Below are 72,089 nucleotides of genomic sequence, written 5' to 3'. Positions count from 1 at the left end.
AATTAAGTCCCCAATGCTTACTTACTTCCCTTTCTATACTCTGCTGTTCCCTTTCCTCTACTCTACAGGTATTCCTATTAATTTACATTTTTTAAAACTAGTGTTTGTGGATATACATAATGGTGAGGTCTACTGTAGTAAATTCACATATGTATATTGGAAAGTTAGGCAAATTTGAACATCTTCTTTGTGGACCAAAGAGCTGGGTCATATATAGTTTGGCATATTCTTTTCATCATGGAACCAGGTAATATAGGAAGTTTTTAAGGTGCATACCAAAGGTTTTTTGGAGTCCATAAAACCTCCAAGGTTTTCCAAAAATTCTCTCATCATCAGAGGCACTAAACTAAAGCCTAGGTATAAACTCCAGGAAATCTTCATTATATACAGTGGTTTCTAATGCTCCTGGGGAGTAGTGTAAGGGCAAGGATTTTAATCTCAACAGTGTCAGTATTTTGAGCTTCCTTTTGCATGGCAACATCAGCTAATTGATTTCCTTCAGCATATTCATTTCTAATTTAGAATATCTATTGAGCTTGATGATAGTCAAGTTATTGGGAAACAAAATAACATCCAGTAGTTCCAATACAAAAGTACTGTTCTCAACCTCCTTAAGCAGTGATAAGTCCTCTTTGTTTCTATAACATTCCAAAATCAAGGGCCATGTCAAATGGATAATGAGAATCTGCATAAATATTGGCTATCAGTTCTTTAGCTCATGTATAGTCCTGTGTTAAGGCATGAAGCTCTGGATTGTTGGGTCGAGGTGAAATGTGATAAGTGGCCTCAAGAATTTCAAATGGAATAGTTATTGCATAACCAGTAGTGTATTTCTGATTTTCACATTTAAAATATGAATTTAAATTGTGCCAAAACCCATCAGAATTAGGTATTATAGTTTCCTTTAAATCTTTCCTAGGAGGTGAAAGAGTGACACAGTTAATAAGATGCAGTCATGAGGGTTTTGTCTAGTTCTGTGGGTAATAAAGTTACTGGATTGAGTATATGACATCTTATTATGACGAAGTAGGCTGCTAAAAGAAGGGTTATCTCATACAAAGTCAACTTGCTGGCAGATAGAGGCTGTGATATGAAGCAAACAAGGCTTCTATTGCATGGGAAACATAAATAAAGGGGTGTCTGCATCTCTGTCTTCAGCGACTTACTAAAAGAACAGTAGCAGGAATTGCTCATAAGCAAAGAGGCATTCCCTGCACTACACAGCCTAGCAGTGGACTGTAATATCCCAAAGCATATGCATTTCTCCACGTTTCTATGTAAGCACTCTGAAAGCAATGCCTTTCCATTTGTGCCCAAATAAATGAAAAGACAGATCATAGTTTGGATGGCCTAAGGCTGATGGGTTGCTCAAAGAAATCTTTTAACCCAAAGATGTTCTATTGATCACAGTAAAGGTTCTGGTATATAAGCATGTATCACTTCATGTAATGGCTGAGCAATCAAAGAAAAATTAGGAGTTTGATTTTGACAGTATTCTGTCAGTCTGCCAAATCCTGTCAATCATCTTTGAGTAGTTGGTCTAGGATATTTTTGTATGTGTGCCAAACTATTATCATTCAATTTGAGTCTTCAGAAGATATGATATGTTCTAGATATTTAATAGACTCACCAACAAACTGCAGTTTTTCCTTAGATACCTTTATGTCTCCTTTGCTGTCCAGAGTTTGGAGCAGTTTCTTAGCCGTCTGTCCTGAAGGACTGACAAGGAAGGAGCATAGAGTAGTAGGTCATCAGCATATGGTAATAAAGCTGTCTCCTCAGAGAAAGCTAAATTAAACTGCAGTTTTTCCTTAGATACCTTTATGTCTCCTTTGCTGTCCAGAATTTGGAGCAGTTTCTTAGCCGTCTGTCTTGAAGGACTGAAAAGGAAGGAGCATAGAGTAGTAGGTCATCAGCATATGGTAATAAAACTGTCTCCTCAGAGAAAGCTAAATTGCTCAAATCTCGTTTTAAAGTCTGTGAATATGTTGAGCTTTCAGTATATCCCCAAGTCATTATAGTCCAGGTGAATTGAAGACTATTTCAAGTAAAAGCAAATAAAAACTGACTTTCTAGATCTACAGGGATATTAAATAATGCACTGCATCAATCAGTTACTGTAAAGAATCTACTTTCTGGTGGAATACCAGCATGAATATCCACATTCAGTATGTGGACTGAATGCCTTGGGGTTGCTACTTGATTTATAGCTTGCAGTCTTGAACAGAACTCTATTATGTGTGTGTGTTTGGTACTGGGGACTGAACCACGGTCACTTAACCATTGAGTTACATCTCCAACCCTTTTTATTTTTTTGACAGATCCTTGCTAAATTGCTAAGGCTGGCTTTGAATTTGTAACCCTCTTGCCACAGCCTCCTTGGAATTACAGGTGTGCACCATGACACCCAACTATTATGTGGTTTTCTGAACAGGCAATATTAGAATGCTCTAAGGATTCATAAAGGAATGATTAATCTCTTCCTAATACATTCTTCAATTAGTTGTATTCCTTCCATTGCATGCTCACTGAAAGAATATTGATTAATTTGAGGTTAAGGTTTAGATATATCAATGGTGATTTTTATGTGGGTGGCACTGTAAATTCTTCTGATGTTAATCCTGCAAAAAGTCCATAAAGCTTCAGGAAGGTCTCTAAGCTATGGAAAAGATTGGTTATCAGCTAGATACTTTGTATTAATTTCGAGAGAAAAGAGAAAGTTACCATTCTCATTATGTTCCCTGTTGTTTACACCAGAGGAGATATAATCTAATGTTATAGTTCATTCTTAGGAAAATAAAAAATTACAGAATTATGCTTTTGGAGAAAATATCTGCCTATATTTACGTATAGAAGAGGGATTGATCAGAAAGCAATGAATGGGTCAACATCTCTAAGAAAAATTTACAGGCTTGAAAAGAAATAATGAGAGAAAATCTAAGTCCATTTTACTTTAATTTCTTTAGTACTCTGGAAGGAGGGACTGCTGGATCTGACCAGGGCTTAAGGTAGAGAGGGTGGTGCCCCACTGTCTGTTAAGATGGGATAAAGGTCAGGTTCCATCTGAATAGACGTTTTCCCCAAAGAATTTAAAGGAAGAAAAGGATTCAGCTGCTATGTTTCTTGAGTCCTGTCAGATTTCACCTTTGAGGATTTTGGTGCCAATGTGTTTAGGATGTCTCTTTTGAATTATTTTTAGTTTTAGTCCATTTCTCAATATCCAGGTTTCTTATAGTAATGACAGACTATTCAGGTTTGTTTTCAGATTAATAATTGGCTTTTGCCTATAATTGCTGCAGCTGTAAATTCAATTGTGATTAGCCTTCTTCTCTCTGACTTCATTAAAAGTTTTGGTTAAATAATCAGCCTGGGCTACTAGTTGGACAGGGGGATATACTTTCGGTCAATTTTGGCCCTTTTAGATACAGTAGATAGTTCCTTGTTTAGTCCATTAAGAAAAACCTGAATTTAAGACAGTTTTAGTTGTTTTGGAATTATTAAGGCAAACCAGAAGTCTTCTGGAAAAAGTGACAGAGTTGTTTGAAGTCATCATAAATAGATTTTTTTTAGAGAATCTTAAATTCTGGACCAAACTACAGGTTTGAGACAATCTTGAGAAATATTTCCAAAGCAGTTTGGCAATGTACTTAGCTTTGTCAAAAGAAGGGACCACATTATTTGTGTCCCTAGGAAAACTTCAGGGTTTTTCCAGTCTGCAAGTTGCATCCAAAGCTGTCCCTCTCCCATCTGTACTAGACACCGACTGTTATAAATCATGCTACTCTGTCTTATAGGGAGCATATAAGTATCTGGGATTTTTTTTTTTGGCCTTAACCCTTAATTCTGCTTTCTACCAGACAATATAAGTTGTGGATTTTTTTCTTTTTATTTTGGGTTGGGGGAGACCAGTCCCATGTTCAACCTGGGCTGGTTCATAATCTATTTTCTGTTAACCCTGGGATGGATCATGATTGAGAACAGTGGATGCTCAAGTAGCAGCAGCACCCACATGTTTCTGGTCTTCTGAGTCTTTTTAGGCCTAACAGCTATTTTTTCTTTCATGTTCACCAATTGCTCCAGCAGCTGTTTTTTTTTTCTCCCATTGGGAGGGGTTCTGAAGAAGTTACCACTGATATTTGTATTTTTATTTTAAATAGATTCATTAAAATAGGTTCTGAGGGGCTGGCAGGGGGACTGGGAAGGTAAAGGAAGAGAAGGGGAGGGAAGGTGCTCCAACGTAGACAGAAAAGTTGGATAAATAGGTTTGGTGGGTGGGTGGGAGAGTACCTGGCAGAATCTCTTGAGTTTTCCATCCTTCCCACCACTGTTTTAATTTATTACAAGTCTCAGTTATTTAAGAAGGAGAATTTTGTAAGGAGCAAATTTAGAGTCTGGAGATTACGACTAGGTTTAGCACCAGTTTAACTTCCCAACTAATGGCTTTCTTTGCTTGTTTTCTAATTTGCCACCAAAAAAAAAAAAAATAACCAAAAGTTATTCTCAGATCAGAAGTGACACATTCAGGCAATTGCAAAGATATTATCTTTCTTTGTACTTTACAAGAGTTTCTCTCAGTCAATCAAAACCTGGGAATGGGTGTGTCTTGCAGAGATGTACTGCTTATGAGAACCGCTCCCCATGGTGTCACCACTGGGCGGTTGGTCACTCTTTTATGTGTCTCAGATGCTCTATACCCCAGGTATGTCAGGGTGTTCCAGATTCTGGAAAGATCAATCCATTATTTTGCTGATCAGGAGTATTCCTTCTAACCCAGGGAGGGGGTATGTTCTTCCATTGGGGTCCCTGGGAGAGTGCTACACATTAGGGACAATTAGTCCTGACACTTTTGAAAGATTTACAGTCACCTGGAAATTTCCTAATGGATATTGGAAGGAGAAATATCTCTTTTCTTTGGGATGGGACTTTTCATTCATCCTCATTTAATAGTAAAATAGCTAATGGCTTTGATCAGTCAGAATAATGCCAAATCCAAACCAAATTGTAATTACATGAATGGCCAGAAGATGTCACTGTGGGCTAAAAGTATTTAAAGCAGACACTACACAGCTGGAAAGAAACAGGTCAAGCAAATTGTTAAACAAATTCAACAAATCATAATATCAGATATATTATGAGAATAACTCAACAAATCATAATACCACGTCTAGGGGAATTTCCACAATAACTCAACAAATCATAATACCAGATAGAGGAGCATCCTCCAATAACTCACCAGCTCCAGTTTGGCAACTCTGCACAGATGACAACTCTGTTGCAAAGTTCCCACTGCCACTGAAGACCTCAACAGCAGAAACCCAGGGACAGCCTATTAAATTGGTATATTTCAAATGTGGAACCTTAGTTCTAAGACTTCAAAAGCCTCCTGGAAAGGCACTCACCTTACCTCTGGTAGTCTCAAAGTGATTCTTGATGTCGTATTTGGACCCAAGGAAAAATATCTTTCTTCCTTATTCTTCAGATGGCTGGATCCCAATGCTGCACCAATAAGGTTAGATCAAATCTTGAGACTAAGAGGTCTCTGAAAATAAAGTGTTTGTTGAGCCGTATAGATGCTCCAGAAGATGAAGAACTGATCCTGGGACAAATTCCCTAAGCCACCAGCAGCATGGCCAGAGAGCCAGGGGAAAAATGTCCACCAGACTTAAGGGGCCAGGGTGTTTTATCATGAAAATCCAGGGAGAAGAAATAAATCATTTACACTGAGCTTACATTGGCTATAGATAAGAGGGGTGGGACGACAAAGCAGGAGAGTGCTGGGATAGGAGGTTAGTCCATAAAGAGAAGGTTTTGCTACTTCTTGGTTTGTTGGTTTCAAAAGCAGAATGTGATGTGGCCTTGTTGGGTAATCTTCAGCATACATGCAAGGAATGTGGAGCAGTTTTTTTCTTTGTTGACTTAGCTTGAAATGCTGAGTTAAATCGGCCTTCTCTTATCTCTTCCCTCCCTCCATTCTCTGGCCTTTTAGTTTACTCCATTTCTCTTATCACAGGTAAGGAAGATCTGCTAGGCCTCACCCTTCTGGTGACTATAGCCGTGATAGCAATATGTTAGTACATTCTGGCCCTCCTTAAAGGAATTTGTAAAGTAGAAACAGACTGAACCCAGGGCTGTAGTGAGAATAACCTTAGGACCTGAGTGCTGTTTCCTTCAGCTCATACAGTTCAAAGCAAGCCACTTTAGGCCCACTCTGATTGGATTTACAGCCCTTCTAGTCAGTTCTGATTAATGCTTGGACTGGAAATACCCAGGGAGCCAGATCCTAAGGCCCTTCTGCCTGTTGGAGAACCCAAGGCAGGGCAATGTTTTGATAACCTCTTCTGACAACCACAGAGGTTGCAGACAAATGTAGGAAAGTCAGAATCAGTGAAAAGATTCTACTTTGTGGGTTTGATGATATACATAATCTAACTTAGGGGCAACCTTGCAGGGCAAACCTGATCTTAAAGACCTATTGGGTAGGGGATTATGTATGCACTTGTACAAAGCAAGAGCTAAGCTAAAGGAACAACAAGTGACAATCAGTCCAGAGTGGGAACCTTAGACCAGGAACTCTATGGGATATCAAGACATCTCTTGGGGAGTCAATTGTACTCTGAGGAATAAATGGCCACCTCAGATAGTAGTTTTCTTCATTGAAAAAAAAATATATATATGTTGCATACAAAAATATATTTATGAATATATAGGGAGGGATTTGTAACACAGTTAAATATACACATAAACATATTAACATGTAAGATATTTATTCATATAAATATGTAGGTGTCCCTGACAATGTGGGGTTTTTCCCTAGACACTGAAAGGAATACTTTCAGCTTTTTCACTCTGTGACTAAAAGAACTGACAAGAACAATTTTAAGGAGGAAAAGTTTATTTGAGGGCTCACCGTTTCAGAAGTCTCAGTCCATGACCAGCTCTAGTCCTCAGAGCTTGAGGTGAGGCAGAACATCATGGTGGAAGAGTGTGGCAGAAGGAAGAAGCTCACATGATGATCAGAAAGCAGAGAGAGACTCTACCCCCAAATGCAAAATATATACCCCAAAAGTATGCCCCCAATGACCTACCTTCTCCAGCTACACCCTACCCACCTTAAATTATCACCCAGTTAATCCCATCAGGGGATTAATTTACTGATTGGGTTAAGACCCCCATAACCCAATCATTTCTCCTCTAAACCTCTTGCATTGTCTCACACATGAGCTTTTGAGGGACTCCTCACTTCCAAACCTTAACAAATTATATATATACACACACACATACACAATCACAAATAAACAAAATTTATAGACATATAAATAAGAATATACATAGACAAATAAGAATATATATAGATAAATATATTTAAAAATCCTGAAAAACAAAAAATATCCTATCTCATACGTACATACACACAAAACTGCATTTACACTGAAGCAATGGTTGGAATGAGTCTCTCCCAAGTGAGGAAGAGTGGCTTTGCACCAGCACTCATTTTGCTGTGGCAGCAGTGGTAATATGCTTGGAACTGGATGGCCTAAAGGGATTGGCTAAGAAGGATTGGATTGAACTGAGAGCTGTTGGAGAATTCTGAGAACTAAAGAAATGACCTCAGAAGCTGAAGACTACGTATTTTGGCACAAGCCAATTTTGTTCAGTTCTAATGAAATCTAGAAGGCTCCTGGACAGGAATAATACCTGCATAGAAAACACCTGGGGAACAAGGTATATGAGGACCATCTACTTGAGGAGGAAACCCAGGAGAGAGAACTAGCTTAATAACCCAATCGGACCAGGTAATCATGTATCAGAGAAAAAGAAGCAGATTAGATACAGTGGATGGTGGTTGGATAGTGTGTAGTCAAATTAGGACTAGGCTGCGGAGGATATCCTCTCTGAAAGACCCAGTCAATTGTGGATTTGAAATGCACATGTCCAGATTAGGAGCAAAGAGAGCACAAAGAGGCAATGCAAGTGTTTGGAGATTTTGGATCAGCAGCTGTGGGAGATTTTGAGTCATCTGTTTTAGTTAGTGTTAGACTCAGTCTTAGATGGCTACCTAAGCCAGTAATAGCCCTGTTTTATAAGCATTTGTATAAGCGCACACACAGAAACCATTCATAAATACATTGAGAAAAATACATAACATACTTAAATTTATACAGAAACATATCAATGTATATATATAAAATGTAGGAATTTATAATATTTATATTTATTTTGTACCTGCATATGGCAGATTTGGGAGTCATACCAGACATTGATGAAGAAAAGATATATATGCACACACAAATACAAACAAATGCATATTATGTATATTAAGTATATTCTATGTAAATTTTAATTTACATATAGATAATTACATAGATAAATATAGATAGAATATACATAAATATACGTGTAAAAAATTCACACGTATCCAGGTGCAATGGTGTGTGTTTATAGTTCCAGCTACTAGAGAGACTGAGATAGGAGGATCACTTGAGCCTAGGAGTTTGAGGCCAGTCTGGACAACAGAGCAATACCTCATCTCTAAATAAATAAACAAACCCAGTGCAATGAAACAAATGGTATTATGTAAGTATGCTTGGTCTAATGGCACTCTCCTAATCTACTGGCAATGCCGGAAGCTGCAAAGCCAATGAATTTACTGACTGCCAATTCCTTGTGGATGTTAGCTGAAGGGAAGCAGCTGGGAAGTATCCTTTGGACAAATCTAGCTGAAGTGCTATTATCTTCAGTGGAACTTTGCCGCAGCCTGGCTGGGCACAAATGCCGCAGTCTGGCTGGGCACACAATCACGAGCCACCACACAGCTTGTAGATTCAAACAGCAACTCTTTATTCCCGAACTCACACCAGCCGTCTACAATCACGTTCTGGGGAAATCCACGTTCTCTGCCCAAATCCACGTTCTCTGGGCTTCTATCTCCAAAATATACTGTCTGAATCCCGTGAGAACTCAAGGGGAACTCAGGCAGCAGGATACGCCCTATTCCCAGCAGGAATAATCTTAAACCTTAAACCTGGAACCTAAACTGGGAACGCCCTAAACACGATTATCTTAAACTGGGAACACCCTAATCCGCCTTGGTCCTTGAGCAAGGTCACCTACATTCAATGTCACTGCAACATGGGGTACGCTGGCAAGGAAATTGTCATACCTACTTGGCTAATGGCTCCCAGCATCACTTGTTTTCTTAAAACATTTAAACAGGATGAGGGCACTTGTTTTGAAACCCTGTGGAAGTGCATGCAATAGAATCCAGGTGTTGGTGGTTGGAATGGGCCTCTCTCCCAGGTAAGGGCCTCTCTCCCAGATTAGCTGTGTTTTAGCCCTTATTTTTCCGTGGCTATGATAGCAATGTGATTGGGATAAGGGCCTCTCTCCCAGATTAGCTGTGTTTAGCCCTTATTTTTCCGTGGCTATGATAGCAATGTGATTGGGATAAGTTGGCCCTCAGTAGAGGAAAGGGAATGCCAGAAGCAATAGGTCAAGGTAGGGTTCTTGGACCAGGAGTGCGGTAAGATTTTAAAACATCTTTTGGATACTCAATTATAGGAATAAGTGGTCACTGCAGGTAGTAAGAGCCTAGTTTGAAAAATATTTGTATATGTATGCACATGTGCTAAAAATATACTCATAAATATATTTCTAGGAATATGTAATATATAAATACATACACAGAAATATTAATGTGTTTAACAGTAAAATATTGAAGTTTATTCATATAAATATGTAGGCTTACAGTGTGATGTGCTTCAGCATTGTTGAAGACAAATGCTCATATGTACATATGCATATAGGAATACATATAATATTTATAATTAAATACAGTGATCTGATAATATGTATAGGTGTATACATAAGAATACACATACCTAAATATATGCTAAATATAAACATAACAAAATGAAACACATATTATCTCATACACACACACAAACTTGCGTTTATGCTTGGGCTAATGGGCACCATTCTCAACTGTTTGCAGTGCTTTGAACATAACAGCCAAGGAATTTCCTGGCTGCCAGTTATTTCCAGCCTTTGGCTTATGGGAAACAGCAGGGAACTTCCCTTTTCACAAACCTAGCCAAAATGCCATCACCCTAATTGGGAGCTGGTTCTTTTCTTGCAACTATGGAAGAAGTGAGTTCACTTCTTAAAGAACACGCAATAGGGGCACATACAGTAAAGTCCAGGTATTTGTGTTTGGAGTGGGGATCTCCCAGGAGATGAAGATGAATTGACATCTGCAAAAATAGTAAAACAGTTGGGGTAATATGGCCCTGGGCATTGTCAAGAAGGACTGAACTGAGTGAGAGTCCTTGGAGAATTCTAAAGGCTAAGGAAATGACTCCAGAAACAGAAGGCCACACATACCTGAGCATGTCAGTTTTTGTCAGCTCTAACTGGATCTATATCCTAAATATGTCAGGTGTGAGTAATGTCTGCATGCCTGGGGAGCCAGGTGCCTGAGACCTTTCTACCTGGAGGAAAATCCAAGAGGGGAATGTTTCAATGATGCCTTGTGAACAGGGAAAGAGGTCGCAGAAAAAAAGAAGCATGTCAGAGATGGAGTATTGAGCCCTCTTTCCCCAGGTTCTTGGATGAGTGCAGCCAAATTAGGCCCCCTCTTGTGAGGACCTGATGTTTAAGACGTAAAACACATTTATATGCACACACATACACACACACACATACTCATAATATAAATTTATTCACATAAATGTGTAGAGACTACTTCCTGTGTGAGGTGCTTCACCAATGTGTAAGAAAAAACTTTAATACACACACACACACACACACATACACATTAACACACAAGCACAAATAAAGAGAAGTTTATTTTTTGCACAAAGAAATATAGATAACATGTAAAATATATAGATAGGTGAATACATAAATATGTAAACAGACAATTTTAGGATAAAAGAATACATGTACTTTAGGATAAGGCATTCTGTAACCATGGATGGTGGTTTTGAATGAAGCATTATGTCCATGGAAGGCAAATCTATACCCAGGTTAAGTGTCTCTTCCTGTAAGGACAACATGCTGCCCCTTCCATGATGGAAGTGGTCTAATATAATCAACCTGCCACTACGTTACTGGCTGATCTCCTGGGGGCTTTGGGTTGGTCTCTGCTGCTGGCAAATCAGGCACTCAGCAGTGGCTATAGCCAGGTCATCCTTGGTGAGTAGAAGTCCATGTAATTGAGCCCATTGCATTTAGAATACCCAAGGCCAATCAATTTCTTTTCTTTCTTTCCTGTTTCTTTTTTCTTTTTTTTGGTACCAGGGATTGAACCGAGGGGCATTTGACCACTGAATCACATCTCCAGCCCTATTTTGTACTTTATTTAGAAACAGGGTCTCACTGAGTTGCTTAGCACTTAGCCATTGCTGAGGCTGGCTTTGAACTCGTGATCTTCCTACCTCAGCCTCTGGAGCTGCAGGGATTACAGTTGTGGACTACCATGCCTGGCTCAAGGACATTCAGTTTTCTAAAACAGCTTTCCTTATGAGTGCTACCTCTGGGTTAAGGAGAGAAACACCTTTCTCAGTGCCATGGCAAGCTTTTGGGTTATAATTGGTCAAATCTTCCACATGCCAGATTACATGCTCTGGACTAATTTGTGGGATACAAAGTGAAGCTAAATGACCATGCCAGCAAAAAACAGTTTGAGTTACTGTTTGGAAAAATTTGTATGTCTTATATTGACTCAGAAAATACTTATGACTCTGGCAGAGTCTTTTGTGATAATTATTAGGCAATCCTGTATAAGAACCCTGTCTTTATAGCCTACCAGTTTTACTTTGGAAGGACTGACTACAAGTGTACATCTCACATCAAATTAAAAGAATCATTTTCATTTTAAATGTTTATGTTTGATTGCGTTTTTTTTTTTTTTTATATTCTCCTGCCAGGTGCTTAAGACCAATTTGGTTAAAATAAAAATTTTCTACCTGATAGTCAGTTGAGATTTATCAGGAACTTGCAAGAAGCCTCGTGGCTCCTTTAACTTTCTCCTACCAGTTGTGCCATCTGCTAGGATGGGTCAGCATCTTTCTGACCACATTTGGGCTCCCCTGGAAGCATCAGGGACATTTCCCTATCCAATGACTCTCTTCTTTGCAGAATATAAACTGATTTTCTTCCTGTTCTCTTGGATTTTCATGATCACTCTGATTGGGTGGTCAGGTGACTTACCAGTGTTGGAGGATGCTTAGAGATTTCCAGTTATTCCCTGAGTTCTGGCTGACTTTAGAGGGCAAGGGCCAAAGTATTGACTGATTTTTTTCCCTTTACCTTTTTACTTCCTTGGCTTTAGTCTTGAAGTCTTGGTTTTAAACATCTAGCAGGCCAGTTCCACCATTCTTGAAATGGAAGTAATGGGTTAACATCTGTACTGGAAGTCAGCATTGTATCCCATCTGTCCTGGAGGTGATGTCTTATTGTATTAACTCAGGTTAGTTTGTTAGAAGTAGTACTTCTATAAAATACTAACAGGTAATAGTTATCAAATCAAATTAATAAGAGCAAAACCATAATTGATTTGTAAATGTAATAGCCACAGAAATGATCTTAATAGGTGATGTTACTAAAAACTTGGTCTTTGCTTTGACCCTGATAGCAATCCAATAATGAAAACAAGATTTTGAGAATAAGGAAACAGAAAATTTTTTTTTTTGTCAGCAAAGAAGAAACATAGGTGATTAACTATCAGGGCAACAGTAGCCCTTTATAAACATGAATTAATGGCTACGTTTCAGTTTTTCTCTGTCCAGGATAGTAATTTATTTGTAAGTTTATGAGATAGCTGCTTTTTATTTTTTGATCTTCTGAAAAGGTTAGGGAAGTAGAGTTGGAGAAGAGAGAAGAAAAGAAAACAAGTCAGTTTTGAAATAAGTCACAGGGGCAGAGAACCAAGTGTTACATTGAAAGCATGAAGCGAACCCTGTTAGAATAAGAGCAGATCAATATTTTAAGGAATGATTGTTGTTTTTAAACATAGAGAATTAAATTGTATTTCATATTAATGCATTAAAAATTGACACTAGAAAAACTCTTAAATAACTTTAATTGTGCTGGTTATAGCCAACTTACCCACACACAAACTCTTGAGATTTGCCTTTCACAAAACTTTTGTAAACAACTTAGGTATTCTAAGAATCATTTACATCCTTCATTTTGTCCTCTCTTTCATCTTGAACTTTACCCTGAAAGAAACTTCCTTATCCAGAAACATTCCCTTTCCCTTTTCTTCTCCCCAAATATTTCCATACCTATACATTTCTTACATCTCTTTATAAGTTGCTGAAATTTTAAGTTTACATTTTGAAAGAATCCTTAAAAATTTATGAATATATATAAAATTATTCAAATTTCTCAATGAAATAAAATATTTTATGCTTTTCTTATAATTTTCTTATCAAAACTATCTTGGTTTCTTTTTGTTTCTTTCATGTAGAAAAGCATATATTAGTAGAATTTTATCCTTAATCATCTTGCTTTTAGTGAAGATCCAGAAACAAATCAATCTTAAAATCTTTCCATTTATGAACAATTTATAAAACATATTTAATAAGCCAAAGTATACTCTGTCTTATAGAATTCAAAAAGTACTTGAATTTGTATTTAGCTGTTGATAATTGAATATTTTAACTTTGAAAATTAATCAGATGTCTTCTCTACAAACACATTTATAAATGTTTGTCCAATTTATGTTAAATTTAATTTACCCATTTTAAACTTAGGTTACCCATGAAAACCTATTCTAGTTAACATTTTAAATAATCTTTTTTTCTATTGAAGAAAAATTCTAACAGCAATGGACATTACATTTTAAATTTACATACTAAATTAAATTTCTATAAAATTATAGAAAGCAATCTCTTAATTGACTAATCATCTGGAAAGAAAAACTGTGTATGTTAATAGTTTTAGAGACATCTTTGTTATGTATTTAACCATTTTAAGTTGCATAAACTAAAAGGCATTTGGATTCTTCCTTCTTTATCTATGAGCAACTCATTTATTTATATGCCAATTTTGGTATTATGTATATGAATATAGACAAAAGCACATAGGGAGACACAACATACAACACACAGGTGTGCACATATAGACATAAAAATCAACAGGAAACAAAGACTTTATAGCTTTTTTCCAGGTATTAGACTCCCACAGTTAGGAGACAAAAGAGCTGCAGATGTTTATTGTACAGACTGCTAGATTTAACCCTTTAGAAATTAAAACAGAGCTGCAGTATGACTTAGACATAGGAAGGTCCCATACAGTTGGGAACATGTAGAGTAAAAACTGTCAGCCATGGTGGATGCTGAAATCTAAGGTTGAGCTGCCTACTCTATGGGGGAAGGCCATTGATTTTTCTACCTGCTTAGAACTCTTCAAAGGAGAAGATGTCATTCCTTTTCCAGTATATTTGAGCATTAACCTTTGAATAACCTCTGAATAAAAATAGCAGAAAGAAAAACAGAAGGCTAGAAACTTCAGTTGGACAAAATAAAACTGGTGCAGGACAAAGGTGAATTCACCAGAAAAAGCTTAAGCATAGAAAAAGATAAAGACTTGGAAAAGAGATGGCATAGCTCTAATTATTCTAGTAATGAAGCACATGGAACACTTTTATCAGAACAAGAGTGCACTTTTTGATTTGACTAGAGTCAACACAACTTTCACATTTAGAGAATGTGAGAGCCCATGAAGTCCTCAGGAAAAGGTTTTCAAGAAAAAGAAAACTTGTACATATGGGATCTTTTCATTTTTATTTCCTGAGTCCATTTGGAGACAAGAGAAAACCATTTATGGAGAAACTTACTGAAAGAACAGAATTCCAGGGTACAAGAAAGGAAAAAACAGTCTTGGATTTAACAGTGAAACTTTTTTCCTTTTCTGGTCTCAAACTCATTGAGCCCTTGCTCATGCAGCTTACTTGCAGAGAGATATCAGGCAGGCAGCTAATGAGCAAGAAAAGCTGCTGTTTTGAGAATGAGAGGCAAAAGGCTTATACGTAGGGAACTTTTCACCATTTCCCCTTCCCTTTTGAAAAATGAATCTAGTTGGAAAAGATTATTATAGTTTAAACTCCCATTGATGGGACATATCTCTCTCTCCTAATTCACATTGAGGCCATGCAACATTACAAAAGAAAATTAATCTATTCTTCTTAAGGGTGTCTGGGCCAAAATAGTCCCACTTTCTCAGGATGCACTCCAAGTGGGTGATGGCAGATACCAACAGTTGATTTCCCATATGTAAAACAAAAAAGGGAAGAGACTGTCAATACCATAGGCATTCCTCAGTAGTGCTGACATCCAAGAGATAAATATATGAAAGTGTCCTTCCCATAGATCCTATTTTAAATCTGGAACCAGCAGAAGTGGTTCCTGTGATCATTGTGCAGCATGCCTCTGTCTACAATTTTCACAACTCATAGCTTATTTGTTGAACTTTGTGTTTCTCAGCCTTGTAAAAATCATCTTTAACAACTTTATGCCAATTAGTTCATATTCTTTTCTTCTTCTTTGTAGATATATGTGACAGGGGAGTGTATTTTGACATATTATACATACATTGAGCATAACTTACTCTAATTAGGATCCCATTCTTGTGGTTGTAATATGATGTGAAGTTTCACTGGTGGTGTGTTCATATATGAACATAGGAAATTTATGTCTGACTCATTCCACTGTCTTTCCTATTCCTATCCTCCCTCCTTTCTCTTCATTCCCTTTTGTCTAATCTACTAAACTTCTATTCTTTCCTCCCCCTTGTTGTGTGTTAGCATCAACATGCTTTCACATTCAATGTTTGTTTTTTTGGGGGATTGACTTATTTCAATTAGGATGATAGTCTCCAGATCCATCCATTTGCTGGCAAAAGTTATAAAGTTACACTTTTTTACAGTTGATTAATATTCCATTGTGTATATACATCGTGCATAGTATTTTAAGAGTAGCATAGGCCTGATGTTAAAAAGTGAAAGGGAGTAGTTTTTGTATCACTATGTTGAAAACATAGCAAGTGTGGGAAAGAACAGGATCATAGTATTATTCACCTTCCCTTTGAATAATAAGTGTGAGGGGACATAGTGTCCATGTATAGCAAGGACAAAAACAACAGTTTTGGTGAAGAGAAGAATACCAGCTCAGAAAAGTCTTATTAGCTATGCGATATCTTAAATTAACCAGTTTAACTAACTAACTTTAGTATATTTTAAATACACTCCCCTGTCACATATACCTACAAAGAAGAAGAAAGGAATATCAACTAATTGGCATAATGTTGTTAAAGATGTTTCTTACAAGGCTGAGAGACACAAGGTTCAACAAATAAGCTATGAGTTGTGAAACTTGTAGATAGAGGCATGCTACACAAAGATCACAGGAACAACAGAGACTTCTCCTGGTTCCCGATTTAAAATAGGATGTATGGGAAGGACACCTTATTAGCAATGAGATATCTTAAACTACCCAGTGCCAGTGAGGCAATTTGTAATCAGGTGAACTAATTACCCTTCAAATTCTGGAGATAGCCATTAAAAGAAGGTGGTATAATGTCCATTCCTGAAGAGAGTCAGGTATATACCATAAGATAACATCCACAACAGTGGAGATAGTCTCTTTGCCTCTGTAGTGGTCTTACTCAAAATTAAAAAGATGTCACAAAAAGCAAGAGAGAATGTAAATTTATATGCCAGCTGGAAAAGACAAAGTGTCACTGTGGCTTCTGACTGCATGAAAAGCTGAGCAACAAGAAGACATGAGACAAAACAGAAAATGGGTGTGAAATACTGAGGAGCCTTTGCCAAAGGAAAGTGTACACAGAGCAGTCTAAAGCAAAAGGCAAGATATTGGAGGCTAAGTTAGCATCAGCTCAACCAAAGCTGGGAGATAAATAATGTGGAGTTTAAATACTTGTTCTGTAGATGGTTGTTGATCCGAGTTGAGGCATCAGTTTAATGTCATCTTTTGGTGAACATTTACACGGGGCACAAATATCTTTACATCTTTTGCTCATTCAGAGAGGTCTATCTACATATTTCTTCCATGGATGTCTTTTTAAAATTTGTTCTTTTAAGGTTCCTAACCATTCATCTAAACCATTGTCTTCAGCCCATGAATCTGCCAATTTTTCCTACCAAGCAAAATGCACAATATCTACTGCCTGAAGTTCTGCCCATTGTGAGGACTTCCTGCCACTACTGTCCTTCAGTGTTGTCTCAGAATGGGGCTGTAGTTTTGCAACTGTCCATTTTGGGGTGATATGTATTGTGCAGAACCACTGTAAACCAGGCCCTAGTCTTCTCTTCCTTTGTCAATTGATCATTAAGGTATATCACATGAGGTCATATTTTCATGCTTTGTAGCAGGAGCAGGAACCATGGGCAATTTGGATCACTTCTTTATGCAACCTACCCATGCCTTCAGGACCTGCCTAGGCCCAATTACATATGTACCACTTTGGTGGGTCAGATAAAACCCAGTTTCTGATGGTCACATAGTAACTTGGTGGCCCATGGTTAAGCATTCAGCTTCCACTAGGGTCCAGTGCAGGCCAAGACCTATTTCTCAATAGGAGATTAGTTTTTTGCAAATAATGAAAGGACCTTGCTTGAAAATCCCAATGGCCTCCTCTGTGATTCATCTATAGGGCCCTGCCAAAGGCTCCAGCAGCTCTATTCTGCCATTGACACCCCAGTACCACTGGGTCTGCAGGTCATATGGCCCAAGGGGCAGAACAGTCTGAACAACAGCCCAGACCTGTTGCACAGCCTTACCTTCTTCTGGGCCTGACTCAAAACAAATAGCTTTTCAACTTATTCAGTAGATAGACCACAGTAAGACACTCCAGTGAGGAATGTGATGCCTCCAAAATTCAAGTGTGCCCACTAGACATTGTGCTTCTTTCTTGTTTGTAGGAGGGGCCAGATGCAACAACTTATCCTTTACCTTAGAAGGGTCATCTTGTCAGGCCCCACACCACTGGACTCATAGAAATTTTACTGAGGTTGAAGGACCTTGAATTTTAGTGGGTTTATTTCCCATCCTTTATGTGCAAATGCTTCACTAGCAAGTCCAAAATGGTTGCTACCTCTGGTTCAGTTATTTCAATCAACATAAAGTCATCAATATAATGGACCAATTTGATACCTTGTGGAAGAGAAAGTCAAGATCTCCATAAACTAAGTTATGATACAGGGCTGGAGAGTTGATATACCCCTGAGGAAGGACAAGTGAAGGTATATTGCTGGCTTTGACAGCTGAAAACAGATTGTTTCTGGTGGTCTTTACTAAGAGGGATGGAGAAGAAAGCATTTGCTACATCAATAGCTGTATACCAGGTACCAGGAGATGTGCTAATCTGTTCAAGCAAGATGTGGTTTTACATCTGGTATAGCAACTACAATTGAAGTAACAACCTGATCAAGCTTATGATAGTCAACCATCACTCTCTAAGACCCATCCATTTTCTGTATCGGCCAAATAGTAGAATGAAATGGGGATGTGGCAGGAATTACCACCCCTGCATAATTCAACTCCTGATGGTGGCACTAATTTCTGCAATTCCTGCAGGGTTACAGTATTTTGTTTTTGATTTATTATTTTCCCAGGTATAGGCAACTATAGTGGCTTCCATTTTGTCTTTTCCAGTATAATAGCCCTCATTCCACAGCTTAGGGAACCAATGTGGGGTTTTTGACAAGTGCTAAGTATATCTATCCCAATTATTCATTCTGGGTCTAGGTAAATAACCACAGGATGAGATTGGAGACCAACTATGAGTCAGACCTTGGTTAAAACTCTATGGGTCACCTCACTCCCTTAATCCCTTACTTTTACTGGAGGACCCCAATGAAGTTTTGCATCTCCCAGAACCAGCATCAATTCAAAGAGAGTGTCTAGTAATATCCCGAAGGTGTGATTATTGTGTTTCTCCCAATGCACAGTGGGGGTAAAAGGCCTAGGTTCCTTTGAGGAAGGATGGGAGAATGATTAACATCAAAGCTTTTTGGAGATTGAGTGCTGCCACTAGGCCTCCCCCTCCCTGGGATTCAATTATTCCCATTGCATTTAAGTCTCCCAATTGATCAACTGCAGTTCCTATAATGAGGTCTGTTATACAAAAAAGAACAATGAAAAAGCTCTTCAAAATGCTGGTGTCCCCCTTACAAGTTTCGAATAGTCTTGGTGAAGGGTCTATCTTCTGGATCCTCTCAGTGTAGAGGTGAAGGTCAGACATGGCATATCCACTCCAGCATTCCAATTTCTCTGAGCTTTGAATCCCTTCATCAACAGTAAGCCAAGGGAGGTCAGGTATTTCCAGCTTACCCAGAGTAGGCCATCTTTTGACCCATACTCAACCAACCATCTAAACAATTAGTATCGTGTAAACAGCTACAGTAAATCTAGAATCTCTGCTTAAGGGGCCAAATAAATTTAGCCATGTCAAATTTTATGTTCCATTCATCATTATCCCATGCCCTTAAAATCAGTTCCCACACATATTCCTCAGACCTCTGTTTGTGTGAATTAGAAAACTCAAGAAGTTCCCTTGGAGAGTAATGCACCTTTATGTGGGTCACATTGTATCTCATCTCTAGGGGTCTGCTTAGACTGGCTTCTAATTATAGGCCTAGAGGAAGAAGTGAAGGGTGAGGTTGTGAGTGTACCTCTAAGGTACTAGTACCTCACAGATTGGGGGAGGGGTCCCCAATGATAGCAACAATCTATGCAAACAATATATAGCAGTAGACTAGGTACTTAGTTCCTATTTGGGTATCTACAGTGTTAGTTTGTACAAAATTCAGAAATAGTAGGATTAGCAATTTCTATCAGTAAAACCAGTAAAGAATCATGAATTATGTCTGGTCTTAAAATCAAACAATAGGTGTTGTCTATGACTTCTGCCATATTAATTATTGCTTTGACATTGGTGGTAGGAGCAGATGTTATATACATCAATTAGTATTAAGAGGTTTTAAGGATACAGTTGAGTATGAGGAAAGAAGAGATAGGAGTGTGGAAAATTGTAATTTCAAAGCATGAATAGAGAAGATACAGTGGTAACAGGAAATGTTGATGATGAGAAAGGGGAAAAATAGAAGAATATAAAGGTGGAGAGAGAGAATGGAATCTTGCTGTTAGCAAAAGAAGACAATGCAGATTGTGCAGTGGCAAAGACTATACAAAACAAAATCAAAATGTGTTAACCAAGAACCCTAACCCTCAAAATACAGAGCATGGGAAAACAACACCTCAAAAACAAACAAACAACCTCTATCTCCCTGTTGAGGTGATCTTTTGCTTCTTGTATTTGTTTATGTAGCTCCTTGTCGAAGTGATCTTTCACTGCTTGTATTTGCTCTCTTATATCTTCCTTGAGTTCACAGAATATTTTAACCATGTATATCCTGAACCCCTATCTCTCACCATGCATAAAATACAACTCAAAGTAGATCAAAGACCTAGGAATTAAACCAGAGACTCTGTATCTAATAAAAGAAAAAGTAGGTCCTAATTTTCGTCATGTGGGATTAGGCCCCAACTTCCTTAATAAGACTCCTATAGCACAAGAATTAAAACCAAAAATCAATAAATGGGATGGAATCAAACTAAAAAGTTTCTTCTCAGCAAAAGAAACAATCTGTGAAGTGAACAGAGAGCCTACATCCAGGGAGCAAATTTTTACTCCTCACACATCAGATAGAGCACTAATCTCTAGAATATTTAAGAACTCAAAAAGCTAAGCACCAAAAAAACAAATAACCCAATCAAAAAATGGGCTAAAAATCTGAACAGACACTTCTCAGAATAGGATATCTATTCTGAGAATCTATATCTGATTGATATACAATCAATCAACAAATATATGAAAAAATGTTCATCATCTCTAGCAATTAGAGAAATGCAAGTCAAAACTACTCTAAGGTATCATCTCATTCCAGTCAGAATGGCAGCTATTATGAAGACAAACAACAATAAGTGTTGGTGAGGATGTGGGGAAAAAGGCACACTCATACATTGCTGAAGGGGCTGCAAATTGATGCAGCCAATATGGAAAGCAGTATGGCAATTCCTTGGAAATCTGGGAACCAATGTGCTAAGTATATCTATCCCAACCATTATTTGACCCAGCTATCCCTCTCCTTGGTCTATACCCAAAAAACTTAAAAATAGCATACTACAGGGACACAGCCACATCAATGTTTATAGCAGCACAATTCACAATAGCTAAACTGTGGAGCCAACCTAGATGCCCTTCAGTGGATGAGTGGATAAAAAAAATGTGCCATATATACACAATGGAATTTTACTTAGCAATAGAAGAGAACAAAATCATGGCATTTGTAGGTAAATGGATGGTGTTGGAGAAGATAATGCTGAGTGAAATTAGCCAATCCCCCAAAAAACAAATGCCAAATTTTTTTTCTGACATAAGGAGGCTGACTCATAGTGAGGTAGGGAGGGGGAGCATGGGAGGAATTGATGAATTCTATATAGGACAGAGGGCTGGGAGGGAAAGGGAGCGGCCAGGGGATTAGCAAGGATGGTAGAATGTGATAAACATCATCATCCAAAGTACATATATGAAGACACGAATTGGTGACAACATACCTTATATACAATTAGAGATGAAAAATTGTGCTGTATACATGTAATAAGAATTGTAATGTATTCTGCTGTCATTTATTCTTAAAAAATCAATTAAAAAATAAAGAAATAAAATAAAGGTAAAAAACAAACAAACAAAAAACAAAGGCTAGAAATAAGGAGAGAGAAACAAATATGCATATGTATAGGAGTCTGAAATGTTAACAATTTCCACTATGGTGCACAAAACAGTCAGTAAGCATATGTGTTCCCTGTTCGTGCTCAGCTGATTTTTGTTTCATTTCTTTTTGAGTTATGAAGAAGTATGGGCTGTGGGCTGTTGAGTCCTGTTTTTTTTTAAATTGTGTTATTCACTGAGTTGAAGGTTGGGGTTTAAGATTTCTCAACTTTTCATACTTGAGAGATTGGTGTGGGCTGGTGGGCTAAGGGCAGGGTGTTGAAGCCTCTGGCTGGGACAGGTGGGCCTGGCAGTGACATGGCTAAGGCAAGCTGGGCTGCAGCCAGGTGACAAAGCAGCAGGCCGGGCCAGCTGGGTCAAGCAGGCTTGGCTGCGAAGTGGTGGGTCAAGGATGCTGGGCTGCAGCTGGGTAGTGAAGTGACTGGTTATGTCTGGTGGACCTAGCTGGCCTGCACCAGGTGGATCAGGCGGGCTGATGGGCCTTGCATCCTAATGGTGAAGCTGGGCCTGGCAGTCCTGGAGGCAAAGTGGAGGACTGACAGGCTGGGATATGGGCCAGTGGTGGAGTTGTGGGCCTAGTAGGCAGTGTGGTGGGCCAGGTTGGGGGCCAGGGAATTGGGGGACTGGTGGCTAGTGTTTGGTTGCTAGACTGGTGCCCACTTCAGTGGGAGCTGGAGATCCAGGGTCCTGGTGGGTGCTAGATTGGGGATGGTGCCCGGGACCCACTAGGTGCCAGACCAGCTGGTCTCTGGGACTGGTGGACCAGGCAAGTTGAGAGCCAAGTGCCCTTACACCCACACTTTGAACTTCCTGATGGCAGGACTCAGGGCTGGGGAGAGCTGGGTTCTGTCTAGCCTCTCCATCTCAGGTCCCCTTAGTGAAATCCTGTCAGTTTCTAATTTCCCACGAGCTTGTTAGAGTCAGTTGTTTTTGCTAGGCTCAGACAGGTTTACCAGGGACCTAGCTTCGAACTCACGGATCTGGGTTTCTAGTCCCTCTTGGCACTAGACATTGTCCCAAGATGGTTCCTGGATTGGCTCTCTCCGTGGACGATTGAGAAATTCAGGGCAACTTATATTTTCAGATCTGTTTAATAAGTCCAACAATTTCTGGTTTGGCTAAGGATTTTTTTACTTTAAGTCTCAGGGAGGAACAGTTTTCCTGCTGCCTGAGTTCTGGGTAGTCGAGCTAGGAGAAATCCTGTCTCACTCTAATCCACTATCTTGCCCTCCTTGGTAGCTTGGCATTTTAAAACAATAAATATTATTTGACTGAATTCGATTTATTTCTAAACAACTAGGCATGCACATGGTTCATGAATATTATTTCCCTAGCCTTAATTCAGAGGGACTGGTTGTAAGGAAATAAAAAATATGGTAATTAAAAAAAAGTTTTCATTAGTGTATTATGTTATACATAATAGTGGAGTTCATTTTGACATAATCATATGTACATGGGATATAATTTCAGTCCCCAGTACTTTTTCTTTTCCTCCCATCCTCCCTCACATATTCCTCTTCCTTAATGGTTTTCCTTCTATTTATGTATTGTTTTTAAAATTGATGCTTTATAAATATACACAAATATGCAATTCACTATGCATGTTCATATATGTACATAGCATAATTTGGTCAATTTTATTCTTCAGTTTCTCTCTTTTCCCATCCCTCTGCTCTCTCCCCATTAATCCTCTTCCTCTTCCCACTGATCTTCATTCTGCTTTTATGGGATTTCCCCCCCCCCACCTTTTTGAAAAATATGATAATTTTTAATGGGAAAATTAAAAAATGTATCAGAAAATGTATATATTCTTGCAACCTACCTTTATTTTAGTATTTTTCCAAATTGTATAATTTGTGCAAATTCAGTCAAGAATCATTACATACCAGATACATTTTTATTAAATACAAATGAACAAACACCCCCCACCAACAACCCTTCAAGATATTATAACTAGGAAGTATGACTTTTTAAAAACTTTGGTTATTTTCTTCTTATTTTCCCCAACAGTGCCCAGTGTATGATTCTTTCCCTATTTTAATTAATAAAATTCTAGAGACCACTTAAATATTACAGCATTTAACAAAACATTTATTCACTTAGAAATTGTGAAAGTTAAGAGGAAGAATGGAGAAGCAGAAGAATGAAGAATGCCTCAGCTAATTTATTTCCTTTCTCCCAAGGGTCTCCTACTACTCTACAGTAATTGGTCACTTTGGGGCACATCCTTCAGGGGACACTTCAGAGTTACTGAAAGTTACTTGTTATTTCAGGATTAATAAGTTGGGTTGCTTATGGATTTGTTACAATTCCCCAGGCACTTAATATAAAAGCTGCCTGCAATGATAAACTATTTGGGATAGGAAGAAAGAACTCCCAGACACTCAGATTTATGTCTCCTGGGTCTTTGGGTACAGTAGACGGGCTTTTACCTGTGAGGTGCCCGAAATCAACTTAGCTGAAATAGAAATGCTTGGTGCACTAGACATATATTATCCTGTTATCCATTACCGGTTCAGGATAGCATTTTTGTTCCCCTGAGGGGAAAAGGAGAGAAGCAGATAAAGGTATGATTTGGGTGCTCAACAGCATTTCTGAAAATAGTTTTTAGGCTAAAGAAGAAAGAGCAATATAAAGAGGAAGCAAAGGAAGACACTGGCAGTTTTGCAAATCCCAATTTGTTTTCTTGGCTCTAATTTTGTATTTTGGTAAATAAGTTCTACACACTCTTTGGCTCCATAAACAGGGTTGGCCAAGAGAAAACACAGCTTTGTGTCTTGGCTGCTTTGACAGTGATTTTACTTCTAATAGGTCAATGAAACCCTGGTGTCTTGCAGAGTCCTAGCATGACCTCTCTTTTCCCCAAGAATTCATCTCTCTCACCTTATACTAGGACTTTAAATGGATGATAAAGGACATGACAAGAAAGTGGTTTTTAGCATGTTAGACTGACAAATGTTGTGAAGGTAAGTATTTTCCTTGGTTTTCAATCTCTCTGGATGCTATATTTTAGCTGGGCAGGTCTCAAAAGCCAAGATATACTTCTCATTATGATGCCCACCTCAGATCCTACATCAGTATAAAATTGGATCACTAGTGCTTTCTTAAGATGATTTTTAATTATTAAAAAGGTCAGTATATATAGATGACTCTAGGGAGGAACACCTGATCATTTTGCCCCTCTTTGTGTAATCCTGAGCAAATGGGATTGAGAGGTTTTTTTTTTTTTTTTGAATGCTTTATACTCTGGCGGTTCCACCTCTTCCCTTTACTCAGCTGACACTTACTGAATGCCTGTTATGTGCCAGGTGGAAGAAATCCACTACAAAGGGATTATATGCATAGCCACCTAAAATAGTGTAGTCAGTATTGTATGGCAGGGTAATGATTAAAAACTTTGGAACCAGTGAGTTCTGACTTAAAGTCCTAGTTCTATCAGACTCTGGGCATGTGACATTAACTTTAGGTCTAAGTCACTATAAGCTTCATTTTTCTACTCTATAAAGGGAAGCTTTAATGTTAATAAAGTTATATATGAACATAAAAATGGGACAATGAGGAGAAGTACCCACAGATTACAGATGAATATAAAGTGGAGCAATGTAGGCAAAGTACTCTCTACTTTGCTAAGAGTGTAGTGTGCACTTGAGAAAAGTTACCTTATTCTTACTGCTACTACTACTGCTGCTAATCTAGTTAATAACAGTTTAAATTTACTTTTGTATAAATTTAAAGATAATTCATAAAAATGATTTTATGATATTGTTATTCTAATATTACAGGTGACTGAACTAAGATCCAGAAATGTTAAAGAGTTTCCTAAGTTGACACATGTAGTAAGTGATTTAAACAGAAGCTAGGATTTAAACAGAGGTCTCTTGATTTCATGTTTAATACTTTGGACTGCCTATGATGGCATTATCAAGGTTCTTTTACTAAATTAGTTAATCCAAATAAGAATGATTCAGAAGACTTTTCTATTTATCAATTATAGTAAGTTTAATATCATCATAGAATCTTTGCTTTATCCTATTTTAGCAAACTCCCCCAACTCCCTGATGAATTAACTCTTTTTATTCCAATTAATTCCTTTTTCTTCACCATTGCCACTTTTATTTCATTTTTCTTTAGTGTAGAAAAATGCAGAAGAATTATAATTAGTTGCCCTGGGTTTTTTTTTTTACCACTTCTTATATACTGTGTGACCTAATGAATGCTAATTAATCAGTTACAAAGTGAGACTGTTAATATCTAACTAGCTTCTAGTGTCATTGTGAAATTCATATTCAATTATCATTACACAAAAAGTGACTATCAGGTAGTTTTATTACAATGGGCTCTTATAATATTTAAGAACTTATAAGTTGTGAAAGAAAATAAAGACTGAATTTTCTTTTTCTACAGATTTATGGGATCATACTGTCTTTACCAGTCCACATTGTTCAGATGTATACTAAGCTTACTTGCAGGAAAAACTCGAAATAGAAAGCATAGAAATCTGCAGAGTCTTCATGGACCTGGCTGGAACTGATGAAGCCACAGAATTTCATGATAACAAGACTCAGTTCAGTTAGCAGACAGATAGGGATCAATCTCTACTTTTGGTAGAAAATAGGTAAGATGGACTTATGGACATGTGAGGTGGATGGGTAAGGGGATAAGTAGTGTGAGGACAGGGAATTGGAGAGGAATGTCTGCTTATTTTATTCTAAAAATTAATTATTATTTCAGTGGTACAAACTTATGGAGTTTGATGTGAAAATCTGATAGATCTATATAGTAATGTAATGATAAAATCAAGGTAGTTAACATTTCTGTCTCCTTAAACATTTTAAATTCACTGGAAGTGAATTTTGTGTCGTGGTTGAACACTGGCTTTTTAATTGAGATATTAGAGCTTTTCATTAAAAAATTCCCAATTTAAAAAATTTTATGTGATTCAAACCAAATATGGTGATTCCAGATTTGATTCAGAGTTCACATACTTGGGATCTTTGGAGAGATGTTAACTGAATACACACGTTACTTGCTACACATTTGGCAATTGCTGAACATATATTTAATAATGAACAAATTAAATGCCATCTCAGGTTTCTCTTCCTCCTTCTTCCCCATGTTGTATCTCTGAGCTCCAACCCAGCATGTATGGAAACCCATACTAATAAATGGATTCTTCCTTTATATCACGTGGGCCTCTTTTGCTTATGTGAAATGGCAAACTATATCTGATCAGTTTCCCTTCCATTTATTTATTTTCCCCCTTACTTTAAATTTATTTGTGATTTTAAAATTCAGGTATGGATTAATACAAAATTTTTCAATTTTATAGGATGGAAAACAACTATATAGTATACCAAATTTGTTTAACCGTTCATTCTAATGAAACAGACCAATCATAAAGGAGAATACTGAAAGGCTGAATATATACCAGTACCTCACTCTTACTATCTCAAATATGCTCAGTCTGAAGACCTGGAAAAAGTGTATCTAATAAGCTATGTACCAGTGAAGAGATAAGATGCTGTTTTTTAAAAAAGGGATAGTTTTTTAGAGTACCATGAGGAGATTCCCCCCTGCTCCATGCTGGGGGTTAAACCCAGGGCCTCATTCAAGTTAGACAACTACTTTACCATGATCATACATCTCCAGGTCTGACAGAGTCTTTCTGAAACTCAATATGATTAGTAGGGGATTAAATAAAATTTGGAGAAACTTGGATATCCTGAAGCTTCTTGAAGGCAATGACTATCTTGAAAGCAGTACTATAGAGAATTGCTGTTTAACAGCAGAGGGAAAACACAGAAAGGGTCAAGGAAAGAATATTAGTGAAAAGGACAGAAGTAATCTTTTGCCTTGCTGCCTGGTTTCTTATTCAACTTCTATTTAAATAGAGTGAATTTATTACTGACTTTTTGATTTCCTTCCTGGTGTCTTTATTTGCGAATCTCATTGAAAATAAATCTAAATTCCTTTAACCTTTTGCTCATTTATTTGAAATCTTCTACCTTACTATGACTTATTTCTACTCAGAGGCATGCACAGAAACTACCCTAAAAATGTTGTTATTGAGCATCACCCTCCTTTGTTGTGATTGATACATAAGAATTGTATTTTAAAATGCATCCCTTTTCTACTTTGTACAACCTTATGTTGTAAGTGAATGTGAAAGAACAGTCATATGTAGAACTTATACAAAAATGATTTTAATAAATATTAGTTCTTGGACAACTCAGAGAGCTTTGCCCATTTGAAAAATTAAACTGGATTAAGAGAAGGGAGAGGAGAAGAAAAATATAAAAATTCATTTAGAGTAAGTATTGATATGAGTACAAAACTATCCCCACCAACAGGAAAAAGCCTCCAGGTTGGGGACTTCAACAGAGTTAGCTGGAGACTTAAAAAAATTTATATATATATATATATATATATATATATATATATATATATATATATATATATATATATATATATAGTTGGGAGGGGGCAGAATGAACCAGGCTCAATTCTTACACAGAAAGTCTAGAGATGAGAAAAGTGCTAACAACAGCTACCATGGTGCAGTCAAGTTAGTCGTGGATGCTTGCAATGGGTTTGAACCAAAAGATGTAAAATGGTTTCCTGTGTGGCAGAAGAGGGTCACTATGAAGGGACAGCTTGTGTTGAGTGCTTGTCCTGAGTCTTATTCTGTAGGGCCACAACAGGAACAAAGGGACCAGGTGTTGTGGACAAGACCCTGAGCCCCAGAGTTTACAAAAGGTGGTGCACACTGCCTCAGAAAGAGATGCCTCCACCTATTCTGGGGATAGGCAGGTCTACTGGCCTAGCAAAGTAGTGTCTAAAGAATACACATATTCCTCACGAGAAGAGTCAATTGTTAAACACCTGTCAGGCTCTGAGAGCATAACAATGTCTTGGGAGAATAAGACTCTCTGGCAATCCCTTCCCTTCCCCTTTGCATGACCCAAATAGGGAAAACCTAGAGGCACTGCTGACACACTGGTAGAGAAGAGCAGGAAAAGAAAGGGGCTGCCTACACCCCCTCCCCAAAACATAAAAGTTCACTTGAAAGGGGCTGTAGCTGGAAAGAGGTCAAGATTGGATGTTGAATTAGATTCTGAGTTTTTAGTATTCATGAGACTGGGATTTAAAATTAGTGAATTTAGATTCTGTCTATAACTGAAAATGGTTGTTATACTTTTTTTTTTTTTTTTTTTTTTTACCATGGAGGCCATGAGTTTGCTGGAGTTCACACCAGCAAGTGTGAAATGAGTTGGAAAAGACAAGAGGAAATAAAAATAAAATATAATTTAGTTCCTGTCTAGGGGCTCTGCTTTTCCAATATCCAATACATATATTAATTACCCACCTATTACTCTTGAATCCCACTCTAGATGTCATGAGATTTCCCTCAATGATAGCTTTGAAGAGGAGATGGAAAGAACCAATGACAGCTCAGGTGGGGATTTCATCTTAGTGGGCTTCTCTGAGCATCCTGAGTTGGAGCTGATCCTCTCCCTTTTTGTCCTGATACTCTACAGCATAACCCTTGTGGGTAATGTGGCCATCATCTCACTCTCGATTCTGGATGCTCGGCTCCATACACCCATGTACTTCTTTCTCAGAAACCTTTCTGTGCTCGACCTCTCTTTTACCACTAGCATTGTGCCCCAGATGCTGGTGAACACGTGGGGAGGCAACAAGAAGATCAGTTATGCTGGCTGCATGGTCCAGTACTGGGTGGCCTTGGCACTTGGCTCCACTGAGTGCGTGCTCCTTGCCGTGATGGCGGTTGATCGCTATGTTGCAGTTTGTTGGCCTCTCCGCTACACCACCATTATGCACCCCAAATTGTGTCACCTCCTGGCAGCAGCTTCCTGGTCCTCTGGCTTTGCCAACTCCTTTCTACAGTCCTCAATGGCCATTGTGCTACCTCGCTGTGGAAACCGGCGTGTGGACCATTTCTTCTGTGAGCTGCTGATCATTGTTAAACTCTCCTGTGTGGATACTGGCCCAACAGAGTCCAAAATGTTTATTGCCCGGCTAATCATTCTAGCTGTGCCTGTCTCCATCATCTTGACCTCCTATGTGTGTATTGCCAGGGCAGTCATGAAAATGCGCTCAGCAGAGGGAAGGAAAAAGGCTTTTGGGACTTGTGCTTCCCACCTAATGGTGGTCTCACTCTTCTATGGGACCATTATGTTTTTGTATTTGCAACCAAAGGACAACTACTCTCAGGACCAGGGCAAAGCACTTGCAGTGCTCTACATGATTCTTGCTCCCGCTCTCAACCCGCTGATCTACACATTGAGGAACAAGGATGTGAAGAAAGCAGTTAGGAAAATTATGGGGAAGGAGCAGGCATAGGGAGATCCAGAGCTAGAATTAGGTGAGGCCAACACAGGAGACAGGATTTTATATGCACTTGCTTTAATTGAACTTCTTTCATTTTCTTTGGGGTAGAGTGGATTATTTAATGTGTACTCCCCTGTGGCTGTCCCTGGACCCTTTTAGGATTGAAACTTGCCAGAAGGAAAATTAATCATCCCTTAAAAGAACTTCTCTAGTCAAATAGTTTCTCACAGGCAAGTAAACCTGTCTTCTATGGCTAACGTCTTTCGAGTCTCAATGAATAGTTACTTACTTATTCAAATACCATCAAATACACACTCTTGTGCTATAGTAAGACTGATAAAAAATTTACTATGTTTTTTTAAGCATCTTCATGGCCATAGCTGCATCTTTACCGTCTCATTCATCATTTTCACTTTATCATTATTTTCACTTTATTCTCAGGCAGGCACACGAATGGCAGATAATCTAGTCAGTAGCACACTATGGAATATTTGCCCACTATGGGTAAGTATATGTAAAACAAAAAGCAAGGATAAATACACAGAGACTAGATATCAAAGATTTATGCTTTTTAGAATTGAAAGGAATCCCCTGAACATTCAGGGCAAGCCTGGAGAAGATGTCAAATTTCTAGAACATAATTCTAGAGGAGATATTTGAACAAGAATAAACGTTTATTTTTTGGGAACATAAGACAGTTTATAAATTTCAAGGTCACAAAAATGATAACTAAGAAAAGACAACTGTATGTTAAGTAGAGAAAAAGTAACTGATTTCAATGATTCAGAGCTTCCCATTCACTCCATAAAGTAAAGAAATTGAAAATAAAAACCCTGTTTTGAGTAGGAAATGAAAGTAAAGGGAGTCAGATATCTTGACCCCTATGGCTACATTTAGGTAGTTTTCTTATGACATGATCCCATGGTTCCAAATTCCCTTTGGCATTGATGGGTTTCTTGTCATTCTATGGTTCAAAATGGGATCAAAGTCCATCATAATTTCTTGAGATATGGCCCAAAGCCTATAATGACATATCTTTTAATGGAGAGCCTTCACTGATTAATGTAGGACTTGAGCAAAGCATCTCTTCTCATTCCCTGAGAAGCACACTTCTTCCTGTGTGGCTATGGATGTTTATACACAGTTATGATGGAATGGGAACACCACTATTGGCTTTCTCCTCTTTCAGTTGGTCCGTGTGTTTCTGAAGGAGCCTAGTGCTCTATAAATGTACAGTAAATGTGGGTTTAACGAAGGGATGTGGCAACATGTTCATATACAATGGCATCATATGGGTTGGAATGCTTTTGAAACATCTTTCTGGTGTTGTATGCAGTATTTCATTCATATAGGATGGACCTTTTGTATTGACAAGTGACTGAAGTTATAGAATGAAAAAATAAAATTATCATATATATGACTGTCTGCAGCCATCTGTATTTAACTAGACTCTAATAACCACATCAAAGTATAACAGGAAAGGGTTAGTTCAAATGTAAATCCTTGCTTAATAACCACATCAAAGTATAACAGGAAAGGATTAGTTCAAATGTAAATCCTTGCTTAAAAGAAGAAAAAGAAATAACTGTCTTTTAAAAAAATCAGTTTTTCAATTAGAGCAGAGGTTCTCAACTAGGGGCAATTGCATCTTATTCCTACTCACAGGGGGCACTTGGCAATTTCTGGGGACATTCTTAGTTATCACAATCTGGGAATGAGGTGATACCACCTTCTACTAAGTGGAAGCCAGGGGTTCCACTCACTATAGCACAATGCACAAGATAATCTCCTACAACAAGACATTTATTATTTGGCTGAGAAATCTTGTATTACAGGAATAAATATTATGGATGCTTTTATCAAAGAAAAATTTGCAAAGGCAACCTGTTCATGAATGAGTTGATGACATGTGCATTTTTATGAGAATAGTGAGCAGTCTGTGTTAGCAAGGGTCTAACTAGGAAAACAGAACAACTTTTAAGTATTTTTGGCATAAACTATTTAATTCAGAAATTTGGTAAACTAAGCAATGAAAGGGCTAAGAATCCCAACTGGGGATGTTGAATAAACCTCAATATTTGAAGTCAGTAATATCTCTAGGTTTGAGTAATTAACAGAGGAAGTGGTGTTACTAGACATCCAATGGTAGGATCACTTGGAAGAAACTGTAGCCTGCATGGTAAATCAGTCCCGTAGAAGCTAGAGCTGCAGAAAGGAGGGTGCTATTGCCCAAAGTACCACTTGAAGCAGACTGAAAGGTAGACATACCCTGAATTCTGTCCTCTAATTTCTGTGGATGTTAGAGACAAGGAAATGCAGCCTGTAGGGTCCTCAAAGCCCCCCACCCTTGTTCCTCATTCTACCCCACTGCAAAACTGAGCAGATCAGGACAAGGATAAAAATGTATCTGGAAGCAAATAGAGTTAAGTAGGATTGGCACCAGTGATTCTTATTTCACTCAGCATGCACGCTATATGAATATTTACATTTCATGCAAATTAAGGCTTTCACTTTACAGAAGGCAACACACTCCACTTCTTTCCACAGGGGTTTTAAGTCCTTCCAGCCATGGTATCTATCTTATCTTGAGTCCATGAACTATGGCTAATGTTCTGTTCTTTTCACTTGGTCTAAAACAAACTTCTTGGAATCTGATGACCTATAAATAAAATAAAAATAATTGGTTAATATATACATAAAAGTATCCATAACAGACACAGTGTTCATTTCTGTAATGGGTTTCAAGGTCACGGTGGGCATTCATTTTAATCACACAATTCTCCTGTGACCCAGTTCATATTATCTTCTTTTTCAACCACTACCTGATTAGAACAACTAAACTTCTGTTTTTACAGGTTATTAGGAGTTAGTGATACTGTCTTTGTTGGGTGGTTATAATTTTCCAAGATGATAACTATCAAATGTAGCAATATTAAGAATTACCCCAAAGAATTCTATTAATCCCAAATATGCCTTTATTGTCTCCCTGATGTAGCAACAATCCTATTTCCCTTGATATTTGAGGTTATTCACCTCAGTCTAGGAATTAATACTCTTAACTGCCAGTTCAGTAACATCATGGCAAGAATTCACCATGTGAAGCCCCATTGTTTATCCTCTGGTGGGCACTTTTGGAATCAGAGATCACAAAATCAGCTAAGTCCAAAGTGTTTTTTAAAATAAAAAAAATATTTATTTTTTAGTTGTAGGTGGACATAATACCTTTTTTTTATGTGGTGCTGATGATGGAACCCAGTGTCTCACACGTGCTAGGCGAGTGCTGCACTACTGAGCCCCAAGCCCAGCCCGAAGCCTTAGCCCAAGGTTTTGAAGATAAGAAGGAAAACTTGAGCAGGTTATTAGATAGTGAGAGATTCATACTATTTTCACTTCTTAGTTTGCGCTTTAGGAAAAATGTACATCAGATATATAAAGCACATGTTGCCTTGTATACAATACTTCAAACCCAATAGAATGTTGTCTTCAAGCTAGTAAGATAACTTATTTTTCTGTAGGTCATCCAAATAGTTTATAATGCACTGCTCTCCTAGTCATTGTGATTCATGGAAAAAAATAATGCCTTTTATGAACATGGAATTCATGGTCACATTTTTTTCTTAGGCTCTGATGAGTTTTGTTTGGGAGAATACTGTGTGGAGTGTCTTGATGGTCAATAACCATCCCATACGTCCACAGAAAATAGTGCTGAGGCATTGCGGAAGGGGAAGGCTAATCTGTATGCAGAATAAATTCTATTACAGAATAGAAAGGTAGCTAGAAAGGGCTCAGTGTTATAAACCTGCCCCCAAAAGCTAGCTTGCCTCCCCAAGGAATAATGGATAGGAGGGGCTCCATACTGGCCTTTAGTTTTGCCAGTCAGGACACTAGTTCTAAAAGTAGGTAGATTAACCTAATGATAAAGAAATCCTTGTCATCAAAACTATGCTTAGCTTCCTTTGCTTGCATCATTGCAAATTTATACACAGGCCCATTGAGTAATCTCTGGGGTAGCTGAGGAAAGAGGTTGACAGACATCCATAAGATTTTTTTTTTGGTGTGTATGTAAATATTGAGAACCTTTCTTGAAACGGATGACCTCCTGTGTCCATTCTGAGAGGTTTCTCTCTATGTACTTCCCAGACCTTTGTAAGTCTCTGAACACTCAACCACATCTCATGAGTCACAATAGAGTCATATATCTGGACATGGGTATTTTCACACAAAGTATACATTCAGATACACTGCCCCAAGTTCTGTCCCCTTGGACTTAATATAGTTTCATTTTATCTGGTGCCAACATTTCATGCAATCCCATCTATAATTCAAGGCAAAGATTTTTTTCTTCTTCACCATCTAGTCTTGGGCAATTCTTATAGGCCTTTGAGGTAGATATCTTGCAGAAGAGGAAACAATGAAGCAGGAGTAGGTGTTGTGAGAGCCATCATATCATTCACTTACAAATTATTTGTGATTCTAGACCTACTAGAGTTTAATCCCATATATATATATATATATATATATATATATATATATTCAAGTTGATAAAGAATTGCTTTTTCTCTCATTCAACTTTATGGGTTGTTGGATAAGATAGTGCCATCTCATAGACTGACAGGCAATTAGGTGACAATCAGTGTCCCTTGATTATACATCTAGTCTTTTCCAGAGTCCATTAGCAATCTTGGTTTTGTTTCTCAAAAGCAAAATATTTATCAGTAGAAGTGAATGTGGCTTTACACTAATTCCCCAGGACTCTACATGATGCATTTATTGAACCTTTCCAGAGGGTCTACCCAGAATCCTTGAAACATTTGACAGATCAGCAAGTTCTTAAGTCTCAAGTGGCAGAGCTGGACTTGCTGTGGATAATTCTCTTTCTTTACTTTTTCAACAATGGTTGAAGTTGAACTAGTGAAGGGAGAGAAATCAGATTACAGGAAGAGACATAAAGTGCTTGTACTTAATCTTGAGGAACTCCAACATTTCAGGCAGCCAGAGAAAGAGAAATGAACTATAGAAAAGACAGGTATAGGTGTACTAGAAGAGGAAAGTTATTAAAGTGTGGTGTAATTGATGGCAAGGCTGAATTAATTTATTAGTTCTAATAGTTTTTCAGTGTAGTCATTAGGACTTTCTGTATATATTTATATTAGTCTTTAGGACTTCTGTATATGCAATTACATCAAATATAAGAAACTTACCTTCCTTTTTTCCAGTGTGGACCCCCCCACCATGCCTTATTTTTATTGTGTCTTATTGCTTTGGCTAGGACTTTTAGTATTATATTGAATAAAAGTAGTGAAAGTAGCCATTCATGTCTTGTTCCTGATTCTAGAAAGAAAGCATTTGGCCTTTCTCCATTAAGTATTATGTTAACTATTGGCTTACTATGTATGGCCTGTATTATGTTGAGGTATGTTTTATTCTATGCCCAATTTCTTCAGAATTTTTATTGTGAAGGAATGTTGAATTTTATCAAATATTTTTTTCCATATCTATTGAGATTGTCAAGAGGTTTTTGTCCTTTATTCTTTTGGTGTAGTGTATCATGTTTATTGATTTGTGTAGTTTGAACCATCCTTACATCTCTGGGATGAATCCTACTTGATCATGTTGAATAATCTTTTTTTTTTTTAAATTTTTTATTGTTGGCTGTTCAAAACATTACATAGTTCTTGATATATCATATTTCACAATTTGATTCAAGTGGGTTATGAGCTCCCATTTTTACCCCATATACAGATTGCAGAATCACATCAGTTACATATCCATTGATTTACATATTGCCATACTAGTGTCTGTTGTATTCTGCTGCCTTTCCTATCCTCTACTATCCCCCCTCCCCTCCCCTCCCCTCCCCTCCCCTCTTCTCTCTCTGCTCCCTCTACTGACATTCGTTTGTCCCCCTTATATTATTTTTCCCCTTCCCCTCACTTCCTCTTGTATGTACTTTTGTATAACTCTGAGGGTCTCCTTCCATTTCCATGCATTTTCCCTTCTCTCTCCCTTTCCCTCCCACCTCTCATCCCTGTTTAATGTTAATCTTCTTCTCATGCTCTTCGACCCTACTCTGTTCTTAGTTACTCTCCTTATATCAAAGAAGACATTTGGCATTTGTTTTTTAGGGATTGGCTAGCTTCACTTAGCATAATCTGCTCTAATGCCATCCATTTCCCTGCAAATTCTATGATTTTGTCATTTTTTAATGCAGAGTAATACTCCATTGTGTATAAATGCCACATTTTTTTTTATCCATTCATCCATTGAAGGGCATCTAGGTTGGTTCCACAGTCTAGCTATTGTGAATTGTGCTGCTATGAACATCGATGTAGCAGTGTCCCTGTAGCATGCTCTTTTTAGGTCTTTAGGGAATAGACCGAGAAGGGGAATAGCTGGGTCAAATGGTGGCTCCATTCCCAGCTTTCCAAGAAATCTCCATACTGCTTTCCAAATTGGCTGCACCAATTTGCAGTCCCACCAGCAATGTACAAGTGTACCCTTTTCCCCACATCCTCGCCAGCACTTGTTGTTGTTTGACTTCATAATGGCTGCCAATCTAACTGGAGTGAGATGGTATCTTAGGGTGGTTTTGATTTGCATTTCTCTGACTGCTAGAGATGGTGAGCATTTTTTCATGTACTTGTTGATTGATTGTATGTCCTCCTCTGAGAAGTGTCTGTTCAGGTCCTTGGCCCATTTGTTGATTGGGTTATTTGTTTACTTATTGTTTAATTTTTTGAGTTCTTTGTATACTCTGGATATTAGGGCTCTATCTGAAGTGTGAGGAGTAAAGATTTGTTCCCAGGATGTAGGCTCTCTATTTACCTCTCTTATTGTATCTTTTGCTGAGAAAAAACTTTTTAGTTTGAGTAAGTCCCATTTGTTGATTCTAGTTATTAACTTTTGTGCTATGGGTGTCCTATTGAGGAATTTGGAGCCCGACCCCACAGTATGTAGATTGTAGCCAACTTTTTCTTCTATCAGACGGCGTGTCTCTGATTTGATATCAAGCTCCTTGATCCATTTTGAATTAACTTTTGTGCATGGCGAGAGAAAGGGATTCAGTTTCATTTTGTTGCATATGGATTTCCAGTTTTCCCAGCACCATTTGTTGAAGATGCTATCCTTCCTCCATTGCATGCTTTTAGCCCCTTTATCAAATATAAGGTAGTTGTAGTTTTGTGGATTGGTTTCTGTGTCCTCTATTCTGTACCATTGGTCCACCCGCCTGTTTTGGTACCAGTACCATGCTGTTTTTGTTACTATTGCTCTGTAGTATAGTTTGAAGTCTGGTATCGCTATACCGCCTGATTCACACTTCCTGCTTAGCATTGTTTTTGCTATTCTAGGTCTTTTATTTTTCCATATGAATTTCATGATTGCTTTCTCTATTTCTACAAGAAATGCTGTTGGGATTTTGATTGGCATTGCATTAAACCTATAGAGAACTTTTGGTAATATCGCCATTTTGATGATGTTAGTTCTGCCTATCCATGAACAGGGTATATTTTTCCATCTTCTAAGATCTTCTTCTATTTCTCTCTTTAGGGTTCTGTAGTTTTCATTGTATAAGTCTTTCACCTCTTTTGTTAGGTTGATTCCTAAGTATTTTATTTTTTTTGAAGATATTGTGAATGGAGTGGTTGTCCTCATTTCCATTTCAGAGGCTTTGTCGCTGATATACAGGAATGCCTTTGATTTATGCGTGTTGATTTTATATCCTGCCACTTTGCTGAATTCATTTATTAGCTCTAATAGTTTCTTTGTAGACCCTTTTGGGTCTGCTAGGTATAGAATCATATCATCTGCAAATAGTGACAATTTAAGTTCTTCTTTTCCTATATTTATGCCTTTAATTTCTTTCGTCTGTCTAATTGCTCTGGCCAGTGTTTCGAGAACTATGTTGAACAGAAGTGGTGAGAGAGGGCATCCCTGTCTTGTTCCAGATTTTAGAGAGAATGCCTTCAGTTTTTCTCCATTCAGAATGATGCTAGCCTGAGGCTTAGCATAGATTGCTTTTACAATATTGAGGTATGTTCCTGTTATCCCTAGTTTTTCTAGAGTTTTGAACATAAAGGGATGCTGTACTTTGTCGAATGCTTTTTCCGCATCTATCGAGATGATCATATGGTTCTTATTTTTAAGTCTATTGATGTGGTGAATAACATTTATTGATTTCCGTATATTGAACCAGCCTTGCATCCCAGGGATGAATCCTACTTGATCATGGTGCACAATTTTTTTGATATGTTTTTGTATCCGATTCGCCAGAATTTTATTGAGGATTTTTGCATCTAGGTTCATTAGAGATATTGGTCTGATGTTTTCTTTCTTTGAAGTGTCTTTGTCTGGTTTAGGTATCAGGGTGATGTTGGCCTCGTAGAATGAATTTGGAAGTTCTCCCGCTTTTTCTATTTCCTGAAGTAGCTTGAAAAGTATTGGTATTAGTTCCTCTTTAAAGGTTTTGTAAAATTCTGCTGTATACCCATCCGGTCCTGGGCTTTTCTTAGTTGGTAGTCTTTTGATGGTTTCTTCTATTTCCTCGATTGGTATTGGTCTGTTTAGGTTGTCTATATCCTCCTGACTCAATCTGGGCAGATCATATGACTTCAGAAATTTATTGATGCCTTCACTATCTTCTAATTTATTGGAGTATAAGGATTCAAAATAATTTTTGATTATCTTCTGTATTTCTGAAGTGTCTGTTGTGATATTGCCTTTTTCATCCCGTATGCTAGTAATTTGAGTTCTCTCTCTTCTTCTCTTCGCTAGCATGGCTAAGGGTCTGTCGATTTGAAGAAAAGAATCCTTTCCAATTATGACTTAAAAGCCAGTTCTGCAAGTTTGTAACAGTTCTGTTCAGAGTGAATTAACCATAACCAAAGTCAATAGACACAAACAACTTGGGTACAAATCTGAGAAGATTGGGCAAAAGATACTCAGAAGTCAAAAAAAGGCAAACAGAAATGGCTGTGAAACATATGAAAATACACTATAATCTAATAGTTTTTTAAAAAAATATATTTATTTTTTAGTTGTAGTTGGACACAATACCTTTATTTCACTTATTTATTTTTATGTGATATTGAGGATTGAACCCAGGATCTTGCACGTGCGAGGCGAGCGCTCTACCGCTGAGTCACATCCCAAGCCCTATATCTAATAGTTTTAATGAATTAATAGTATAGATGTATCATTATCACCTCTGTGAGTGGAAACAATTCTGAAAGTTTGACTATGTTCCCTTTTGGTGAGACTGGTAAAATAAGTTATTTCAGATATCACTGGTAGAAATGCCTAACAGTCAATCAATGCAGTTAGAGAAGTACTTAAAAATACTTAGCCTTCTAGGATGGTAATGTGAAAATATACATTTATGAATATGATATGACATATGCACAAGTTTTTTAAAATTTAGAAAATTCAAAGAAATTTACAACCCCAATATATAAATGAATTACTGCTCATCGCCTACACACCAGGCTTGACTAAAATCAAGCAAAATCATTTGCATATTCTATTGAATGAAGAAGAGAAGTAACTGAAATCTAGAGAAACTCCAGCCTCCGATTCTAAATCTCAAACTCCCAGTCTTATCTACCCATATGTATGAGAATCTGAAAATTATTGGTTAATTAAATCACACATTTTTCTCCCTTCAAAATGTGAGTGAAGGAATCAGGAACACCAATATCTGACCTTTATACTCCTCTGGGCCCTCCTTTTTCCATTGTTACATTCCACCATTTGGAAAAGAGTCTTTCTTCCCCCTAGAGTCTGTCAAGGTCTATCCCCTTGTGCTACTTTATCTTGCTTCCTAAAATGGTATTCAGTATCTCTTCCATAGATGAAATGACTGTGACTTCTGGGTGAGAGTGATGGTGTGAAATGGACTTTATTATTTGTTCAAGGTTTTTACTCACTGTGAGAAACTTTAGAGCAATTAGTACACTTACATTCAAAAGGGACATAGTACTGCCTTTATTTAGCATAATAATGACAAAGCTAAAAGAATAAAGAAAGGAAACAGGTTAGAGTCTACTGTTCCTTTCCCCTGTTTTTCTCCAAAATGAGTAATCAATCCTTGATTGCTAAGGCAATGGTCTATAGTTCTATTACAAAAGTTACCGTGGTAACTACTACTCCAAAACAATTGAGCTGTTATCTGAAAAACCTTCTTCCCATAAATGTGGAGGAGGTTAAAACTTGGAGTTTTATTAGAATATTATTCTATATTTCTGAGTTTGACTTTGAAAATAGGAAGATATAGATATAGTGGGTTTAAGGTCCTTGTGATTAGCATCTTGATGGCCACCTTAAGTGACAACCTCCATTTTAAGGAAAAAGTTTCACTTTCCCACCCAACAGTGTTTCTGAGAAAGCCACTCCACTCATTCATATCAACCCAATCCTTAAAGCATAAGGACTTGCCCAGCTCTGATTCCTGAGCCTCCCTCATAAAAGTCCCAGAACTCAGCCTGTTTTGCCTCTCTCTCCTATAGAGAGATGGCCTTTATTTGTCAGCTCTGACAAATAAACTCTCCTGTGTATCTCTACTCTCCTGTGTATCTCTTTCATTTCTCTCTTATCCATCTCTCATTCCTTGCTTTTCCTTCAGTGGGTACATTCAATAACAAATAGTTCTACTTTAATATTAATCCACATTATTAAAGAAAATTTCTATAATATATTTTAGTAAATAATTTCTATAATATATTTTATTCTATAATATATTTCTCTCTTACCCATCTCTCGTTCCTTGATTTTCCTTCAGTGGGTACATTCAATAACAAATAGTTCTACTTTAATATTAATCCACATTATTAAAGAAAATTTCTATAATATATTTTACTGTACTATAAAATAGATTAATAAAAAATTATTTATTCTTGTATTTTCTCAGTTCTTAAGTGCTGACAGCTTGGTGAAGAGAAACTCCTTCCTTGTATAATCCATACCATTTTTTGCTGTGAGATAAGCAAAATAAAAAAGAACACCTTTAAGTCAGGAAGGTAGTTCTTATCATAGAGACAAGTCTTCAGCTAATCTCAGGACAACTTCTGTTTTGATTCTGTGACTTTAGAAATATTGAAGACAAGTCTGATTTTCCTTCTAACTAAAAATGACACTCTCCGCTATAGCAGCGTGCACCTGGCTTTGCAAAGTCTTCTCAGCTTTGTCCATGTTTATCTCCTCTCTGTTGATTATATAGAACCAGATTCTTGGTGCTAGAAGAAAAAAGAAAGAATAAGATGTGAGAATCATGAAGTTCCATTACAGAATATGAAGGACATCTAGAAAGAAATCCATGTGCAAAGTTGTCAGAAGAGTCCAAGCAGAACCTTTGCTACCCTTCCCCATAGACACTAGACACCTTCATTTCCAGTTTCTGGTACAGAGAACATAAATGTTTTCCTAGGGGGAAAAATAAAAAAAATAAACACATTCAAGTCATTACAGTCCCTTTGAGTGGGTGAAACTCCTGTACAGTCTTCTTCCAGGCATGAAAATCACAATAAGGCCATGAATTTCAATCACAACCATGACAGGCCTGCATATCAACCCTTTCTCATGGATAAAGACTTCTTTTCCTTGTCCTGTGCTTTTCAGAAGGAAGCCAGGCCAAGGAACAAATGGTGAGATTGATCTAAGAATGTTGGGCCCAGTATCTTCTGTTTTTCAGAACTGGGAGACAGGCCTTTGCTCATGTCTCCTCAGAAGTCATTAGTGGGACCCATTCTACTTCCTTTGTCTTTAACCCAGTGTTCATGCATAATTATGTGGTGCTGAGGATCAAACCTAATGTCTCACACATGAAAACAAACTCTCTACCAACTGAGCTACAACACCAGCCCCATGCATAATTTCTTTAGAAAGAAATCCTTCACCATAGGAGGTATTTCTCATGAGACTTCTCTGCTATTGTTCCCACCATTTCTTAAAACCCCAAATTTCCAATTTGGGGCATATTTACTTACCCCTGGGAACCTCGCCTCTTCTTCTAAGTCCAGTCCATAGCAGTTTCTATTTCAAATGAATTTCTTCCAGTGATAAAGATGATATACTGGTATTCATTGCTCTTTAGTTTGCCTGAGGACATTTTTGCTTTATAGCTTGATGTGGTCTACAAACTTGTTTTTTCTTCTGGGGAATATTATCTAAAGGGCTTCTCTAATCCTACTTGTGGTACAAGTGCTACTGTCCATATTGGTGCTGGTGGCCCTGGTGGTGGTGATCATGGTGCTGGGATGATGATAATAGTAGTCCTGTAGATGGTGGTGCTGTTGAAGGTGGAGCTGTTGACAGTGGTGTTAGCAGTACTGGTGCTATTATTTATGGTATTGATGGTTGTGGTGGTTATGGGCTAGTGATGGTGGTGCTAGCCATGTTGGTGATAATAGTGGTGATGCTGCTGCTAATGTGCTACTGGTGGTGCTGTCAATGGTGGTGATGACTATTGTGCTGGTGATAACATTGTTGATGTCAGTGATGGCTGAGGTGATGGTGCTGTTAACAATGATTATGATGTTGGTAATGGTACTGTTGATGGTAGTGCTATTGGTGGTGATGGTAGAGATGGCACTGCTATTGATGGTGCTGTTAACAGTGGCAATGGTTGTGATGGTCATGGTATGGTGGTGATGGTGCTGCAGATAGTACTGTTGATGGTGGTGCTGGTAGTGCCGGTGAAGGTGGTAATTGTAGTGGTGCTGTTGATGGTGGTGCTAATTATGATTGTAGTGGTGATACTCTTGATAGTAGTGATGGCTGTGATGATAAGATAGTGATGATGGTGCTTGTTGCTGCTGCTGTTGATGGTGATGTTATTGACAGTGGCAATGGTTGTAGTAGTCATAGTGGTGGCCATTGTTGTTGTATTGTTGATGGTAGTAATAATGGTGGTGCTGGGGCTTTTGATGGTGGTGATAGTTGTGCTGGTGGTCATGATGCTATCAATGGTTATTGTGAAAGAAGTCTCTTATGTGCCTAATTATGTTGTCACATTGGATACTTATGCCTTTTGTCCAGCTCTTTTTGACTTTGTTTTCCTCCTCTTCGTATACTTCTTTTTTTCTATTTCTGTTCTTACTTCTAAGCAAGTTAAGGGCTACATGAAAAGAATGGCAGCTAAATCCCTCTTTAATACCATTCTTCACATGGTCCTGTAGAATCTCCAAGGAGGGGAAAACTCGGCAGCAGGCCATGCACCTGTAGCCACTGTCATGGGCCACAAGCCATTCTGGTGTTTTAGCTCTGGAACTTGTCTCCAGAGGTGGAGGATATATCGGTCTGTCATTATCTTCTGATGCCTCTTGGACTACATCATCAAAGCTGAGATCACTCTCAGTTAGGAGTTCTTCTGTGGATACGACAGAGAGATTGTCTTCTGTATGGATTGTCTCAGGAAATGCAATGGTTTTCATTTTTGTCTTTTTGCATGGAGGCTGCCTTTCGTCTTCTGTATCCTCTAAGACAGCCACCCCCCTCTTCATTCTAACATGCATATAGTACACTTTCATTATTCTTTCCCTTTTCCTCTTCTTTGAGGATGTACAGGGATTATTGGCCAAGTAAATTGGTAATTCGTTATATGCCAATGACGAAGAATATTCTGATTCTTCCAACTTGCTTTCTACAGGCATACTATGTGATTCAGGATAGGAAACATATGAATATGATTCACTGGTTTCTAGAAAAAAAATCCAAATAAAAGAAAATAACATTACTATAAGAATGTTCTTGTATGTAGGCATGCGAAATGGGGGGTACATATATCAGTGATGCTTCAGAATTCTTTGTGTGTTATATGTCAACCCAAGTTTGTACATGTTACACCTGTGTGGAAAATGAGATTTTTGTAATAACATGTTGAATTATATTCTGGTAAATATCTGGTGATTATTTTTGATGTTGTCAAAAGGGGGTGGTGATGATTGTGTGTGTGTGTGTGTGTGCGCGTGCGTGTGCATGCTAAATGACAGTACAGAGTGTACATGGTCAGGTATGGGTTTTTGAATGGCTGAAAGCATATCTATCATTGGATATTTGTGTGAGAAAATTGGTATAAGAAAGTGCTTTATTTTCAAGACATATGAGTTTTCTTAACTTTCCTAGATATTGGTCTAGCATTGCAGAGTTAAAACAGGTTGTCTGGAAATATATGAAACATTTAATAAATTAAAATGTAAATCAATGAAATGAGAATGGTTGTATGGAAAAATGAGGGTGAAAGGAAGTATATAGGCAATGTTAATGGAGAATAGAAAAAAATGGGTAGAGAAAAAAAAGAGTATTGTATGCGAAAATAAGTAAAGGAAGAGGAGATGGGGCCAGCTTAGTATGAATATTTATAACATATGAGTATGTTTTAGTTGTGGCATCTGAGGGGGAAGTTTCTGATTAAATTACCATACACATCTCAGCACTATCCCATCTCACCCACTGCTACCCCAGTGTTCACATGCAGCATTGTGCTGAGGTTCTGATTCAGTCCTATTCTTGAAGGCACATTCCCCATTCGACCCTCCTCACAAGGCTTGGTGTTAGGTCCTTTGGAATGAATCCTTCTTTTGTATTTCGAAAGTAGTGAAGTGAGCAGTGTTGGACAAGCAACTGGGGTCCCTCTCTGATCTCAGATAACCTGGAATCTGTCTTACCCTGCTTATCATTAGGGGTCAGTGTGCTGTCAAAGGAGATGGAGGTCAAATAATCTGAGGAAGATGAATTATCTCCTGCTGCCTGATCCCTGACTGGTTCCAGCATATATGACTTAGGAACAATTTCTTGAAACTTCTGCAATCCTGGAAAACAAAATAACAAGAAACATTAAGACACGCCACAATCTAGGCTCTGTTTCATTCAGAAACAGATATGCTCAGTGAACAAGATATTTCAGGCATTGTTAACCGTCCATAAAACTAATTCTCACAATCAGTAAGATGGTTTTCCCCTTGAAATTTCCAAAACAAAAACAAACAATAGTTATTGACATTATGTGTGGTAGATATCATTGAAATTGGATATCCTGGATGTGATATTTTTGGAAATTAAAAAAAAATTAGTTGTAGATGGACACAATAACTTTATTTATTTTTATGTGGTGCTAAGGATTGAATATGTAATGCCTCATGCATACTAGGCAATTGCTCTACAACTGAGCTACAACTGCAACCCAATATTTTTGGAAATTTATACAGATTTTTGAAAACTAAACCATACATAAAATATGACATATACTCACTAGAAGTTATTATCATTATTATTATTATCTAAATTTCTCATTAGAAATTGTTCATTTATAGGACATGGAGTATGAATTTTAAAAACAACTATAATGACCTAGTTCATTTTTTCTATCTATCTATCTATCACCTACCTATCATCTATCTAAATATATATGTTCAGGGATACCAAGAGTTCAGGCCTCTGGCCCTGGAAGTCTCAAGAATCAGAAATTCTGATGAGCTGCCAGATGACTCCCTTTTCTCTTGGGTTACTGTATCAAAGCTGAACTCACTATAAGGAGTTCTTTTGTAGACATACAGGAGGGGTTATTCCTATTGGGATCTTCTTAAGAGAGGCAATTGTTTGCATTCTTGTCTTTTGGTGGGACAGTCTTTCCTCCTACTTTTGTATCCTATAGGCAGCCATTCTCCTTTTCTTTCAAATATACATGAACTAAATTTTCATGACTCTCCTTCTTCATATGCACTGAGGGTACGCATACCCAGATGCATTTGAAATTTGGCATGTGGAAAGGGGGATAAAGTCTCCAAGTCTTCCAAGTTCTTTACTAGAGCATCTCAGAGGGTAAAGTACATGGCACACTTTGATGATATTTATTGATTTCTAGGAAAAAAAATTGAATAGAATGAGATGACCTGTGTGTGGTCTGTGAAATGGGATTGTGTGTTTATGTGATTTTTGCAGAATTCTCTTTGTGGTATTTTTGTTATCTGGGACATTTTCTTGGTACACTGATATGGAAAATGAGATGGTGGTAGGTTTTTTGGAATCATGTCTGTTCTGGTATATAGCTGGTTAAGGTTATGGTGCTGGTGAAATGGGGATGTTGATGAGGGTATGTGGGTATGTACATGTTTTTGTGTGTTTTATGATTTGCAATACATAGTACATACGAACAGATGCAGGTCTATGAAGGGCTGAAAGCATGGTCATCAATGTACATTTCAAAGAGAAAATGTGCATATAAAAGGCCTTTTTTTTCTTGGGACATGAATTTTCCAGATTTTGATCTAGCATTACAGATATGAAACAAGTTATCTGTTTGAGGGGATGTGAGGTATTTATGCAATTAATGTTTAAACCAGTGAATCTCAGAATGATTATATGTGAGATTGAGGGTATACAGGAGTACTTATGTAATACTATCGGAGAATGTGAAAGATGGATAGAGAAAGAAGAAATTGCATGAGAGAACAAGCAAAATGAAGAAGAAATGAAGCCATGCTTAGTTAAAAGGAATAAATCATGTGAATTGTGCAATCTGAAAAGGAAGGTATGATGAAATTCCCATCCACGTTTTGTACTGTTTGCTCTCACCTAAAGCTGCCCCAGGGTTTACATGCAGTTTTGTGCTGAGGAACTTTGTCGTATTTTGAAGGCACATTTCTTATTTGCTCCTCTAAAGAGGTCTCAATGTTGAAGAGGCCTCCCTCTGCCCCTAATCCCTTTCCTATATTCAGAAGGATAGTGAAGTGAGGAAGAGTTGAACTAGTCTGAGTTCAGATCCCACATTTGCATCTGCCTTACCAAGCTCATCTGTAGGAATGTGTTTGCTGAGAGAAGAGAGACAGGTGAAATATTCTGAGAAAGATGAATTCTCTCCTGTTGTCTGAATCTTGGTGATGCTACATGGTGCAGGAGCAATTTCTTGACACTTCTTGAATTCTGGAAAATAATCACAACAACGAATATTGAAATATGGGATAATCTTGGTTCTGTGTCATCCATAAACAGATATATTCAGTGAATATTTTGTTTCAGTCTTTGTTATCACTACTGAAACTTCCTCTCAAATGAATTAAGGTGACTTTCCCATTGAAAATTCCAAAATGAAAGCAAACAACATTTATAAAATTTTTACATGGGGTAGGTGTCACTGTGGTAGAATATTTTTAATGTGATACTTTAGGAAATGTATACATATTATCAGAAACTGAACCATAGCCAAAATATTATATGCAATCACTAAAGATTGGGTATTATTATTAGCTGAATTTCTCCAAAGAAAATTGTACAAATAATGGTTATGAAGGAAAAGTTGTATAAAGAACCATTCATCTTGACATTTTTTATATCTAACTATATAGATATTTATAAATATGTATTAAGTATATGAGTATGCATGTTCATCCCAGGTCAGTAGCTTTCATGAGTTCTCACCCTAGAACTCTCATAGAGAGGAAGAAGTTGTCTGACTTCTTCATTTCTGCCAGGGTGCTGTGAACCATTCTGAACTCACTGTTCATTAGGAGATCTTTTGTAGGTACATGAGAGAGGTTTACCTCTGTAGGGATCTTGTCAGGAAAGATGATTGTTCCTATTTTTGCATACTTTGGAGGAATTTCCACCTTCTTCTGTTCCCCATAATTCAGAAACTCCCCCTTCAATTTTAACACACATATGCTAAGCTTTCACTATTCTTTCATTCTTCATATGCACTGAGATTTTACAGAACTCCTTGGCCCAAAAGCAGTGAAAATTTTGCATGTGAAAAGGGGGAGGAATTCTCCATTTCCTCTCAATAGTGTTCTAGATGCATCTTAGGGGAAAGAAGCCATGTAACAGAATGATGTAATTTGTCAGTTTCTTGGAAAGCAAATTTCAATATAATGAGACAAAATGACCTGTGTATAAGCATAAAAAAATGGGTGCATGTATCTGGAATGTTTTAGAATTCTGTCATGTCTTTCATCTGAGGTGTGTACATGGTACATGAGAGGGTGGAAGGTTTATGCAATTGTATGTATATTTTGTTACATTTCAGGTAAATACGTTTGGAGATAGTGATGAGTGTATGTTTGTGTGTCTATATGTATGGATGTATGATTGTGAATGTGTGTGATTATGTATGTGTGTGTGTGTGCATGTTTGCATTCTTCTTTATGAGAATACATAGTATACATACTTAGGAGGTGGTTTAAGAAGAACAGAAATCACCATCATCCATAGACATTTGGGTGAGAAAAATCTATGTATGAAAATGCTTCTTTTTCATGAAATACACATTTTCTAGTTCTTGGTTTACCATTACAAAATTAACATAAGTTATCTGTGTGGAGGGATTTGAAGCATTTATGGGATTAATCTAGAAAAAAGTGAATCTAGGAATGGTTGTTTGTAGGAAGAAAGGAGCAAGGGTTTACATAATTAATGGTACTAAAGGAAAGAGGGATGGGGAAAGAGGGAAAACTGAACTACAGAAAAAATGCAAGGAAGGAGAAGTGTGGCCATACATAGTTTGAAGTGTAACATTAGTGTGTGAGCTGAGCTGTAGTTTTGCCATCTGAGGGGGGAGATTTTTGTATCTGTCTTACCACACTCCTCAGGAGGAATGAGTTTGCTGGAAGTGGAGAGACAGGTGAAATATTTTGAATCACATGAATTCTCTTCTGCTGCCTGAGTTCTGGTTGCTTCCAGTATAAATGGTTCAGTAGCAATGCCTTTCCTTTTCTGGAAATCTGGAGGATGAAAAAAACAAGAAATACTGACTCATAGCATAATGCAGGTTCTGTGTTATTCAAAAATAAATACAATAAGTGGATATTTTTTCAGGTGTTGTTACCACCATGAATGCTAATTATGATATGTTTACCATTCAAAATTTTGAAACAAATAGTATTTATTAATAGTGTGTGTGTTAAATGTCACTGTGATTGGAAATCTTGAATGTGATATTTTTTAAAAATTCACATAATATTGGAAACCAAACCTTATCACAAATATAGTAAGTAGTCATTAAGTTTATTAATTAACTATTTCTGTTATGTTATCAATATACATAAACATATATTATGTATATGTGTGTGTATGTATGCATATATATGTACAATATCTGAGTTCATATGTCCATGGCTGGCAGCTATTCGGGCTTTATCCCTGGAACTCTCCTCCAATGAGTGAGTTTTACTGGGCTTTCAACCTCCCTTCCTCTTAGACCACATTGTCCAAGCTGAATGCACTGTCAATTTGGGGATGTTTACAAAAGTAAACACATGTGAGAGGTTTACCTCTTCAGGTGTCTTCACATGAAAGTTGATTGTTTATATTCATGCCTTTTGTACTCTTGCCTTCTCTAATCCATGACACAGAAACCTTATTTTCATTTGAATATTCATATACTACACCTTTATGACTCTTTCTTTGTTCATATGCACTGAGGATGTACAGGGCGCCTTGGCCAATAACATTGAAAACCAGAAATGTGGAAAGGTAGAGGAAATCTCCATTTGCTCCAACTATTGAAAAAGGTTATCTCAGGGGATAGAAGACATGTAAAACATTGATATACTTTATAAATATCTGGGAAGAAAATTTCAGATATAAGGAGATAAATTGCCTGTGATTAGGCATTAAAAACGGGGGTACATGCATATGAAAATTCTCTTTTATTTGAGGTGTGTACATTGTACATCTCTGGACAATGAGATGGTGGTAGGCTTCATGAAATTATATGTATGTTTTATTATGAATAAATTCAGTGCTACAAAAGAGGGATGTTGATGAGTGAATGTGTGTGTTGATGAGTGAGTGTGTGTGTATAGAGAGATATGTACTTTTTTGTGTATGAGTGTAATTATGTGTGTGTTATAACACATGTGTTTCTGTTTTCTATTATGAGAGTACAAAATACATGTAAGTGTGTGCTGGTCTACAAAACACAGAAATACTCATCAAGTATGGACATTTGGGTGATAATATCTACATATGAAAATGCTACTTTTTAAGGACAAACTTTTTCTAGTTCTTGGCCTAGCATTGCAAGATTAAAACAAGTTATCTGGGTGAAGGGATGTGGTGCATTTATTGGATTAATGTGGAAAGCAATGAATATAACACTGATTATTTGTAAGAATGATTGGCCATGAGAGCACCACTATAATGGTAATAGAGGAAAGATGGATGGACAAAAGAGGGAAAACTGTACTATAGAATAAGTAAAGGAAGGAGAAATGGGGACATATCTAGTATGAAGGTTTCTAGCAGGTTATTTTGTGAGGTTTAGTTGTGCTGTCTAACGGGAAAGTTTCTGAACAAATTCCCACACACCTCAGCATGTTTCATTTCCCCCACAAGTGCCCCAATGTTCACATGCAGGACTGTGCTGAAGAACTCTGTCATATTTTGAAGGCACATTCACTCTTTGTTTCTCACAAGAGGCCTCAGAGTATTAATGCCTCTGCCCTGAATCCCTTCCCCCATATTCAGAAGAATAGGAAAGTGAGCAAGGGTTGGACTAGCACTTCAGCAGTACCTCCTGCCTGAGGCTCAACCCCACCTTTCCATCTGTCTTACCATACTCATCAGTAGGAAGGGTTTTGCTCGGAGGGGAGAGACAGCTGAAATATTCTGAATCAGATGAATTCTCTCCTGCCGCTTCCAGCATATATGGTGCGATGGCAGACTCTTTCCAGTACTGAAAATCTGGAGAATATAACAACAGCAAATACTGAGGTATGGCAAAATCTGAAATCTGTGTCATTAAAACATACATCGAGTGGATATTTTATTGTTATTGATATTGTTACCACCGTGAAACTTTCTCACATGGTAATTATGAAGTTCCCATTCAAAATTTCAAAATAATAAGTAGCTACAAAACAGTGGGCCACGTTTGGTGGCACACACCTATAATCCCAGTGGCTCGGGAGGCTGAGGCAGGAGGGTCGCAAGTCCAAAGCCAGCCTCAGCAAAAGTGCAGTGCTAAGCAACTCAATGAGACCCTGTCTCTAAATAAAATACAAAATATGGCTAGGGATATGGCTCAGTGGTCAAGTGACCCTGAGAGTTCAATGTCTGCTACCAAAAAACAAAACCAAACAAAAGAAAAACAAATAAAAGTGGTTTGTGTGTTATTATAAAAAGTGGTTTCTTCATTACTTATAAAAAAAAAGTAGTTTGTGTGTTAGATATCACTATTTGGAAATCTTGAATATGATATGTTTGGTAAAGTATACAGACTGTTGGAAAATGAACACTATCACAAATGTGATACATAATAAAGAGAGTGTGGGTGTTATTGTTAGCAAATTTCCCTCTTGACAAACTGGGCAAATAATAGATATGGAGTAAAAGTTTATAAATTTACTACTTTGGTTATGTAATCAATATACATGAATATATGGATATTTTTATATGTACATACATAATATCTAAATTCATATGTCCAATGCCATCAACCATTCAGGCTTTTGCCTTGGGTCTCTGAACTCCACTGGAGGAATTTCTGCTGGGCTTTAAGCTTCCTTTCCTCTTGGGCCACTTTGTCCAAGCTGAAATCACTGTCACTAGTTGTTTTGTAGACACATATGAGAGTGTGTACCTCTGCTGTTGTCTTTTCAGGAAAGGCGCTTGTTCGCACTCTTGCCTTTTGGGGAACTTCCTCCCTCTTTTGTAACCAATAACACAGAAACCCTAATTTCACTTAACATACATACTCTACATTTTCAGGACTCTTTCCTTCTTCATATGCACTGACAAAATACACAACTCCTTCCTCAAGGTCATTGAAAATTAGAAATGTGGGTAGGTGAAGTAGTCTCCATTTGTGCCAAATATTGTAAAAAGGGCATCTTGGAGAATAAATGACATACAAAACATTGATGTAATTTATCAATTTCCGGGAAGAAAATTTCAAATATAAGGAATTAAAATGGCCTGTGATTCTGCATGAAAAATGGGGGTGCATGTATCTGGGAATTATCTGTCTTGTCCCTTTTATTTGAGATGTGTACATGGTATATTCTATGGAAAATGAGATGTTGGTAGTTTTGTGCAATTATATGTTTGTTTGTTACTTATCAGGTGAATATGTTTGGCGTTAGTAAAGAGGGATGGTTTGGAGTGAATGCGTTCGTGTGTGTGTGTGTGTGTGTGTGTATGCTTGTATATATGTGATTATGTTGGTATGTTTTAGTGCCTGATCTTGCCATTTTCCATTGTGAGAGCGCAGTACATATAAGTAGGTGCTGCTCTATGAAAGAAATCATCATCATGCACAGACTCTTAAGTGAGAAAATCTATATATGAAAATGCTTTTTTTTTTAAGGTATAGCCAATTTTCAGGTCTTGGTCTAGGATTACAAATTTAACACAAGTTATCTATGTGAAGCATTTATGGGATTAAAAAAAATTGTCCAAAGCAGAGAATCTAAGAATGATTGTTTTTAGGCATGAGAATGTACCTCTATAATGTAAGAGAGGAAAGATGAATGGAGAAAAAGAGGACTACTGAACAAGGGAAGAAGTACAAGGAAGGAGAAGTTGGGCAATACCTAGTATGATGGTTTCTAACACATGAGTGTGTGAGCTTTAATTGTGCCATCTAAGGAGAAACTTTCTGATCAAATTCCCATACACAGTTTAGCATGCCTCTGTCTCTCCCACAGCCTTCCCAGTGTTCAAATGCAGTTTTGTGCTGAGGAACTTTTTCTTATTTTGAGAGCACATTCCCTGTGTGCCTTCTAAAGAGGCCTCAGTGTTAGTGCCTCTGCCCTCAATACCTTCCCCCTATTAAAAAGAATAGAAAAGTCAACAGGGGTTGGACTAGCACCTCAGCTGTACCTGTTGTCTGAGCTCAATCCCACATTGGTATCTGTCTTACCATGCTCCTCAGCTGGAATGACTTTGCTGAAAGTAGAAAAACAGGTGAAATATTCTGAATCAGATGAATGATCTCCTGCTTTCAGATTCCTGGCTGTTTCTAGCATGTATCGTTTAATAGCAATCTGTTTCCACTTTTGGAAATCTGGAAAATGAAGCAACAACAATAAATATTGAGGCATAGCATAATCTTGGATCTGTGTCATTCAAAAATAGATATATTGAGTGGATGGATATTTTGTTCAGATACTTTTACCACCATGAAATATTCGCATGATAAATTATGATGGGTTTACTATTAAAAATTTTTAAATAAATGTAGCTATCAGAATTAGTTATTAGATGTCACTGTGATTCCAAATCTTGAATGTGATATTTTTAGAAAAGTATACAGAATATTGGAAACTGAACCTTATAAAAAATGTGATATGCAATCAATAAAGTATGAGTGGTATTTTTTTTCAGCTAATTTACTACTTGAAAAATTGGGCAAATGTAGATATGGAATAAAAGTTTGCTACTTAGGTATTCTGTTATGCTATCCATATACATAAGTATATAGATATGTTTATATGTCCATGTAAGGTATCTAAGTTCATACGTCCACAACCAGCATTCAGGCTTTTCCCCAGAACTCTTCTCTATTGGGTAAGTTCTTTTGGGCTCTCAGCCTCCTTTCAACTTGAGTACACTGTCAAAGCTGAACTCACTGTCAGAGAAATACTGTTTTGTAGACACATGAGAAGTTTACTTCTGCAGGTGTCTTCTTAGGAAATGCAGTCATTTGCATTCTTGACTTTTGGGGTGAAATTCTTCCCTATTCTGTAACCCATACCACAGAAACTCCACTTTCATTTGAACATACATATACTACACTTTAATGACTCTTTTCTTCTTCACATGCACTGACAATGTACAAGGATCTTTGTCCAAGGGCACTGAATATTAGAAATGTGGGTGGAGGAGGAAATCTACATTTCCTGCAATATTCTATAAAGTACATTTCAGAAGATTGATGACACATAAAACAGTGATATAATTTATCAATTTCTGGGAAGAAAATGTCAAATATAAGGAGATAAGGTATCCTATATTTGGACATGAAAATGGGAGTGTGCAAGTTTCTGGGAATTCACCTTTTATCTGAGGTGTGTACATGGTACATCTATATGGAAATGAGATGGTGGTATTGTGCAATTATATGTATGTTTTGTTACATATCACGTGAAGCTGCTGGTAAAGAGGATGGTGGTGAGTGTATACGTACATGTATGTGTGTCTGTGAGTGCCCTGTGCTTATTTGTGTGTATGTGTTTGAGCATGTGTGATTGCATTTTCCATTATGAGAGCACATAGTATATATAAGTGTGTGCTTGTTCATGATGGACAGTAATCAGCCATCATTATAGACATTTGGGTGAGAAAATCCACATAGGAAAATGCTTCTTTCTCAGGACATGCACATTTTCAAGGTCTTCATCCAGCATCACAAGGTTATCACAAGTTATCTGGGTGAGGGGATGTGAAGCATTTATGGGATTAATTTGTAAACAGTGAATCTAAGAATGGTTGTAAGAATAAGGGGACAATGGAGTACCTCTGTATTGGTAATATAGGAAAATAGGCTGGAAAAACAGGACAAATGAATGAGAGAATAAGTACCAAGGAGGAAAATTGGGACTATACCTAGTTTGAAAGTGTGTAACACATGAGTGTGTGAGCTTTAGTGGTGCCATCTGAAAGGGATATTTCTGATCAAGTTCCCCTACACATCTTAGCATGTCCCAAGTCTCCCCCACAGCTGCCCCAGTGTTCACATGCAAGTTTGTGCTGAGGAACTTTTCCCTATTTTGAAGGACATTACCTATTTGCTCCCCACAAGAAGCCTCAGTATTAGTGCCACTTTCTGGATTCACAGAGAAGCAAGCAAGGGTTGGACTAGAACCTCAGCTCTACCTCCTGCCTGAGCTCAATTCCACCTTTGCATCTGTCTTACCATGCTCCTCAGTAGGAAGGAGTTTGCTGGAAGTGGAGACACAGGTGAAATATTCTGAATCAGATGAATTCACTACTGCTGCCTGAGATCTGGCTGCTTCCAGCATGTGTTTTTTGGTAACAATGCCTTTGCACTTCTGGAAATCTGGAGAATGAAACAACAGCAAATACTGAGGCATAACATAATTTGGCTTCTATGTTATTCAAAAACAGATATATTGAGTGAATATTTTGTTTCAGGTATTATTACCACCATGAAACATGCACTTAGCTAATTATGATATGTTTATCATTAAAAATTTTGAAATAAACAGTAGTTGTTAAAATGGTTTGTGTGTTAGATGCCACTGTGATTGAAAATCATGAATGTGATCTTTTTGGAAAATACACAGAATATAGGAAACTGAACCTTATCACGAATACGATAGTCATTACATTATGGTGTTATTATTTTCATATAATTTCCTTTGTGAAAAATTGGGCAAATAGTGTATATGAAGTAAAGTGCATTAAGCAACAATTTCTGTTAAGTTATAAATATACATAAACAGATACGTTTATATGTCCATGTACAAAATCTAAGTTAATATGTTCATATTCGGCAGCCATTCAGGTTTTTCCCTGGAACTCTTCACCATTGGATGAATTCTGCTGAGCTCTCAGCCTCCCTTCCTCTTGGGTCACATTGTCCAAGCTGAATCACTGTCATTTAGGGGCTCTTTTGTAGACATATGTGAGAGGTTGACCTTTAGAGGTGTCTTTTCTCAGGAAAGGTGATTTTTTTGTATTCATGCCTTTTTTATTTTTGCCTTCTGTAACTCATAACACAGAAACCCTACTACTTTCATTTGTACATCCATATACTACACTTTCATCACTCTTGCCTTCTTCATATGCACTGAGGATGTACAGGGGTCCTTGTCCAAGAGCTTTGAAAACTGGAAATGTGGAAAGCAGGAGGGAGTCTCCATTTCCTCTAAATATTCTACAAAGGTCATCTCAGAGGAGAGAAGAGGATCTTCTGTCATCTCAGAGGATACAACACTAATGTGATTTATCTATTTCTGTGAAGTAATTCTCAATTATAAGGATATAAGATATACAGTAACTGGGGATGAGAAGTGAGAGCATTCTTTTTTTTTTTACTTTTTATTGGAGGTGAGTACATGGTACATCTCTATGGAAAATGAGATGGTGGTAGGTTTTATGCAATTATATGTATCTTTTGTTATATATCAGGTGAATATATTTGGTACTGATAAAGTAGAGGGATGATAAGTGAATGTGTGTGTGTGTGTGTGTTTGTATATGTCCTCGTTTGTGTGTATGCATTTAATTTTGCATGTATGTCTTAGCACACATGTTTGCATTTTCCATTAGGAGAATACACACTACATATAAGTGTGTGCAGATCTACTAAAGAAAGAAATAACCAACATCCACAGACATTTAGATGAGAAAATCTAAATATGAAAAGGCTTCTTTTAAAGAAAATATACATTTTCTAGGTCCAATTTAGCATTATAAAGTTAACACAAGTTATCTACGTGAAGCCATATGAAGCATTTATGGGATTAATGTGGAAAACAGAGAATCTAAGAATCATTGTTTGTAGGAATGAGGGGAAAAGGTTGTACAGTTCTGTAATGGTAATAGAGGAAAGATGAATGGAGAAAGAAGGGACTACTGAATGAGAAAATAAGTATAAGGAAGGAGAAATTGGGCAAAACCTAGTATAATGGTTTCTAACACATGAGTGTGTGAACTTGAGTTGTGCCTCTAAGGGAGAAGTTTCTGATCAAATGCCCACATACATTGAACATCTCCCTTGTCTCCCCCACAGCTGCCCCAGTATTCATATGCAGGCCTGTGCTGAGGAACTTTGCCCTATTTTGAGGGACATTCACTATTCACACTTCACAAGAGGCCTCAATATTGGTGCCTGTGCCTTGAGTCCCTCCCTGCTATTCAAAAGAATAGAGAAGTGAGCAAGGGTTGGACTAGTATCTCAGCTGTACCTCTTGTCTGAGCTCAACCCCACTTTTGCATCTGCCTTACCATGCTCCTCAATGGGATGGGGTTTGCTGGTAGTGGAGAGAAAGGTGACATATTCTGAATCAAATGAATTCTCTCCTGCTGCCTGAGTACTGGCTGCTTCCAGCATACATGGTTCAATAGATGACTCTTTCCAGTTCTGGAAATCTGGAGAGTGAAACAACAATAAGTTCTGTGTCATTCAAAAATAAATATACTGTGTGGATATTTTATTTCAGATATTGTTACCACCATGAAATTTTCTCTCATGCTAATTACCATTAGTTTACCATTCAAAATTTTTAAATAAATAGTAGTTGTTAAAATGGTGTGTGTGTTAGAGTACAATGTGATTGGAAATCTTAGTTGTGAAATTTTTAGAAAAATATACAGAAATTGGAAACGGAATCTTATAAAAAATGTAATATGTAATCAAAAATGTATGGGTGTTATTGTTTTGTTTTTGTTAATTTCCTTCTTGATAATTTGGGCAAATATAGATATGTAGTAAAAGATTATTATTTAACTATTTTTGTCATATATCAATACACATAAATATGTAAATATGTTTGTATGTACATGTTACAATATCTAAGTTCATGTGTCCATGGCATCAGCCATTCAGCTTTTTGCACTGGGACTTTCCTTCATTAGGTGAAGTTCTGCTGGGCTCTCAGCCTGTCTTCCATTTGGACTTCATTGTCCAAGCTGAACTCACTCTCAGAGGTTCTTTTGTAAACACATGAGAAGGGTTTACCTCTGCAGGTATCTTCTCAGGAAAAGCAGTTGTGTTCTTGCCTTTGGGTAGAACATTCTCCCACTTCTGTAGCCCGTTAAGACAGACACCCTACTTTCATTTGAACATACTTATACTACACATTCATTTTCATGACTCTTTCCTTCTTCATATGTCCTGATGATGTACACGGATCTTTCACCAAAGGCATTGAATATTAAAAATGTGGGTCGGAGAAAAAAATCTTCATTTCCTCCACATATTGTACAAGGTGATCTCAGAGGATAGATCAACTATAACACATTGATGCAATTTATCAATTGCTTGGAAAGTATACTTCAAATATAAGGTATAACACAGGCTGTGATCAGGCTTGAAAATTTGTGGTGCCTGTATCTTGGAATTCTCTGTTTTGTATTTTATGAGGTGTGTACATGGTACATCTCCATGGAAAATGAGATGGTGGTAGATTATCTGCAACTATAGGTATGTTTTGTTATATATCAGATATATATGTTTGGTTCTTGTTAAGAGGGATGGTGATGAATTTATGTTTGTGTGTACTTGTGATGATGTGTACTTCTGTTAGTATTTTTATGATTGCATTTGAGTACATGTTTATGCTTTCCAATATGAGGTACATAGTGCTGATCTAAAAAGAATAGAAACATGTTCACCCATGGACATTTGGGTGAGAAAATCTATATTTGAATATACTTTTTTTTCAGGACATAGAAATTTTGTACCTCTTGGTACAAAACATAGATAACTATATAGCATTATGAATTTAACACAAGTTATTTGTGTGAAGGCATGCTAAGCATTTATGAGATTAATGTGGAAAGTAGTGAATATAAGAATGGTTGTGTATAGGAATGAGGGAGTGGGGGAATACCTGTGTTATGGTAATAGAGGAAAGGCGAATGGAGAAAGGGGATTATTAAACAAGAGAAGTATAACAATGGAGAAATGAGGCCATATTTGAAGGTTTCTAGTATGTGAGTATGTCTTGAGCTTTAATAGTGTCATCTGAGGAGCAAGTTTCTGAACAAATTTCCATGCACCTTTTACCATGTTGCCTGTTTCCCTTACACCTGCATGGTTGTGTTGAGGAATTTTTTCCTATCTTGAAGGATATTCACTATTTGCTCCTCTCAAGAGACTTCGGTGTCAGTGTCTCTGCCCTGAATCCCTTCCCCCCATTCAAAATAGAGAAGCAAGCAAAGATTGGACTAGCACCTCAACTGTACCACTTACCTGAGCTCAACCCCACCTTTGCATCTGTCTTACCATGCTTCTCAGGAGGAAGGATTTCGCTGGTAGTAGAGAGACAGCTGACATATTTTGAATCAGATGAGTTCCCTCCTGCTGCCTGAATCTTGGATGCTTCCAGCATGTATGGTTCACTAGCAATGTCTTTCCACTTCTGGAAATCTGGAGAATGAAACAACAGCAACAATTACAAATACTGAGGCATAGAATAATCTGGGTTCTGGGTCATCCAAAAGGAGACATATTGAGTGGATATTTTATTTCAGGTATTATTAACCACCATGAAACATTCTCTTATGTTGAGTTTACTATTGAAATTTTAAAAATATTTAGTTGTTATTAAAATAGCATGTGTTAGTTGTTACTGTAATTGGAAATCTTAATTGTGATAGTTTTAGAAAAGTATACAGAATGTTGGAAACAATTTTATCACAAATGTGATATATAGTCAACAAAGTATAGGTTTTATCTTTGTCACCTAATTTCTATCTTTATAAATTGGGCAAATAATGGATATGGAGTAAAGTTTCTTAACTAATTCTGTTGTGCTATCAACATAGACAACTACATAGATATGTTTATATGTATATGTACAACATCTAGGTTCATATGTCTATGGCCTGCAGACATTTGGGCCTTTTCCCCTAGGATTGTCTTTGATTGAGTAAGTCCCTTTGTGCTCTCAGCCTCCCTTCCTCTTGGTCACATTGTCCAAGCTGAAATTACTGTCAGTTTAGGGTTCTTTGGTAGACACATGTTGGGAAGTTTACCTCTGTAGGTGTCTTTCTCAGGAAAAGTGATTTTTTTTTATTCATGCATTTTTTTTTATTTTTGCCTTCAGTAACATAACACAGAAACTCTACTTTCATTTGAACATACATAAATGACACTTTCCTGTCTCCTTCCTTGTTCATATGCATTGGGGATGTACAGCTCTCCTTGGCCAAGACATTGAAAATCAGAAATGTGGAAAGGGGGAATAAGTCTCCATTTCCTCCAAATACTGTACAAAAGGCATCTCAAAGGATAGAAGGCTTTTAAAATATTGATATAATTTATAAATTTCTGGGATATAGGACATAAAATAACCTGTGTTTGGGCATGAAAATATAGGGGTGCATGTATCTGAGAATGTTCTGTTCTGTACCTTTTATCTGAGGTGTGTACATATTTATGAAAAATGATAATATGGTGGTAGGCTTTGTGTAAATATGTATGTTTTATTACAAATCAGGTGAATAAATTAGGTGCTGGAAAAGAGGGATGGTGATAAGTCAATGTGTATGTATGTGTGTGTGTATTTGTGTGTATGTGTGTGATTATGTGTGTATGTTTGAGCATGTGTGTTTGCATTTCCCATTATGAGAGAATATACTATATATATATATATTTGGGCTGGTATATGAAGAGCAGAAATCGGCATCATCCATAGATATTTGGGTGAAAAACTATATATTAAAATGCTTCTTTTTAGGACATATAAGTTTTCTAGGTCTTGGTCTGGCATTGAAGGAAGGAGTCACACAAGTTATCTGTGTGAAGGGATGTGAAGCATCAATAGGATTGATGTCTAAATCACTGAACTCATGAATTTTTTTTTTTTAGAAATAAGGAGGCAAATGCATACCTAAATAAGGGTAATAGAGTAAAAGATGAGTGCAGAAAGAGGGGACTATTGAAGGGGAGAACAAAGAAGGAGATATTGGACCATACCTATTTGAAAGTTGTGAACATATGAGTGTGTGAGCTTTATTTGAGCCATCTGAGGGGAAAGTTTCTAGACAAATTCCCATTTACCACTTAGCATGTCCCCTGCCTCCATCACAGCTGACCCTGTGTTCACATGCAGGTCTGTGTTGAAGAACTTTTTCTTGTTTTGAAATATCATCTCTATTTGCTCCTCCCAAGAGGTCTTAGTTGTCAGTGCCTCTGCCCTGAATCCTTTCCCCCATATTCAAAAGAATAGAGAAGTGAGCTAGAGTTGGACTAGCACCTCAGGTATATCTCCTGCCTGAGCTCAACCTCACTTTTGCATCCAGTCTTACCATGCTCCTCAGTAGGAAGGAGTTTAGTGGTAGTGGATAGACAGCTGAAATATTTTGAATCAGATGAATTTTGTCCTGCTGCCTGAGTCCTGGCTGCTTCTAGCTCGTATTTTTCAATAGCAATGCCTTTCCACTTCTGGAAATCTGGAGAATGAAACAACAGCAACAACTACAAATACTGAGGCATAACATAATCTGAGTTCTGTGTCATCCAAAAATAGATATATTGAGGAGTGGATATTTTGTTTCAGGTTTTGTTACCACCATGAAGATTCTCATGCTAATTATGATGAGCTTACCGGGTGTTTTAGCATGCTCATCAGTAGGAATGTGCTTGCTTTCTGAGAAGATATATTTGGAATCTTCTTCAGATGTTGAAGTTTCTCCTCCTACCTGAATCCAGTTCATCCTACATGGGGCAGGAGCAACCTGTTGGAATATCTGGAACCCTGAAAATGTAGCAATATCAACAATCATTGAGATATAGCACAATATGTGCTCTATATCATTCCAAAACAGATATGTTTTGTGACTATTTTATTTCAGGCATTACTACGCTTGGAACTTCCTCTCTCTCTCTAATTACAATGACTTTCCCATTCAAAATTTCAAAGTAAAGGTAAACAACAATTATTGTAATCATGGATGAAGTAGATTTTCTGTGATAGAATATCTTGAATGTTATATTTTAAGAAATGTACATAGATTATTGGAAACTGAATCATAACTAAAATGTGATGTTCAATCACTAAAGGATGGATATTAATGTTAGTTGAATTTCTCCATGAGAAATTGTGCAAATAAAATATTTGTAGAATGCTTATGGAGAGCCGTTCATTGTGACCTGTTTATTATATATATATATTTATGTATATATTCATAAATATAATAGATATATTTGAACTATATTATAAATATATTTACAAATATTATATATATTACAAACATATACATTCATATATTTACAAATATCTTATATGTAAATATATATTTATATATCTACAAATACATTTATTATATGTACATTACATATACATATTTACAAATATATTTACCAATGCATTTACTATATATACATCATATATAAGTTACAAATATATTTATATATATTGATATAAATATACAATAGTAATTATATATAGTAAATATATATTAATACAATATAAATATACAATAGTAATAAATATATAAAATATATATTTATTACTATTGTAATGAATAAATGAATATATATATATATATATATATATATATATATATATATATATATATATATATCTCCAAGACCAGTAGCCATTTATATATTCCCGACCCAGAACTCTCATCCAGAGGCAGGAGTCTGCTGGGTTCTCAGCTTCCTCCCTTTCATCCAGGCTTTTCTATTCACTGTGAACTCACTGTCCATTAGGAGCTCTTTTTTAGGCACTTGAGAGATGTTGAACTCTGTAGGGATCTTCTCAGAAAAGGTGATTGTATTTTGCCTTGTTTCAAAGGCTTGCCTCCCTCTCTGTATGCCCTAACACACGATTTTTGTTCAATTTGGAAGGCACATTCTCTATTTTTTCCTCTCAATGGGCCTCAGTACTAGTCCCTCTGCCTTGAATCCCTCTTTTATATTTCAAAGATCAGTGAAGTGAGTAAGGGTTGTACTAGCACCTCAACTGTACCATTTGCTTGAGCTCAGATCCCACTTTCGCATCTGCCTTACCATGCTTGCCAGTAGGAATAAGCTTCCTGGTGGGGGGTGCATAGGTGAAATATTCTGAGGCTAATGAATTTCCTCCTGATGGATGAGTCCGGTCTGGGACCGCTGCACATGGTACAGGAACAACCTCTTTAAACTTCTGAAACTCTGGTTAGAATGAAAAAAAAAAAGCAATAAACATTGAGATACAGCAATTATCTGGGCTCTGTGTCATTCAAAAACAGATGTGTTGGAGCTGGGGATGTGGCTCAAGCGGTAGAGCGCTCACCTGGCATGTGCAGGGCACTGGGTTCGATCCTCAGCACCACATAAAAAAGTAAAATAAAGATGTTGTGTCTACCAAAAACTAAAAAATATATATTAAAAAATTCTCTCTCTCTCTCTCTTTAAAAAAAACAGATGTGATTGGATATTTTTTCAGACATTATATGTGTGTGTGTGTGTGTGTGTGTATACATATATAGAGAGTGTGAACGGAGGGGAATTATATAAATAATCAAACAATTGTCTTTCAGAGAGATCTTTACATTGTTTAAACTCTCTCATGTGTCTACAAAAGAACTCCTAAATGACATGAGAAGATTTTGGACAGAATAGCCCAAGAGAAAAAAGTTTTCCTGTCAACCCAGGCAAACTTCTCCCATTGAAGAAGAGTACCAGGGCCAGAACACCTAAATTGGCTGCTGGCCCTGGATATGTATATTTACATCCATATTTGTCTATTCATGTATATATGAATAGGTCAACATAATTTTTAATTAAATATGTTTGTGTGTGTGTGTGTTTGCACACATATATGGAGCGAGAGAGTGATGGACAGTGGTACAGATAGATAATTTCTAGCTCCCCAAAATGATAAAAATTCTTTGAGAATTCCTTAAGAAGTGGGCATGGTTCTATTAAATCTGTTAAACATTCAGACCCGCCTCTCCTCTACCTCATACCTCTGTTAGTGACTTTATCTGATGAAAAGGTGCTGCAGATATTTTCAGGGGTAGAGTCCTGTGTTGTGTACCTGTGATCTTGGGTCAGCCCTGAAGGTCCCAACATTGCAGTTGATTTTTCTGAATCTAACATTATTGAACAAAAGAGGGAGAATCAAATATATGACATTATTTTAGATTAAACAATCATTCAAAAACTACTACGTAAAATAACACATATTTTGTTTGTCATCATGAAGATTATATTTAACTTGCTTTTTAAGTTTCCAAAATCTATGTATTAAAAATGTTTATTGGATTGATATATCTTTGTGGGGCTGCATTACTCAGAATTAGCATGTGCTTTTGTAAGTGTATCAGAGACTCAAAATCTTTCCTGGCATATAGGAAGTCACCTTTATTATTTGTTTGGACGTCTTTACTCATCTTAAAAATGAATTTGACTCTGGTATGCAGGTAAAATGTTTTCGCTTGTCACCTCTAGATTACCATATAAAACTTCTGCATCTTCATTCAAGAGTTAGAATTTGTAGGAAAGAATCCAGTGATTCCAACTTTTGTCCCACCTCATCTCTTCCAAAGAAGTGCTCCTTGTGGCTGCTGTTGGCAGGGCTTCTGAAGCACAAGGGCCTGGTGAGGGGTGATGAGTTCTTCGCTTAACAGGAGATTCTGTGGGTTTCTCTACAACTGGCTCCAGACTGAACCTCCAGTCTGGAGTGCCTATGTATTCTCAAGTGTCACAGCAACTCCTTGGCCTTGTCACTGGTATGGCACATTCTCAGACTCACACAGTGTCCCCCTGCCCACACAGGGTTCTAAGTTTTTCATCTCTTGTCATCATATCAGATCTGATCTTAGAATATTACCAATTTAAGAGTACATTCTGAGTCGCTGGGTTTTTTCCCTTGCATACTCTGTCCTGTTCAAACAACTTTACCTCTACCATGAATTTAAAATATATTATAAAACTTCCTAATTTCACTTATTTCCTTTTCCTCTGTATTTCCAATGGAAAGGGCCATACCTTTGAATTCACAAGCTTTATTAAATAGCAAAATTTTAATTCTTAATAAATGAACTCATAAGCACATAAGTCCTTTCCTTTGTCAATAAGTTTCCATTTGTTAAGCAAATTTTTACTCTCAAATTGCATCATTTATTTTTTACATCACTGGAGAGTGTCATGTGTATGATTTTGGTGTAGAGATGACAAAATATATCGTTTGTGGTATAACTTTTTTAGAAAGTATGCATGTTTGTGAATGTCTCTGGCATATGTATGTCTGTGTATAGGCTATTGTTTTTACCATATTTATGAGTGAGTGTATGACTGAGGTTTTCTTGTGTTTGAATACAGTGTGAGTATATATCTGGGAGACATTGTGGCATTGTTTGGTACCTGTATATTTCCTCTTGCATGGACTGTTATCTGTAAACTATGGACTCTTGAAGGACAAGCAGTTACACTGTAGCTATTAGGTTTGAATGAGACTGTGACCTTATTCATTTTGGAAGATCTGCAAAGACTATCAGAATGTTATTGAATGAGTGTGACTCATGGATAGGAGGTAGATGATGTGAGATTCTAGATAGTGGATTATGTAATCTGGAATAGAGAGAGGAGTTTGAAAGAGGGAAAATGGTTTTGATAATGTCATGCATTATTAATTGGACTACACCATTCGACATTCTACTAAAGTAGGGTTATTTCTATGAGTTGAATGAAGATTGTGTCATTCAAAGCATGAGGTTAGAAGAAAGAAGATTTGAGGAATGCCTGCACTGTGGAATGTGAATAGAAAGATTTAATCTGTGAGGGTATGAGTTTATGTGTATGTATGAGGGTCTAAGGAAAAGGGAGTAAGGAATGGAGAATGAAGGAGTACATGTTTATAGAGATAAATTTGAGAACCTATCATGTTAAGACTAGGTGGGTGAGGTAAAACTTCATCTTTTTTTTTTTTTTTAAATCAGGGTAAAACTTCATTTTTTTTTTTTATGGAGATAAGAGGTTGTGAATGACCAGAGATTAAGAACCATTTTAAATCTCTGCCTCCCTTCTTCACCCATGAAGAGATAATAGGAACTTCACCCCTTCTTTCTGGAAGGTAAAAACAGTTATTAACAATATTAAGAATCCTTTTACATTCTTCAATCTGTACCCTCTGGTTGTCAGATACTTTCTTGCAATTACCAGTAGAGTGTCACTTTTCAGGTTCAGACTTAGTGAGTCTTCCCCTTTATTTTTGAGAAAACTATCATTTCTTTAGTTACGTCTTTTCCAACCCAACCCTGCTCTTATATCCTTGAACTTGTACGCATTTCTTTTCTAGATTTCCCTTGAATCTCAAGCTTTGTTATACATAGATGCAATAACCATATCCCCAAGGAAAAGTAGAAGACCTGGTGTTCTTGCTGTGATCTGGGCTTGGGCTTTATTTTGCATGTATCAGTTGCAGACAGGAGAGCTCAGTTGGATCTCAGCCACATTTATATTTCCCTTCTCACTCTTCACCCTCATATCTAGTTGAAACATCTACACTTATGGGTATTCCTGGTCTCAAAAGGAGAAAGAAGAGAAATGTTTGATATAAAAAATGGAGTTTTCTTATTTCCAGGGAACATGACCAGGTTATGGATCATCTTTTTATATGCTCATTATTTCTGTTAAATTGAATGGAAATTAAAGAAATATACTAAATATTTCATTCACAAAGTTGCTCACTGTGTGCCAGAAACTCATGGAGAATAAAATCTTTAAAATTTGAGTATTAATAATGTTAATTTGGCCCAACTTAGGTGTGTATATGTGGTCTTTATTGAGCTGGTTGCAATGTGTATATCTTGTTACTCTGTTGTCACCTAGAGTGAAATTAATATTAAATATTTTAATATTTATTACCTGAATATACATTTATTACTCTGTGTAACACATTTCGTGATGGTCATAGAAAGTTTAATGATGCCTCCCTAAGATATTCATATCTTAATTCCTGAAACCTGTGAATATTATCTTCTGTGACCAAGAGAACATTATAAGTGTTATTCAATTAAGGAGCTTGTGGTGAGATTTTTTTGAATTATAAGGGAGGATCCTACATATATAATCCTAAGGATATTTTTAAGAATGAAGCCTGAAGGTGAAAAGGCAGGAGAAATGCTGTGACAACAGTTTGAAGAAGTCAGAGTAAAGAAAGAGAGCAAGGAATGCTGGGTGCAATGGCACATTCCCACAATCTCAGTGATTCTAGAAAAATGATACAGGAAGGTTACAAGTCCAAGGCCAGCCCCAGCAACCATGTGAGAGTTTCTTTCAAAATAAATTTAAATTTAAATTAAATAAGACTAGAGAGGCTCTGCTGGGTTGACTTGACCACCAATATTGAAAGGTAGGAGTGGGAGAGAGAGAATGGAGCTCTAAACCAAGGAATTCAAAAATCCTCTAGAGCTGGAAGAGAGAAGGAACATTCTGCACTTGAACCTCTAGAAGAGACCAATAGTGTCAATACCTTGATTTTAGACTCATATGACATTACTTAGAATTCTGATCTCCCGGACTGTAAGAAAAAATTCATATTGTGTCAAGCTCATGTTTGTGATGATTTGTTATAACAGTTAATAACAAATAAGGAAACTCTCCAATCTTTAAAAATCTCTATGCACTTCATATTGAGCAAGTGGCTTTCTCATGGGAAGACCATAGATTAGGCTGTTTCTCTTTTTTTCTTGAGGGCAGGGTAATGTCTGTGTCAATGACTTTACCTTTTCTCTGAGCAATATAAGGAGCGGAGGATACTTTTAAATTCTGGTCATTTTCTTACATATTATTGATATCAAATACTTTGATTATACCTCTTTTATCAGTTTTGCATTAATAATTAGTATTTTGGGGGTTTAGAACATCAAAGCCTATTTGTATCCAACTGCAGAGTAACCCATTTGTTAGCTCACCATTTGTTCCTGATTATCGTATTTCCTCTGTGTTCAAATTAATTTTTCTGATTAGATTCTTTCCATTAGTCTTTTTAAAACCTGTTTATCATTTTGCCTTAAAATGTCTTTATTTATCTTTATTTTTGTCCGACTGTGAATGTTCTTTATCTTCAACACACTATCTTGTCTATCTTTCCATGATTGATTTTGAAAAATTTACTGTTTGACAAATCATTCCTTGGAAGGTATTTTCTCAATAGTTATATTGAAATCTTTATATTGGAGTTTTAAATTTTTGGTATAGTATACTTGGGGTTGAATTTACTTTGTCAATCTTATAGCAAGATTATGATGTTTCCCAATTCTAAGAATTTGCATTCTGACTCTATTCTCAAGAATTCTCAGAAATATCTTTGATTAAGTAATCGTACTTTGATAAAGTAATCGTACTTTAAATTTTTATCTTGATTTATCTTAATCTCTCTTTCATATTTTCTATTTATCTCACTTATTTATATGTAGGTAATGCTCTCCATTTATGTCTCATTTGTTGTTGAACTTACCTATATTTTCATTTCAAAGAAATAATAAAGGTTTAAGGAGACAGATGTGCCCATGCTAATTTGAACATTATATAGAATACATATCTATTAATACATAATATAGCACTCTGTAAACATGAACAATTTTGTGTGTCAATTAAAAAATTAATATAAAACCAAAATCTCAAAAATTAAAAAAAATATTTAGGAGATATACTGCCAACTATACAAACTGATTTCCTGAAACTTTTAGTCTGCAGGTCCAGAAAGGAAACAGCACCAGATGAACTCCGCAGTTAACTGAAAAGGATATTGTTTGGAAAGAGTTGTCTCTCCCTTACTTTGAACACATGCTAGACTATTTTAATATTAGCTTCATTCCCATTGATGTGGGTGTTAATAATTGGTCAAATACTGTTACGTTAGCCTGGCCCTCTCCCTCAACATTCCAGGGCTAAACACAGGAATTTAAAAATGGAATGATAAAGAGTACTTCATCTTTGAAGTACTCTTTGGTTTATATTTTGGGCCCAGGGACCAATCACATAGGAGTCATGGAGAATTTTCACTCAGTCACAGAATAAATTTTCTAGGACAATATTTTTCATTTCTGAAAGCCTGATTATGTAAAAATATTTTTTTATTTGTAGTATTTTGATTTTTCTTATATCTATGATAGTTTTAAACATACTTATTTAGTATCACTACAAAATAGTGAAGTAATTTTTTTTCAGGGTTAAAACATGTTGCACTTGTGCTTAAAGAATCTATAGTTTCATGTTTTTATATTTCCAGATTGTTAACTCATCTTCAATGAGTCATTATTTGCAGGATAATCTTAAAGATGGTTGATTAATAATTCATAGTTCTACATTTCCAAGTACCAGGTATTCCTAGGGTAATACTAGGCATGGTTTAATTTTATGTTTGTTCTTTCCTTTTAGGTTTGACTAATATTATATGTTGTGGATACTATGCCTATGAATTCTACCACCTATTCCCTGATAGGACTTCTAAAAAATTTTTTTTTCACAAAATGTATCCACTGAATTCCTCCTCTTCACTCTCCAAAAAGTAAAATATATATGTGATGAGGTTCTGTCAATTGGACAGAAACAGAAATCCACCCCCCCCCAAAAAAAAAAGAGAGAGAGGAGAGAGGAGAGAGAGAGAGAGAGAGAGAGAGAGAGAGAGAGAGAGAGAGAGAGAATGTGCCAGTAGGGCAATATTATGAAAGAATAGGTCCAAGCTATACCTTTCTTTCAGGAACTGAGCAGGGATGCTGAACTGGATTTCTTCAGGTATGCTCAGATTCCCCCTGTACTAATCTACCTAGATTTTGCTCTTTTACCTTTCCCCTTATAAGCATAAAAGAGAAAGAGGGTGAAAGGGGAGTTGCGTAATTATTTCTATTCAGAAACTCTTTCCTCATGAATCCAGGCATTGTCCTCCAAAGTGTACAGAGATTGTGGCTAATATAAGTGTTAAGTATGAAGCTCCTAGAAAATGGAACAAAGATCATATGGATACACTAGGAACTCACTTCATTTGTTTATTCAAACAACAAATTTTCTGAATATCATGTGCTGAGCTCTAAGAATAGATATGGCTCATGACTTCATAGAATATAAAATTTGTATCCTTCTAAAAACCAAACTTGTGTGCTCACTATATTATCATAGGGTGTTGAGGTTTGGATTGGAAGCCATGCTACTCTCTAAAGCTCTATTTCTGATTAGGTCAGAATTTATGAGATAGTAGAATTTCTATTCTTTTGAGAAATTTTTCTTTGGACAACCTGCTTACAATGAGCCTGGAGACTCAGCCCAGTTCATGGTTTCCAGGGCACAGTCACAACACAGAAGAACCAAAATTCCTGAGCAAACTTTAGAGCTCCACACAGGGACAAGAAATTATAGCTGAAACAGCTGGTTACATTCTGCCTACCTCTTAACAGTTTTCTCCCCAACTTAATTCTCCATGCCCTCCACCCACATATACTTATTTTATCATGTACAGTTATCTCTATTTTTGAATTGGGAAGTGGTATCTTTCAGTACTCCATGTTTATTACACCTAGGCCCTGCCCTCAAGATTCCTCATGCCTACCAGCCTGGGTTAAGACACATGGTGCTATTTGCCTTATTCTCCATTTCCATGCTCTCATTCTCTAGAGATTTAAACCTCAAATGAAACAATCAATCCTTATTTTTGAACAAATTAAATATTCATGATCTTACCTGTCACTGTCTCTGTTTAAAATGTTAACCAAGCTCACCACCCATATCTATTATTTTATCAAGATCTCTTCTGAATGTTTCTGGAATGTATATCATGCAAACCTTAAAGTAAAATGGTGTGTGATAAATACAGTGTGCTTGGTACATTATAAGTTCCTAGCATGATGCTTAAAATTGGGTTAAGGTTCAACGTATGACTCATTGGGTATTTACAAATATCAATACAGGAGGAGATTTGAGTGGAAATAGTATGTGTGTTTCTTGGCAGTGATGTTTGACACACATACATGTATTTGTTTACTGACCTGTAATTCAGGACTTGTGTATTTCTCTCTTTCTCTCTCTCTCTCTCTCACTCTCTCTCTGTGTATGTATGTGTGTTGTTCATCAATGTAATTAATGAGAATATTATCTTTGAGACTGGAGTAACTAATGTATTTGTGAATCATAAGGGAACAATCAAAGAGTGTGGGGAGGTAAAAATCAATATTTATAAGAGAAAGAATGCATGAGTTTTGAAAATACAAGTTTATATGAAGAGGTAAAGTAGATGAAGGTACTAATATGCATGTGTAGGACAAAATAGGTAGTAATGTGATGCACTGGAAAATAAAAGTGTGAAAGCCTGAGAGGCTTAAAGTAGATATATAGAAGCTGAGGTTTTGCCTGGCAGAAATATGTAAATATAGCAAAATTCATGCAACAGTATGTTCAGAATATCACTTTACTCTCTTCATAATGAAAGTAGCCCAAATGCCCAGCAAAGTATAACAGTGGAGGATTTATTTTTATTCTCATAAAATATGCAATAATGATAATATACACATGACTGTTATATGCAGCATGGACAAATTGTACAAATACAATGATGAGTTAAAGAAGTCACACACAAAGTGTTTATTTTGTATTTCTATTTGTACAAAGTATAAAAAACAGAGCTAATAATTACTCTGAATTCTAGGATCATCTAGAATTCAGAGTAATTATTCCTCTTTGTACAAAAGAGACAAACTCTGAGTACAGAGGACTCATGCACATATGAAAGTTTATAAGGCAATCAGAGATGAGGATAGGGAGTGCAGATGGGTATATGTAGGGATAAGTTTGAGAATATTGGCTACTTAGATCTGATGAGTTCTTGACCTGGATATGTCTGTCTTATGGATCTTGAGTCCAATTTTTGAGGATCCTACCACTTGGGGACTGTTTTAAGTTGTTAGTACTTCCATGACTTCCTGACAAAATAACAAGCTTTCTGCTTGGTCACACTGACATGCTATTAACATGTGTTCCTAAGTGTCTCTGATACTTCTATTCCCCTCAGTTCACCTCATGACAATACTTCAGAGCATCTTCATGTAAATTCAACTTCCTGAGGAATTCAATAAAAAGAAGAGATATCTATGTTCAAAGTTTATGTGTATTTATCTATACTTAAGAATATAATGAGTCACTGTGTGCCGCATTCAGCAAACACACAAGGTCTCCATCCTCATGGATAGAAAATTTATTCCTAAAACTAAAAAATGTAAATGTGGAGTAATACTTACTGTATACCTTCATGACATGAGTTATTATAATGTGTCATTTGTAAATGGAGCCGAGACAGATATTTTCTTTTAACCATGGC

The 72,089-nt window shown here is 36.9% G+C and overlaps 4 protein-coding genes across 7 annotated transcripts in view; 1 reads left to right on the top strand and 3 right to left on the bottom strand.

Annotated features, from left to right (window-relative positions):
- Positions 1 to 5,842, bottom strand: part of LOC124101221 (endogenous retrovirus group V member 2 Env polyprotein-like) — a 9,134-nt gene extending 3,292 nt beyond the window's left edge. For 2 of the 3 annotated variants that reach the window (XM_046457090.2, XM_046457091.2), the window contains exons 1-3: positions 5,400 to 5,842; positions 1,820 to 1,880; positions 1,631 to 1,719 (exon numbers count right to left, since the gene is read on the bottom strand). The gene's annotated coding sequence lies outside the window, so the exon portion shown is untranslated. The remainder of the gene's footprint in view (positions 1 to 1,630; positions 1,720 to 1,819; positions 1,881 to 5,399) is intronic. The other variant, XM_046457089.2, reaches the window with a different exon arrangement.
- A 23,405-nt stretch (positions 5,843 to 29,247) lies between these two features.
- LOC124101232 (olfactory receptor 2Y1B-like) lies at positions 29,248 to 30,180 on the top strand. The gene has a single exon (XM_046457116.1). It carries the CDS (start codon positions 29,248 to 29,250, stop codon positions 30,178 to 30,180), a length of 933 nt encoding a protein of 310 aa, XP_046313072.1.
- Positions 30,181 to 40,125: 9,945 nt separating this feature from the next.
- LOC124101212 (uncharacterized) lies at positions 40,126 to 69,361 on the bottom strand. 2 transcript variants are annotated; one of them, XM_058583350.1, is made up of 11 exons: positions 63,745 to 69,361; positions 62,804 to 62,947; positions 61,395 to 61,544; positions 61,096 to 61,239; positions 59,069 to 59,212; positions 57,067 to 57,210; positions 50,707 to 50,835; positions 48,729 to 48,872; positions 46,942 to 47,079; positions 42,147 to 44,969; positions 40,126 to 41,396 (listed from the first exon to the last, which is right to left on the bottom strand). In XM_058583350.1, exons 1-10 carry the CDS (start codon positions 63,875 to 63,877, stop codon positions 44,662 to 44,664), a joined length of 1,578 nt encoding a protein of 525 aa, XP_058439333.1. In that variant the 5' UTR covers positions 63,878 to 69,361; the 3' UTR covers positions 40,126 to 41,396; positions 42,147 to 44,661. The 2 variants fall into 2 exon arrangements, with proteins under 2 accessions (XP_058439333.1, XP_046313020.1); XM_046457064.2 differs by lacking the exon at positions 46,942 to 47,079 and having other exon boundaries at positions 63,745 to 69,360.
- On the bottom strand, positions 43,122 to 43,811 carry LOC131424656 (protein FAM170A-like). Its single transcript, XM_058583376.1, has one exon. It carries the CDS (start codon positions 43,809 to 43,811, stop codon positions 43,122 to 43,124), a length of 690 nt encoding a protein of 229 aa, XP_058439359.1.
- Positions 69,362 to 72,089: the final 2,728 nt, after the last annotated feature.

Source organism: Marmota monax, unplaced genomic scaffold, assembly GCF_021218885.2.
Source record: "Marmota monax isolate L192 unplaced genomic scaffold, Marmota_monax_Labrador192_F-V1.1 WCK01_AAM20220418_F8-fsc00263, whole genome shotgun sequence".
NCBI classification, from domain to species: Eukaryota; Metazoa; Chordata; class Mammalia; order Rodentia; family Sciuridae; genus Marmota; species Marmota monax.
The sequence above is the reverse complement of the archived record's forward strand: the minus strand, read 5'-3'. Positions and strand labels throughout refer to the sequence as shown.

What these genes read in the sequence shown, in the direction of transcription:
- LOC131424656 (XM_058583376.1), bottom strand. Translation starts at nt 43,811, where the DNA reads ATGCCTGTAGAAAGCAAGTTGGAAGAATCAGAATATTCTTCGTCATTG.
- LOC124101212 (XM_058583350.1), bottom strand. Translation starts at nt 63,877, where the DNA reads ATGTTAGATTCAGAAAAATCAACTGCAATGTTGGGACCTTCAGGGCTG. An exon ending in AGATAAAGTCACTAACAGAG is followed by an intron (nt 62,948 to 63,744) that starts GTATGAGGTAGA and finishes CATTCTAACCAG; the next exon opens with AGTTTCAGAAGTTTAAAGAG. An exon ending in CATTCCTCCTGAGGAGTGTG is followed by an intron (nt 47,080 to 48,728) that starts GTAAGACAGATA and finishes ATTATTTTCCAG; the next exon opens with AATTCAAGAAGTGTCAAGAA.
- LOC124101232 (XM_046457116.1), top strand. Translation starts at nt 29,248, where the DNA reads ATGGAAAGAACCAATGACAGCTCAGGTGGGGATTTCATCTTAGTGGGC.